Source organism: Kogia breviceps, chromosome 11 (assembly GCF_026419965.1).
Source record: "Kogia breviceps isolate mKogBre1 chromosome 11, mKogBre1 haplotype 1, whole genome shotgun sequence".
NCBI classification, from domain to species: Eukaryota; Metazoa; Chordata; class Mammalia; order Artiodactyla; family Physeteridae; genus Kogia; species Kogia breviceps.
Window position 1 is genome coordinate 38,490,282 of NC_081320.1, and position 72,089 is coordinate 38,562,370.

At 40.3% G+C, this 72,089-nt stretch overlaps 1 protein-coding gene across 1 annotated transcript; it reads left to right on the top strand.

Moving 5' to 3' along the window:
* Positions 1-25,464: 25,464 nt before the first annotated feature.
* On the top strand, positions 25,465-52,372 carry LOC131765167 (polycomb protein SUZ12-like). Its single transcript, XM_059078631.1, is given in 13 exon segments — positions 25,465-25,488; positions 25,953-26,036; positions 26,141-26,278; positions 26,416-26,767; positions 29,088-29,134; positions 29,219-29,283; positions 33,853-33,921; positions 41,327-41,376; positions 44,544-44,629; positions 46,407-46,638; positions 47,751-47,798; positions 47,801-47,843; positions 52,252-52,372. Coding segments are annotated over 13 exon segments (1,359 nt in total).
* Positions 52,373-72,089: the final 19,717 nt, after the last annotated feature.

Consider the following 72,089-nt stretch of genomic DNA (forward strand, 5'->3'; position numbering starts at 1 on the left):
GTATTTTTAATATATTTGAAACATCTATTTGCCAAAATATATAATTCCCAAATAATTATCCTTCATAAGCAAGTACATATTCTTTTATTTTATAAATTTATTTTTATTTTTGGCTGCATTGGGTCTTCATTGCTGCCTGTGGGCTTTCTCTAGTTGTGGTGAGTGGAGTCTACTCTTCCTTGCTGTGCAGGGGCTTCTCATTGCGGTGGCTTCTCTTGTTGGGGAGCACGGGCTCTAGGCATGCAGGCTTCAGTAGTTGTGTCTCACAGACTCTAGAGCGCAGGCTCAGTAGTTGTTGCACATGGGCTTAGTTGCTTCACGGCATGTGGGATCTTCCCGGACCAGGGCTCGAACCCGTATCCCCTGCATTGGCAGGTGGATTCTTAACCACTGCACCACCAGGGAAGTCCCCATATTCTCTTACATAATTATCTCTGTGTTCTTTTTTATTATTATGAAAGTATAGTTGATTTACAATATACTAGTTTCAGGACTTCTGTGGTCTTAAGGGCATGAAGATGTACCTTAAAACTTTCATGAAAATTACCTTAATCGATTGCCAGGACCACTGACATTCCCACCAGCAAAGTAAATAATGTTAAGTAGTACTTTACATTATTTATATGTGGTATTAGTAGAGATTTCTTTTCCTCCAAATTCAAGTCACTTGGGTTTTAATAATCATCAAATTTCTTTCCTAAATCCTCTTATTTCTGAATTTTCAACAGGTAGATTAAAAAAAAAAAACCTACATTGTCTCTACCTCTATCACTACTGCAAAGGGCTTATGGGAGAAGACTCACTGTATTTAGCTAAGGAATGAACTAAATAGAGTCCACTCTTATTAAAGAGTCCACAATATGTTGCATTTCATAAACAAATGTTTACTTTAAGGTTCCCATAGCCAAAGTACAACATTCGCAGTCATTGTAAAATGAAGAAATAGTCACAGTAAACCATTAAAAACTATTATACAAATTAATGAGTAACAACTATATACTAGTTGTTGGCTAAGCCCTGGGGTAAAATATAAAATCGAATTAAATGATCCCCATCTTCAAGTCTTGTTAGAATTATCTACTCCTCCTGGGCTCCCACGGCTCTCTGTTCACATCTCTAGGGCAGTACTCAACTACAATCAACTTTGAGTATGCTGCACTGTGATCAAAATGTTTCACTTGTCTGTCTCCCCCACAATACTGTGTCAGGGCAGCTAGCTCTTGATGGGCGGGTATCCTGGTTTTATCCCCTTTATAGCCTCAGAACATCCTTCATGAAGAGCTGTCAATATGTTTGAGGGGTAAATGGATGGATCACCTTGCAATGAATGAGAAATTAGTTCTGGGCATCATCAGAATCTGGAAATGGGCTTCTACCACATTAAAAAAAAATAAACACAACCCAAGTGCCCCCTATCCCTGACCCCCGCCACACACACACCCCAGCCTCCCCCTACCCTCCCCAGCCCTTCCCCTTCCTCCGTTCTCTCACTTAATCTCCGCACAACTGAACAGTCCAATGCGCTCCAGCTGTTGCAATTCGGGGAGTCGATCCTCTATGCGTTCCTGAATTATCTCTGCCATGAGGTCGAACTCTACAACCTGGAAAAGACCTTCTCACAGCCAAGACGCGCAGGAAGCTCCCACTCCCTATTCCGGGGACCCGGCCTTGATGCTCGCACGTGTTGATGTAAGGTGCGCCCCAGGTCCCGCCTTTTCCGCTTCCGCCGCCTGGCCGTTGGACAGGGAACCCTGGCTCTCCCCCTGGCGGCTGACTGTGGGTTTGCAGCGAGCACCGCCCCCCTTCTCTGGAGGACAGGAATCGAGGGGTGGGGCTAGGATGGGGGCGGGGCTCAGTGCGCGGGATCTGGGATCGCGAAAATCACCTCGGGTCTAGAGGGGTTACCTGAAAGGGGCGTGAAATGCATTTTCTGCAAGATATTGTCTCCTTTTATTCTGCTTTCCAACACCAAGAACCAAAATACAACCAAACCGGGGCTTCCCTGGTGGCACAGTGGTTAAGACGCTGCGCTCCCAATGCAGGCGACCTAGGTTCCATCCCTGGTCAGGGAACTAGATCCCACATGCATGCCGCAACTAAGAGTTTGCATGCCACAACTAAAGAGCCCGCAAGCCACAACTAAGGAGGCTGCTTGCTGCAACAAAGACCCAGTACAACTAAACAAATACATAAATATTTTTTTTAAAATGCAAACAAACCGAAGGGAAAGGCTAGAGGATATCCTGAAATTATAGCAAACATTTCAATGAGGCATAATGAAAATTGTAGGGGGCGCTAAAACGGATCAGGCTGTCCCAAACACTATGTCTTTGCTTTCAACTAGATTTAGTAAACCAGTGTGATCCTGGTTTTCCATGTGCCAATTAGACGGCTGGTTAATTTTTAAATGGGGAGACATTTTTATTACTTAAAAACTATACTGGCTTTGTAGACGCAATCTTTCAAAATATGGCCCTGGGTGCGTATCAGAAACTGTATTTTTTCAGAAGAGGGAATCTTGGTATTGAAAAGTTTGGGAGTTACCCAAAGAAGAATCAATACGATATAGACCCTCCTTCAACCTTTGCCCAAGCAACTTAGCATTTCTAAGAGAAACGTCAGACAACCGAGCTTGAAAGCGACATTGCTGGTGTAATTACTAAACCTAAAATATTAACTACATGGCTCAGTTCTTTTTAAGTTCTGGAAGATGATTTAAAAAAACCACAGCTGGAGTTCTTGCTAGACCTGTTTACTTCAACATTGGCATTAGCACCTTGATCCTCCGTGTGATTTATTAAAGAGGAATATATGCTTAGCAAGAGTTCCACCCTTGACCCTTGTGCCTTTCCTTTCCACTGGTCTCAGAATTTAGGCTAAGGTTGGCTTGATTCTTGATTCCCTCAGCTCTAAGACATGAGGGAAGTGGATGTAAAACAAAGATGGAATTTCTTTGTAATAGGAAAGTCTTTAGGGGCCTGTGTTAACAGTAAGAGCAGGAATGCCACTAGAAAGTAAGGTCCATATGGGCAGGGGATTTGTGTTTGTTTTGTCTACTTCAATACCTGGGCACTTAGAACAATGCCTAAAATATAATAAGCACTCAATTAGTAAAATCATGACAGAATAAGAAAATGTACTAAATGTTCTTTAGGTCCAAAGGAGTCAGCAAGCTCTGAGAGATTGTAATCTTTCCTTTCAAGGCAAATTTGATGGATAACTACATCAAATCAACCCAACTATAAACACTTTCCTCCCTTATTTTCAAATTTAGCTTCTATGTTTATCTTGCTCTAGGAATTATCATAACTATAATGGCAAAAACTTCGTGCCTCTTCTGCATCTCATAATAATAGCTATCACTTATTTAGGACTTACTATGTGCCCAGCTCCTATATGCACTGTTCTAAGTTTCTTATATATTAACTCTTCTACTCCTATCACAAACATTTTAAAATATCAACACAAGAAGGAGCTCTTGAAGAGGTAAAAAGCACCTTATAGAGAAAGATCAATACAGCAGAAGAAACTGTCTTTGCATAATGGCCACTGGGTCTCAGAATACTTAGCTGAGCACACCTTCTAAGTAAGGAACCCAAGGGCCTGAGAAAAAGTGCTCTTGAGTCTGGAGTTCTAAGGTGTACCTCAGAAAGCTTGACATATCTTTACTCCTTTATTTGACCTTTAAAATTCACCATAGATGTCAGATTTGTAAGCAGGTATGGACTGGTAGGGGGCACAAGGGCGCCTTCTGGGTGCTGGAAATTTCTATATCTGATCTAGGTGGCCATTATATGAATGTATACGTATATAAAAATCCATCCATTGAGGTATACACTTCAGATTCATGCACTTGCGGCTTCCCTGGTGGCGCAGCAGTTAAGAATCCACTTGCCAATGCAGGGGATGCGTGTTCGAGCCCTGGTCCGGGAAGATCCCAGATGCTGTGGAGCAACTAAGCCCGTGCGTCACAACTACTGAGCCTGCGCGCTACAGCCTGTGAGCCACAACTACTGAGGCCCACGTGCCACAGCTACTGAAGCCCGCACACCTAGAGCCCATGCTCCACATCAAGAGAAGCCACCGCAATGAGAAGCCCACGCACCACAACAAAGAGTAGCCCCCGCTCACTGCAACTAAAAGAAAGCCCGCGCACATCAACAAGGACCCAATGCAGCCAAAAATAAATTATTTATTTTTTAAAGTTATAAAAATTATTTTAAAAGATTCTTGCCTTTTATGAAAATTATACTTTAAAAGAAAAAAATTAATGACCAGCTCTCTCTTTGAGGATATTGTTCTCTTCAAGAGCTTCAACTATTATTTTTAGGAGTGTGGCAGGGTCAAAATACTGAAACCCAAAAGACAAAAGCCTTCTCCCTCTCTGAAAGACTTCATTTGAATTTTGCATTCTAGCCCACAATAGATTAGTATTTGTTCGAATATAAATTATTGTGGGTTTTTTCCCAGCTTGTCAAGTAAGATTAATCCCAGAAGGATGTAACCTGCTCACCCCACGTTGGAGAAACACTTGGCCCCATTGCAATGCTCGCGAGACAGTTTGGAAAATAGTAAAGAGGGGTCTCAGTTAGGGTCCCAAGACAATCTTTTAAGGAGTCTGGCAGATGAACAGTAGCCAGATGTTTGCAAATCAAGTTAAAATTTCTATTATGGCCTTCAAATTATTTAAATGTTAATTTCAAAGTAAACTTGAGCTCTTCCCTAGAGTATTCATTGTCACGTCTGAAGATTAAGTTCACCAACAGCTCAGTGGTTAAAAACAGCAGAAAAGGTAATTCCTTGGCAGTCCAGTGGTTAGGACTCGGCACTTTCACTGCTGGGGCCTGGGTTCAACACCTGGTTGGGAAACTAAGAACCCAGAAGCCGCGTGGTGCAGCCAAAAAAAAAAAAAAAGAACAAAGCAACAACAGCAGAAAAAGAAAGGTTCCTCTCTTTTTTCCATTATTCCTATTGTTATTATTATTAGGTGAAGAGAAGTACCTAATTTCAGTGATAATGAGAGGAGAGACGCCTGGAATCCCATCCCCCTACCTTGTTCAAAGTCCCCTGCCTGCTTCTCCCACACAGAGAACCCTGGTAGACTTCAAAGTCAGAGCAGAAGTGATTGACAGAGTCTGGTCTTTGATGCCTAAGAACATCGTATCCCTCAGTTTGATGTGAATGCAAAGTATCTGTACCTTTCAAACCTTTCATGTTACCTCACAGCTGCTAACAACAAAGCTGAAAAGTTTGAGGTGACACACATCAAAATATTTGGAACCAGGAACTTTTCATTTCTTTTTCTATCATATATAGCTTCTTTTACTTTGTGAACCACACTGGATAGTAAATTACTTCTGGCACGCAGCCTTGTCAGCTTGCCAAATTTCAACCGGAGCAAGTTTTTACGGCCGGGCTAATAAGCCCTGAAAATTAGGAGGTAAGTATAATGGAAATAATGACATGGTCTTTAACTGCAGGAGCCTAGAATGACAACGTGAGAGTGTAATAGATTCTACTTTTCAAAGTTTTTTTTTAATTCTAGTGAAATCCTTTTAAAAAATTTTAGGTTCTTTTAGTTCAAAACACATGTAAATGGAAAGAGTGTCTTTTAATTGGTGAAAAGCATTTTTGAGGTTTTTTTCCCCTGTGGCTTAAGTTATTGCTTTTTGCAAACTCAAAACAAACAAAACCAAAAAGAAAACCAAGAATATGGTAGTTTGAGGATAACAACCTACTATTAAAACAAACTAAGATCTTGAAAAAACATGTTTGGAAATGATTGGCTTCCAGGATGGGGCCTGGCAATTGTTTGTGTATGAATACATTTCATCAAACCATAGCTCATTAGTTACATCAACTTGTTTTCAGTTTGCCCCCAATCCAGATAGAATCCCCAGTCCCTGCTAAGTAACTTTCAGGTCTTTATGGAACAAATCTTCAAAAGATGGAAAATTAATATCACACTTAATTGTTATCACTGAAAGAAACAGGTCGTATCTATTGCAAGTTAGTATCCATTTCTCTAAATTTAATTCTTACATCCATTCCCCTTGCACAGTTTACAAATGACAAGGAAAATTCTTTTTCCCCTTCTCGTTCTGCCCTCCAATTAGACCTGGACTGTTTAGCTTCAGCATCACATGCTCAGTCCCAAACTGTTTAAGCAAAGAAGAGGTTTGGAGTTGTGTTGTGTGTGTGTGTGTTTTTTTAACTATACTAAAATAATATGGCCTTGCTCCAAAACTGCCAGCTCTCTTATAGCTCCCCAACTATACTGTGCTGTTTTATACTTCTATTAACACTCACTATTCCCTGTGCCTGGGATGTCTTTGTCCCCTTATCCACTTGGCAAATTTAGCTCATGGGAAAAAAAAGGAAGCCTGCCCTTAATGCCCCACTATCCCATCATCACCACCAATTTGTGTACTTATGTATATACATTTATATAAAGGGCTCAGTCTTCCTGTTTTGTTTTGTTTTTGGCTGCACCATGAGGCTTGCGGGATCTTAGTTCCTTGACCAGGGATTGAACCCAGGCTCCAGCAGTGAAAGTGCCAAGTCCTCACCACTGGACCGCAGGGAATTCTACTAAAGGGTTCAGTCTTTGAACCTCTTTTACTCCGTTCTCACTAATTCTCTAGGTCCATAAAACAAGAAACTTATCTAGGTCCGTAACATCAGATGTCATCTTTCAGTGCTGTCCAATAGAATGCCAGTGATGATGGGAATGTTCCACATCTGCACTGTCCAATACAAGAGCCTCAAGCCTCATGCGGCTGTTAAGTATGTGAAATGTGGCTAGAGCAACTGAGAAACTGAATTTTTAATGTCATTTAATTTAAATTTAAATTGCCACATGCAGCTAGTGGCTGTCACATTGGACAGCATAGATCTATGTGACTTCCATATTTCTAACACCAGTTCATAACTGTCCCCTGAACTCCAGACTCATGCCAGTATACCCAACTGCCTACTCAGTATCTCCACTTGCAGATCTTACAGGCATTTGAAAATTAGTACATTCAAAACCAAGCTACTGATGTTCTCCCCCAGTATCTGCTCTTGCTGTAATCTTCTCCATCTTGGTTAATGGCAATTCCATTCTTCTAGTTTCTCAGACCACAAACCTTGCAGTTGTCCCTGACTCCACATCTAATTTGTCAGCAATCCTCTCTGTTCTACAAAATATAGCCAGAATATGACCTCTCCCCAGCATTACTACTGCAATCATCCTAGTGTACACCACCATTATCCCTCACCTGGATTATTGCTAAAGCCTCCGACTCTTGTCTCCCTGCTTTCTTCCTGGCCCTCTTGAGTCTGTTCTTAACAGGAGTCTATTCTTAAGAACAGCCAAGGGGCTTACCTGGTGGTGCAGTGGTGGAGAGTCCACCTGCCGATTCAGGGGATACGGGCTCGTGCCCCGGTCCGGGAACATCCCACATGCCGTGGAGCAGCTAGGCCCTTGAGCCACGGCCGCTGAGCCTGCGCGTCCGGAGCCTGCACTCCGCAACGGGAGAGGACACAACAGGGAGAGGCCCGCGTACCGCAAAAAATACAAATAATTTTAGAAAGAACAGCCAATGTTATTTTGTTAGAATATAAGTTAGACCACATCACTCCTCTGCTCAAAGCTCTGCAGTGGCTTCATGACTCAGAGTAAAAACTAAAACTCTTCCACAAGCCTAGAAACTTCCTATGATCTGGAGCCCTGCCCCTCCCTTTCCTTTCTGACCTTATTTCTCACCTGCTCTAGTTTCCTCCACTGCAGATACATTAGATTCCTTGGTATCCCTCCACAGGGCAATGCAGGGCCTTTGCACTGGCTATTCTCACTGCCTGGAATTCTCTTATGCAGATAAATTCTTGGCTCATTCTTTCACCTCCTTCAATCTTTCTCAAATATCACTCTCTTGGGGAAGCTTTTCATATTTAAAATTGCAGCTCCTATCCTCAACAATCCTTAATTCTACTTTCTTGCTTTTTTTCCCTCCATATCACTGATCACCATCCAACATGTTACAGTAGTGTTTATTATTTGTGTCTCTTCAGGCTTACACTGAAACAGAAGCTCCATGGAGCTGACATTTTTTGCTGTTCAATCTCCAGAGTTAGGTGCATAGTAAGTGCTCATTACATATTTGTTGAATAAATGAATGAATATTTGTGCAGTTTACTAGTTAGTGTGTGCTGTAACTTTTTTCTTTAATCTATGTCTACCCTGTATAATACTGTGACTTCCATGACAAAGAGAACAAATATTTTATTTATCTTTGAAGTCCCTAAAACCTAGTGTTGGAAAACATTAGGTACTCAATAAATATTCACTGAAAAGAAACAACTCTACTAACACATACTATCTAAGAGTCACTCGCAGAGTTTAATATGCCCAAAACCCTTCCTGCAGGAAACTGATCTACCCACAGCTACTTTTTTCTTACCACCTGACCCTGGGCAATTTGCCACTACTGCTCAGACCACAAGTAAGCTCTTGACTCAAGAACAACCCTTCCATTGGCTGGCCAAAAACCTATAATGTACCCTGGCATGAAAAGATGAAATGAACTTACTTAACTTTCCCTCTTTGGATTCTGAATTAAGAAGTAAAAAGAGAATTACGTGGGGCTTCCCTGGTGGGGCAGTGGTTGAGAGTCTGCCTGCCAATGCAGGGGACACGGGTTCGGGCCCTGGCCTGGGAGGATCCCACATGCTGCGGAGCAACTGGGCCCGTGAGCCACAACTACTGAGCCTGCTTATCTGGAGCCCGTGCTCCACAACGAGAGGCTGCAACAGTGAGAGGCCCGCGCACCATGATGAGGAGTGGCCCCCGCTCGCTGCAACTAGAGAAGGCCCTCACACAGAAATGAAACCCAACACAGCCAGAAATAAATAAATAAAAAAATATTTTTAAAAAATTACGTGATGGGAACATGTGAGTTAAAACAAAAGAGAATCCAAGAATTAAAGATAGGAGCTTGAGGAGCCTGGCAAGGCAAAGTTTTAAGGTAGCAGAAACTACATTAAGTAGAAACTCCGAAATATAGAAAAGGTGTACAGAGTAAAAGGGGATGGGGGAAGGAACACAGTACCTAAGAGAGAGTCACTGAATAACATTAATAAGCGTGCCCTGGAATGAGGATCCACAGACTCCGGCAATTGAAGTCCCATTTGAACTGTTTTGAATCCAGTACTCTTGAAATTCTGGGCCCCTTCTTGCTCTCTGTGTCACGATAATGCCCAGTTGCTTGAGGTGCCTTAAAGAGATTGTCCCTGTAATTTACAACCCTCAACCTAACTAAAACACCATTCTTGGTTCATACAGTTGCGGTCACCTGTCAAAGAGTGAGAGTATTGCATTTTCGTATTTTCTACCAAATGATACACTTGAGATGTTCTTCAGAGCCTTTGACAATTGACCCTTTGAGCTTTGAACCTTTATTGGGAGGCACAGGGACAAATGTTCTCTTCAGAGCTGTTTGGTTTCCCTTAAAGTCACCCTCCTGTGGCAAGCCAGGATCCACGTATACTGTGAATGTACCTTGCTTTAAACAGATTTGAAACTCTGGATTTACAGCAATAGATTATTACGGGGTCACTTTTAACAATCTTTTATTTATTTATTTAATCAGAAAAGTCACATACTGTTAGAAATTCAAAGCATATTCTTTTCAATAGTGAGGATTTATGAACCACAAGAGAGCCACAAACCTCAAGTTCCCTTGCTATGTTTCAGGGACTACCATTGGCTTGGGTAAACACAAAGCACCCAAGGAAAGGTGCTTTCTGCTTCAAAGACTTGGTCACAATCTTTCTCTTTTTCCTTCTCCATGAGTAGCCCTCCCCCATGGGTCCACACAGCTGCCACTACCCAAGGAAGCCAGCTATTTCAAAATGCATTCACTACTTTGCTCAAGGGGCAGTGGGGCATAACCGTTAACACAACCAGCTTTATTTTGAATACGTTTTGGCAGTATCTACCAACATTTTAAACATGCATGCTTAAGGCCCAGCCGTTGATGCCATTCTGACACCTACAAATCTATCCTACAGAAACACTAACGAAAATGCACGAACATATACATATAAGCAGGGTCACTGAAGCAATGTTTGTAATAGCAAAACCTTGGAAAGATCCTACATTGTCTATCAGGGAAGTGGTTAAATGAATTAGAATACGTCCATACAATGGTATACTAGGCAACTATTAAAGAGAATGAGGAGTGTGTTATGTAATGAAATGGAAATAGGCCTATGACACGTTGTTAAATCTAAAAAAGGCAAGTTGCAGAACAGCAGTTATTGTATAATCCATTTTAAATGTGTGTATGTGCGTGTTAGGAGCAAAATAAAAAGTTAGAAGGATTGTCCACCAAACCATTCACACATTGGTTACCTCTGAGAAGTGGAATGGTGACTTTCTACCTGACTATATTGTGGAGCAATATAGCAAAGGTGTATTATTTTTGTCATTTTTATTTAAATAAAACATTTCAATAAAGAGAAAAGAAAAATGAAGGAAGAGGCTTCAGAATCAAACTCTGGTTCAAATTCCAGCTGTGTCATCTTTTTCAGGTTATTTGGGATATTAAAACGAAAACGTGCTTTATCTTACCTTCTGACTGACTTCACAGCAATTGCTTGAAATACCTCAACTTTTACTGTGCACATTGTTTTTAAACACCAGAGAAGATTCTGCCTTAAGGGACTTAGGATCCGTGTTTCACGTGAGGAATACTTTTTGTAAGGTGAGTAATTTCATTCCTTAAGTTATCTGTTTGCTAATAAGGTATTCATAATAAAGAGGGCATATTCTGTTGCTTTCGAAAATCCAGCTCCCTTTTCTCCCCTTCTCACCCCAAGCCTCCACAACCTGGGAGCTGTCCAGGTACAAATTAACATGTACAAAGACCTCTAGGTGTTCACACAAGCAGCTCTATTATTGCTCTCTCCTTTACAGCCTTGGTCTGCTCAAAAACCCATATTCAAATTGGATCACATCCACTCCAGCCCTTCTGCACACAGGTATTGTGGCAGAGAGGCTGCTTTTGGCTGCAAACCCCTTTATTCACTCTAAAATAACTTCATTCATAAGGTTCATTGAACAACTAGCTTGTGCCCATCACTGAATCTGACAAAGCATTTTTGCCTACCTGTCACACTAATCCTTACTGAAACTCTGTGGGTGGGTGAAGCTTCATTTCACAGATGAGCAAACCAAGGTTCCAGAAGGTGAAGAGACTTGCCCAAGTTCACACAGCTAGTCAGTGGGGGAGTCTGCTGGGAAATCTAGGCTTACTAAAGGTCTCCAATGGTTCTTTATCTTTTTCCTTTTTTTGAACTAACTAGTTTTAAAAGTCAAATAGTACTCTAGAACATGTAAAGGAAAACAGCCTTCCCCTACCCCACACGTCCCCTCTCTCCTATTCTAACGCGCCTGTGCAACTACGTGCAAAGTTTTCAGCTCTGTCTACTGGTTTACCTCCAGATTTCTAGATAAACGCATGACCCGTGTGTTGCACAGATTTAACCACGGTATAACCAAAACACCACTCTACCGTCCACTCCCTTTGCTTGCTCTTGGTTCCTGGGGTCCCCCACCCCGCCCAGCGTGGAAACTCGATCGGGGCCCCTCTCTTCGCTCACATAGTCTCCAGCACCTCCGCTGCGGTAACTAGGCTGGCCAGGGCCAAGGGACCACCATCGGGACCCGGGCCGGGATGCGGGCTGAGCTGTCAGCCTCCTCTGGCCCGGCCAGGGCTCACCCCAGACCCCTCGAGGGCTGCGGACAGGGAGGGCTCCGGGCGGCGGTCGGTGTCTGTGAGCGAGGATTGGGCGGGGGCGAGAGGCTGGGGTCGCAGGAGAGGGTCAGGGTCGGAGGGTCGGAGGCCCAGGGCCTGGCCCGCGGGATGAAGATCCGTGTCAGCGGGAGAAGAAGGTCTGGGTGGGGGGCCGAGGGCCGGGGTCAGGGGACAAGGAACAGAGTCAGGGATAGAGGGCCCAGCGGGCGCAGCGGCGGAGATGGGCACTGGAAGCGAGGCGGAGCGGAGCGGAGCGGGCGCCTCCCCACCGGGCCGCGGTGGCCCTCGGGGGCCTCCTGCCGGCCGTCGATAGAGCGGCCTCAGCCCCGTGGACAGGGCGCCGCCCTCCGCTCCCGTCTGGTCCCCGCAGCTACTCGGCGCCGCAGCCCGGGCCCAACTCGCCAGCCCTCCCCTGCTGCCCGCAGGCCGTTGGCCTCCCAGGCCACGGATTCGCCGCAGGAGGCGGCCCGGGTCGCAGGTGGCGCGAGTCAGGCACCAGGGCTCCGGGTTTCCCGGCCCCTCGGCCCGAAAGCCGCCCCCGAGTTCGGGGTCGAGGGTTGCACCCCTGTCCCTTCCTCGGGGGACGAGAGGGTCCACAATCCCGCAGCCTTGCTCCAAAGAACTGCTGCAACCAAGCCCTCCATTTTTCCCTTCTGGCCCCGTTTGTATGTCCTTTCTCAGACTAAAGGGGTCCCAGACTTGGGCAGTTTCTGAGGGAAATGTCCTTTGTTTATGGAGGGGGCAGTCTGTTTCCCGTTCAATGTGGTATCCTCTTAGCAGTCTCTCACCAACTCTGTCCCCTTTTCTCCACACACACTCATCCTCCCCACACCGTGGGTTAAAACAATTTTTAATTTACATTATTATGCATTGAAAATACTTTTCACAGTGGGTCTGAGTAATACACTATGATTGTATCTCCTGTCTAGTCCCTAGAGTTAATCACTGTCTCAGTTCTTTGTTAAGCATTCTACATGTCGTATCTCACTCATTTCCCCCCAAACTGTAAATCTCCATTCATTCATCAGGTAAAATACATCTTATTTTGTTTTTTCTCGGGAATCTTCCCCCCATTCCAATCTTAACTGTTGCTCACTAAGCCAATTGCACAGCTGTTGTTCTGGGCTTTCCCTTCATCGTCATCCTGGGAATTTTCCTTACCTTTTTGTGTGAGTCCCCTGTGTCCTGGATCCCATGTCTCGTTTTTTCTCCCTCGTTTTGGTGCAGCACATCTTCTGCTAGCTTCCTGAGAAGGAGTGTAAAGGAGGTAATTTTATTTGGGATCTTGCATGTCTGAAAATATCTTTATTTTACCTCCTCACTTGATTGAAGTGATAATTTGTCTGGGTATATAATTCTAGTTTGGAATTCATTTTTCCTTACAACTATGAATTGTCTTCTAGCTTCCAGTTATCTCAACAGTTATTGTTGAGAAGTCTAATGAAATTCTTACTTTTGTACATGACCCATAGTCCTTTGTGTATTACTGTATTTTATTTCTGGAAACTTTGATTATCTTCTATCTTTGGTGTTCTGAAAATGCCCAATGATATACCTTGCTATACATCTTTTCATTCATTGTGTTAAACACTCAAGGGCCCTTTCAATTTAGAAATTCTTGCCCTTTAGTTCTGGAAAATTCCTCACTTTTCTTTTTTTCCTTGCATTACTCATTAGATCTCTCCCCTCCACACACACATACTCTGCTCCACTCCATCCGGATGTCTTCTCTGTTCTTACTTTCTCAAACTTCTCTTATCTGTACATCAGACTCTCCAAATAATTCTAATTCTCTCATCTTTTCTCTTCCACTTCTCATGTCTTTATTTTCCCTACTGTCTGCAGATTTCTTCATCTCTATTTTCCAAACTTTTCATTACCCCTTGGCCAATTTTGCCTTCTAAACAATGTTGTGCCAGTAAATGACTAACAACCAACTCTCCAAAGGCGGGGTGTGTGTGTGGGGGGGGTGTGGGGCCTTGATTGGTAGTGCTTGCCCATTTTCAAAGTGTAAATATTTGCACAGTGGCTGATTTTAAGCTACCAACATTATACCATTGAATGCAGAATTGGGAAGAGAAGCACAATAGTATATAATTATACTAGTATTTCTATAATATAGATACAAGAGACAATCTCAAGAGCATAGGTGATCATAAAATATCAATAATAAAATAATTTGGAAGTGATGGGTTTTGAGTATTACTTTTATTTTTAATATCCTTAATTTTAACCTTATATAACCTAATTTTAAATAACAACTGTGTTTAACAAATGGCTTACAAAATTCCTCAAGATCCACCAGTTGGCTCTTGCAAGCTGGTATGAGCCAGCTCCTGCAAATTATTGTTTCAAAATAAAAAAACCATGGTCTCGAATGTAATAAAATTAAATCAGAGTAATCCTCCATATGCAGTTCTGATCACATCATTCCCCTGAGTGAAACTCTTTATTGCTTCTCTGCCCTCTGAAACCCTCAAGTCAAGGCTCAATTCACATTCTACCTTTCTTATTTGTTCATCCAAAAATATTGATCTGGTATCTGCTAAGTTCTAAATTAAAAGAGGCTGAGGATCCAAGGATGAATAATATAACACTACTATATTTAACATAGATAATTAATGAGAACCTTCTGTATAGCACAGGGAACTCTACTCAATGTTCTGTGGTCACCTAAATGGGAAGGAAATCTGAAAAAGAGTGGATATATGTATACGTATAACTGATTCACTTTGCTGTACAGCAGAAACTAACACAACATTGCAAAGCAACTATACTCCAAGAAAAATTAATTTTTAAAAAAGGATGAATAATATAAATTTCCTTTCTTTGATGTAGTCCCAGTGTAGTAGGAGAAGCAGAAACCTAAATACATTCTATAGAATGTGGTAAGTACCTTTAAAAAGGTATGTACAAAGTACTATAGGAATGTCTAGCAAATGAATAATTCAGCCTGGGTGATCTACCAAGAAAAAACTCAGCATGTTTTTCCTTGTCTTCTAGGTCTACTAGTGGGTCAGGTTTTTAAATTTTATTCAGCATTATATATTTTTCTCATCACAAGCTCTAAGGGTAAAATGGAGTTTTGATTTTGAAAAGTGCTAGTGTATTTTTTTTTAGCTACAAGAGATGTCCTCAGAATAAACTGCGGGTTAATCCAGTTAAGTGCACAAATTTTAGACTGAACTTACAGAGGATTTTTTAAAGCTATGTATGGGGAAGATAGGCATATTAAAGTATGTGGTGCTAAGTTTCTGGACCATATTTACATGTATGAATAGAAGAAATGTCATAGAAATAATGTAAAACATAAATGGAAGTAATAGAATATAAGGCAGTGGATGAAATACACTTAAAAGTTGTAACTGAGCTCTAAGAAGCTTTCAAGAAATCATACAGGTAGAATTTCATAGGACTAGCAATCTTCTTATCAGAGGATCACAGAGATTTTTCTGACCCCAAATATTTGAGGCTATGATCTCATTCCAGACTGAGAATAACTGATCCAGCGGAATCTTCTAATTGTGTAAAGAAATAGGCCCAGAAAGTTGAAGCGACTTTTCTAAGGCTATGTAGATGTTGGTTGAGCTAGGATCCGAGAAGCTAGGTGACTTGGCTCCCACTTCAGTGTATCTTTCCCTTTAAATACTTTCAGTATTTACCTAGGGGCAAGCTCTGATGTCCACCAAGCAGCGCTGAAGCAACTTTATGTAGATATATTCATTTTTTGTTAATTAGTTCAACAAACATTTATTGAATGCCTTTTCGGCAATAGGCTTTAAAGATACACAGATGAATTAGATGTTAGCTAATAGGGTAGACAAGCACATACACTATGGGTAATTTATTCTATCTGGCAAGATTAGGCAGTATTTTCATGTCAGAGGTGACATCTAAGTGAAAATGATAAATGTGCAGAACTTTGATGAGGGAAGGGGGGAAGGCATTCCAAGCACAGTAAGAAAGTATAGAAGTGCTCATGGAATAATGCTGAAACCAGTATGACTGGAGAGCAGGCAGTACAGCCAGGAATAGAAAGAGATGAAATATGAAAGTAGGAAGTGTTACAGACAAGGGTTCTTGGCCTACCCCAATCAACAGAAATTGACCAGAGGCCAGGCAAGAAATTCAGGCAAGGCTTTATTGGGGCCCCTGCTGCACCAGGGGGGAGTGAAAACAAGTAACAGGTTCCCTTGCTTGCTGGCTCCCTGAGGGGGAGCAAGCTTGTTCCTTATACCGGGTGAGGGTAGGGGTGTGTCCAGGGGTGGCTTAGGTGTTTTGCTCACTCCTTAAGTGGCGTTGTGTGCAGGGGGAGTGCGCAGTACCCTGCTTTTGCTCCAGGCTCTTCAAAATTGGCAGTTGGGTTTTTTTGGTCTCTTTGTATCTTTTGGATCCAGAATTTGCCCCAGCTGTGCCTGCATGCAGTCCCATATAGTTTCTTTGTATTTTATTGCTCGAGGAGAGGTGTGTCCATGTGCAAACACTGCAGCACTGCAGCAAAGGGTCCCAGGTCCCAGCCTGTCTCAGAAGGACTCTGATTTTGCAAGCCATTTTCCTGAGAAATTAGGGATATTTATTAACTTTGCAAAAGGCCCGATCATAGTGTTGTTGGAAGCAGGATTCAGTAGCTTAGGCACTTGAAAAAGTCTTCAAGACTCATGACTTTCCAGACTACTCGCTATATGCCATACTCCTCGATGAGATACTCTTGAATTCACAGTGTCAGGAAACATTTATCCCAGAATAAAACAAGTTCCCCAACTCTGTTTGGGGTTTCATGGTGAAGTTCCCTCTGTTCAGGATATATTCTGGGGCTTCCCTGGTGTCGCAGTGGTTAAGAATCTGCCTGCCGATGCAGGGGACACGGGTTCGTGCCCTGGTCCAGGAAGATCCCACATGCCTCGGAGCAGCTGGGCCCGTGAGCCATGGCCACTGAGCCTGTGCGTCCGAATAAAAAAGATATATTCTGTTCTCCCTTCTTCTGCTCAGACACGTCAGTAAAATTTTAAGATTTCCAAGAAATGAAAACTAGCTTCTAACGAGAAAGAAAAGGAACTCTTGAGTATATAATTGAGTGTATAAGAAACATAATTAGAATCAGAAAGATATAACTGATACTACAATTTTCCAGGAGCCCTTAACGTGAGAAACCTGAAACATGCCCCTTATGATGGGGACTCACGTTAAAGTAAAGAGGAAGCCCCCAGTCTGGAGAGTGAGCTCTGCCAGGAAAGAGGAAGGATAACTGAGAAGTAGACCTTCAACTGGTTTGCTGTCCCCATTGCCTGTTTCTCTCAGTGTTTGCTGGGAAGGGCAATGAGCTGTGCCACCCTTCCTTTTACTGGGGGATTTGGTTGTCACCTCTCTCCTCTGTAACATTTCAAGTTTCCTGGGAAAATGAAATTAGTTCTTTCTCGAGCATATGGCTGATTCACTTTGTTGTGCAACAGAAACTAACACAGTATTGTGAAGCAGTTATACTCCAAAAAAGATCTATTTAAAAAAATGAATATCATGTTATATGTCAATTATATCTCAATTTTAAAATAAATGAAAACCTGCATGTTGCAAAAAAGAAAAGGTGGTAGCACCTGTTAAACACACAAGTAATTATATTAACAGCACCATCTGGAGCTTCTTGGGGTAAGTGCTCAGGAAAGGGAGAGAGATTGAAAAGAACACGACTACTACTATTGAAAAGCAAACATTAAAATAAAAGAAATAGAGTCTGAGACATCAGTACAAACTCAAGTTTAGCTTAATGTAATAGAGATGACAGGCAGAAATAATTACATATTTGTGTGTATGCACATGCTAGAATACATACACATATATCCTATCCACTGAGAGGGCCTAGAAGAAATGACACCTCAGAAGCTATGAGCACACTCAGCACCCACATCTTGGTTTCTCCATCATTTTATCATAATGAAAGGAACCAGAGGTCCTTAGAGAAATGGCTGCTCTAGGACTGGGGTAGGGAATATACAAGATGAGGCTGGCACTTGTCATAGTACAAGAAAGTAAGAAATGGCTAAAAGCAAAACACAAATGATGGTGCTGTGTCAAAGGGGCACATCTCCCCAATGGCCAAAGCAGCAACGATCTGAACAACAAATTAAATGGTGTAGTACTGAATATAGCCCAAAGTATCCAAGTAAATATCCATAAATAAATGATTGCATAAATACAGAAATGAGGGAGAAAAGTCTTCTATACAGAGGAATTGTAAATAACTTACAAAGCTACTCCCCCATCAAGGAAGTGGAGCTTAATTCACCACCACAACCTCTATCACCACACCTGAGTGTGGGCTTCACGTGGGGACTTGCTTTCAAAGAGTAGAGTGGAGAAGACTGTGAAATACTTAGTTGTTCTGGTGGCTAAGGTTAACATCATCAATGACAATCATGTTGATAGCAGGTACCCTGGATATGAAGTGATGAAAATGGCAATTCGTCTCTGGGATCTTCCTCCCCAAGACCCATAACCCCACTCTATTAGAAAAACATCAGACAAATCCAAACTGAGGAATATTATACAAAATACCAGTACTCTTTAAAACTGTCAAGGTCATCAAAAACAAGGAAAGTCTGAGAGCTGTCACAGGCCACAGACCAGAGGAGACTAAGGAGCGTGAGGAACAAAAGTAATGTGGTATCTTGGATGATGACAGGTGGATTGATAGGTAGACAGATATAGATGATTAACTTTATTTGTGTATGTGTTTTCTTTTCTTTTTCTTTCTTTCCTTTCTTTTTTTTTTTTTTTTTGCCGCGAGTGGCTTGCGTGGATCTTAGTTCCCCGACCAGGGATTGAACCCAGGCCCCTGCAGTGAAAGCGTTGAGTCCTAACCACTGGACAGCCAGGGAATTCCCTAGATGATTAACTTTGGACACAACAGAAAATATCCATATTATTGAAACATCCATGGAACATTAAAAATAATTGACCATTTGGGGCCCTGAAAAAAAGACTGGGGACTTCCCTGGTGGCACAGTGGTTAAGAATTTGCCTGCCAATGCAGGAGACATGTGTTCCATCCCTGGTCTGGGAAGATCGCACACGCCATCATGGGGCAACTAAGCCCACGTGCCCTAGAGCCCACGTGCCGCAACTACCGAGCTCATGTCCTGCAACTACTGAGGCCTGCGTGCTGCAACTACTGAAGCCCGTGCACCTGGAGCCCATGCTCTGCAACAAGAGAAGCCACTGCAATGAGAAGCCTGAGCACCACAACAAAGAGTAGCCCCCACTCGCCACAACTAGAGAGAGCTTGTGCGCAGCAACAAAGACCTAACACGGCCAAAAAATTAATTAATTAATTAATTAAAAAATAAAAATAAGTAAAGGTAATTTAAAAAAAGACTGAACAAATTCCCAAAAGCAATTTATACAGGGCTTTTTTTTCTTCTTACCATAGTGTAACACAGAATTAATAGAAGATGGGTTATTGTGCAATTCACCTTCTTACCTGGCACTATTCTGCACCATTTGACATGTTTTGAGCTGAATTTGTTAACCCTTTTTTGCTCCATTGGAGAAAAGATAACACTATTTGCCTTTTGTTTATTGATCATTCAGGAACCAAAAGTAGAACCCAAGTTTTATGATTTTTACAGAAAAGGAACATTAGGATGAATTTAACTTTGTTATAGCACACTAGAAGGTGATTTCTGTGATTTTCTTAGAATTAAAGAACGGGGATAACTTTAACAATAACCTATATCAGTGTTTCTTGATTTTTTTCCCTCGATATCTAATTTGATTTTTGAAAACTTCCTATTCCCCTACCCCTGTAACCCATGTCTATCTTTATAGGGAGATGTGCCTTAAGAACACTGATATCTGGAAAACTGTCTATCTCTTCATGTACCCACTGATACAGAACTTTATTTTCACTGATTATAGGGTAAAAACTGCAGATAGCTTTGTTTTTGCTTTCCAAAAATAAAATTATAATGTTGAACATGATTTTCCACATTACACATGATCTACCTTCAACTTCCAGGGATTCTGTTATGGACAAAAATCACTGGTCTAAATCAATCCTTAATTTTATATTTGAGAAAAGAAAGACCAGAGAACGTAAATAACTTTCTCAAACTCACACTGTGAAATAATGACCAAGTCAAGTCTTGATTGATAGTATAATGTTCTTTCTCCTAAGTTTGTTGCAAAGTGGAACTTGAGGAAAAAAATAGATTTTAAAAATAGAAATAGAGCCAGAAGCATTTCTCTCCTAGTAAGAAAATTCTCTTCGAAGAGTACGCTCTGAAGACAGCTCAACCAAATTAAAATTTGCCTCTGCGTGTCAATTTTGATCCTGATACACTAAAAGTACAGAAACAATTTATCTTGATATCAAGTTGAAGTCACACTCCCCCAATCGCTCTCTCTCTCTCGTCACTTACAATGCCTCTGTGATAGAAAATGGTTACAGAATTCTGAAATCTATTGTCAAATGCTTTTATGACCTCAATGAATTTTTTCCAGGCACGTAGAGTACTAACTATCCCAGTGGCAACAGGTAAGGTCTGTGCTGTTCTATCAAAAACAGCTGCTAAAGCACTCTGCGGTCTCTTCAGGACACCTCTCTTATTCAGCTCAACCATGAGGGTGGCAACTTTCGCAAATTAGTCACGTGAATAAGTTATTGTAGGAAGCCTTGAGTATGAAGAAAAAAAGTAGTTCAACCAGGAATAACAGCAATGTTTTCCCAGGGTCTAGTTCCACTGAATAGTGTGCAAGCAGAAATAAAATTCTGAGTCGAGTAAGGTGGATGAGGACTTTTTTTTAATGAAGTACATACCAAACATCCTAAAGAATACTGAATGTATAAGCTAAGAGGCAGCTTTTCCACAAATATTTAGCCCTATAGATTCTCTCTCGGCATATACTTAAACCTCCTGTGTGATCTTGGCAAATTAAACTGTGGAACTCAGTTTCCTCAGGTGTATAAAAAGAGGCTTAAGCTAGATACTATCTAAGTTTCCTCTAGCTATAAAATTTGTTTTCATCTAATAAATTAATTTATAAACAGTAATTGCTAAATGTATCCTACAAACAAAAACCATATCATGGAAAGAAGAACAATATTTGTAAAATGACAACTAGCTAAAACTAAAGACCTGTATCTCTTAATTTGTTCTGATTAAAAGTAGTAATCAGCAATTGTAAAATGAAGGTGAACTTATAAACTTTAAATGGAAATCCAGACTATACCATTATTATGGAAGTGGTATAATACCTAGTTTTGTTGATATTATTTATGAAGAATGGTGACATAGTAATGCTCTTTTTTTCCTCAGAAAATGAGGGAAACATTTAGTTTGGAAACAATCAGTTCACACAAAGATAAGGGGTAACAACAGCAAGACTGAATTTTTTTTTCTGGGCAGGGCATGCGTGAGATATACACAGATTTTTTTCATCTATATTTCATTACTATTAAAGTAATCTTCATTACTCTTAGCATACTCTTGTTTTTAATGGTGTCAAATTTTGAGGTGAGTATAGCCCAGAATGCATTATTAGTGTCATTTTAGCTCATTGTTTCTCATTATCAGGCTTGGGAAGGTAGCTGAGTGTAATGCGGTGGTTTTCAAAAAATATTTTTTCAGCAAGTAGATCCATTATGTTCAAACAAATTATAAACACATAAAAGCAGAACAGATCTGATTGAAGATGAACAAAAGGGGAAGCAGAGTCCACACTGTTTCCCTTGAGGTAGATTTTTGAAACTCTGGGGCTTCCAAAATGCTTCCTAGATACCTTTGTTATACTGGAAAACACATGGGGTTTTGAGTTCCCTGTAACTGGGTTCAAATCTCAGCTCACCCACTTAAAAGCTGTGAGATGGGGAGAGAGTTACTGAGATTCAGTTACTCATGTGTAAGAGGCTAACAATAGTAAATAACATAACTGTTTATGATTGTTGTATGGATAGAATGCTCAATAAATATCAATTCACTCCTGCTTTTGTTTAAAATTAAAGATAAAACCACCTGTCCTATAGTTTTAAAAATGGGCATAGTAGCTATCTCCAGATGTAGGCCTCCCAAAATTCAGGTTTAGATATTTCCAATTTGTCTCAGGTGGTTTTTCCTCCCTCAAGTTATTAGTGTCAAGTTTCTTTTTGTCTCAGGGGTTCTAACTATGCCTTACTAGCACCCTTATTATATCTAGTTAAAACTAGATAAACACACACACACACACACACACACACACACACACACACATCAGGGGTTTATTATGAAAACCCCATAATACACAGTGAACGTTCCATGGTTCTTATAGTTTTCTTTTCTAGACAAAGGAAACAAAAATGTGCAAGCTTTTGATTTTAAACTTCAAATAGAACTGTTAAAATTGTTCTTTCACACTAACTTGTATTAGGAGGTTATTAGTATTTTTACTTTGGAGGCCATTCCTTTTTAAAAATCAAATTTGATTATATCTCTCCAAGAATTTATCAGCAAATATAACTTCAGTTCACTCAAAGCAAGACTTAAACATATATATATTTTTTCTGATATAGCTTTTGTTGGCTTAGATTCAGTGCTTAATCTTAAGGTGATGGGAGTGGATGGAGGACAGAAAGACACTATACAAGTAAAAAGGAAAACTGATACCTAGGTTATTTTTCAGCAAATGCATTCAATACTGAGGATCATTCATTCCAGTGCATCAGAGGCAATATTTACTAATTTTTCTTGACCTAGAAATGACACGTGCAATATTTTATATCTCTAAAGCTCTCCAGTTTCATGGCATGATGGTCAAGAGTGAGAGCTCTGGAAGCAGATTGTTTGGGTTAGAATACCAGCTCCATTAATTGTCTTGTGCAAGTTACTTAACAAGACTTGCCTTTGTTTCTTCAACTATAAAATGGGAAAAATAATAGTTACCAACATCAGAGGGTTGGTGGGAGGTCTGAATGAGTTGGAATTGTTAAAAGCTTAAAATACTGCCTGGCACATAGTAAGTACTTAATTATTATTATCAGTATTTATATTTATGCACTGGTGTCCATTCCTATTTATCAAAACTCATTGGATGAGCCCCTCTTCTATGCCAGGCACAGTGACAGACACCTCAGTTGCTAAAACAAATCACCCATCATCTCTGCCCCCAAGAGCTTACAGCCAAGTAGAAAGAAAAAGACTTGATGCTGTGACGCCAAGTTGTAAATCTGTATCAAATTCAGGGAGTCCCGGAATTTAGAGGAGAAAATAAATTACCTCTTTATGTACATTAACCTCTAACTGAAATTTAGCATTTCCTTCAACTACTAATATAGGTGACAAATCACAGTAGTGTTAGCAATGCCTGTGGCTTTGTTTCCAAGAGAAGTTACAGATATTTTCATATCACATTACACTTCTTGCAGGTATCTCAAAATATTATTTGCCCTCATCACTGCTTTGAAATTAATGATAGTCATAAGACTGACCTGCTGCTAGATCTTTAGTAAATTTAAAAAGAAGCACCTATATTAACACATCACAACTTTGTTGGTTTCCCTTATAATCCAATACATTTTATATTTGTGCATTTACAAAAGAAGTTTTCATAGGCTCCATCAGACTGCCAAAGGGGTCCATGGAACAAGAAAGGTTAAAAATCCCAGCACAGAAGTCTCTGTAAGGCCAAGTGGGGACACTGATGAAAAAGGGCACAATAGGAAGGAGTATAAAATGATTTTTTGGGGTAAGAGAAGCTAAGTGGTCTTCAGTTTTTAAAACATACTTAAAAACCATCAACTTGAGATACTAAGGGTAACTTTATGCTGATTGCAAAAGTGCATAGAAATTGAATTTTAAAAACCTGGGTCCAGGGACTTCCCTGGTGGTCCAGGGAAGTGGTTAAGACTCCGTGCTCCCAATGCAAGGGGCAGGGAACTAAGATCCCCTTTGCTGCAGGGTGCAGCCAAAAAAAAAACCAAAAAAACAAAAAAACAAAAAAAAACCTGGGTCCAACTCACAGCTCTGCCACTAAATGAGCAAATCACTTAACGTCTCTGAGACTATTTTCTCTTCTGTAAAATGAAACTAGTGCCAATTTCATAGGATCATTATGACAAAGTGAGGTAATATACATAAAAGCATACTCACAACTATAAAGGTCAAAATGATTGCTCTTCTTCTTTCCTTGCATGTATATCTAGTCCTGTGCTAGGAAATATAAAAGAAATGAACAGGGGCCTTTGCCTTTTAGGAGTTTACCAATTCCAAATATGCATGAAGGCAGAAACAAAGGAAACCCTGGAAAGCAATTCAAATTCAGTGTGAGTTAGGGGACTAAACATACACCTGTCTTTGACAGTGAATTGGCATCGAAAGTCTCAAAAACTGTTGCCACACCAACCTTAAAAATAACAACACAAAATAAATAAGCTGGCCACAGAAGTGACCAATACTGAGGTGATATACAGACATTTTACCTATAGGACAGAGTCTGATTAAGAGTACTGTAATGTAACCAAGAAAACCCCTCAATTAATTCTAATCTGTCCGAGGGTATAAGGATTTTTTTTAGTGTTCTACAAAGCAGACTACAAAAAGGGAGAATTTGTTACTATGCCCCTCCCATAGAATGGATGGCTTTGATTCTCATGACCAGTACTGGTAAGCGACTGTACGTTAAAACCATGTCCATGCTGAAGCCTAGAACGCTACCATGGCATTCCTAAAGGAAATACCCTTTAAGAACATCCCAACTCCTTTGGCCGCATTTTTCTGTTCATCAAAGATTTATAACCTGTGACTCGGTCTTTTTCTTTGACTGTACCTGTATCTCCACCCTCCCGTCATCCCAAAGAACCCTGTATAAATGACAAAGACTGGTAATTCTGCCAGTTACATTTACTGTTAATTCATAAATGAGCATTCTGGTTTATAATTTGATATCTTGCGATTTGCTTAGTGTGCTTTAGTTCTCCAGACCCTGACTGAATTGATGAAACTTCATTTTCTAACCCTGTAAAGCTAAAGATGAGCAGTTTAGCAAGATCTAAAACCCCACAAGCCTCTAGGGGTGGCACTAATCAGAGAAGGCTTATTTGAGAAATCTAAAGAACAAAACAAAACCTTTTTTTTTTCTTGGTAGGGGCGAATATTTTTTAAAATACTGAGTACAGAACAGCATAACAAAGAGAGCATTCTGAACTTTTTGTCTGACTAAAAATATAGACTGTACTTAAAAATCAGCAACAAGTATACATAATTTCAGATGTGTTCCTGAAATGCCAAATTTTATACTACAGGCATCATTTGTAGAGCTCACTTTCTTATGTAGCAAATGCATTGTAAAATCAGCACTTTGGTTATTTAAATAACCATTCCAAAGGTACTTGCTTTGTAAACAGCGTTTTGAAGTGAATTCTAAAGGGCTCAAAGCAGGCATTTAAAAATATTATTGAAAGTATGAAACGGCTCTGTGTTTACAGATTAGAATTTTTGAAGATAATGTTTCATTTTAATGTAACACAAGATTACAGGATTTGACTTGGAAGAACATCCTTAGAGATCATCTTGTCCGACTTGAAATTCAAATCTTGACGAGTATTAGCTCAACTCCAAACCCGTCCGGGCCTATGCATCTCTCTTTTTAAGCGAGACCGGCTGAACACCGGATCCCCTCTCCAGTTTTGGAGCGCAAAATGAGCAGGTTCTCAAAGATGGGTGTAGGTACTTCTAAGAAATCATCCAGTTTGTCCCTCTGGCCACTCCTGTGGTGTCCGGGAATCAAAAATCTAAGTGTTGCTTCCAACACGTTGAGAAGCCACGACCGCTCTCAGTAACGATCCTGGTGCCTCACCGCACCTACAGAAAATCCTTTTCCTCATTTGATAGGACATTCCTGCTCCCTAGAAATCGCTCCCTTTGGTGGAGCCCAGCGGTGTCCGAGAGCAGCAGCCGCAACCCCTTGGCTGCCCCCAGTCCTCTCCAGGGCTCGCTGGGTGGGATTCCGCCAAGGGTGGCTTGAGTCACGTGGTGGCGAGGGGACAGGGGAAGAGATCCTCGCCCTGCGAGCCCCTCAGACCAGAAGCGACCCGACCAACACCAGGCAGGCCCCTTCCTGTGAAGTTAGAGACTCGATGATCCGGCATGGATCTCAGTTCATTTAATGAGCCCCTCGACCCCCCAGCACCCGCCCCGCCGTTCCTCAGAGGCCTTCCTCTCCTCAGGGGTCCTGTATCCCCCGGGGGTGGCGACTGACGACGCTCAGAAGGCGAGAAACGGCTCCCTAAGCCGCTCGCTGGGTCCCTCTCACCCCACAATGCACCGGGGCCAGCAGGAAGGCCGCTCCGACCCCTAATTTTCCCGCGAATTCAGTTCAAAGAGGCGGCAGGGCCAGCGGTCAGCAGCGCGCACGGGCCAACCAAGCTGCGCCTGCGCGAGAAGCGCCTCCGCGTGACTGACGGGGGAATGCGCGGGCCAACAGGCTGGGCATCAGAGCGCCGGGCGGGGGAAGTGAGCGGTCTCCCGAGCGGAGCGGGGCTCTCAGGAGGAGACACTTTTTTTTCCCTCCCTCCTTTCCCTCCTCTCCTCCTCCCTTCCCTTCCCCCCCCCCCCGCCTCTCTCGTCCTTCCCCCCTTGGTCCGCCGGAGCCTTCTGGGGCGAGCGGTTGGTATTGCCGGCGCTTACTCTCCGGGGCCGCCCGGCGGATAGCTGGCGTGGGGGAGGAGGCAGGAACCGCGAGGGCGCCTCAGGAGCACGGCGGTGGGGGAGGGGGCGGCTCGGGGCCCTGCGCGGGGTCCGGGGGAGGCGGCTTCGGGGGTTCAGTGGCGGCAGCGTCAGGCGGCAAATCCAGTGGTGGGGGCTGTGGAGGCGGCGGTAGTTACCTGGCCTCCTCCTCTTCCTCCGTGGCGGCAGCGGCGGGGGCCGCGGTGTTACCGGTGAAGAAGCCGAAAATGGAGCACGTCCAGGCTGACCACGAGCTTTTTCTCCAGGCCTTTGAGAGTGAGTGTGATGAAGGCTTTGAGGGCAGGAATCCCCACTCTTGCAGCGTTAGGGGGCCGGGACACTCGTGCTGGGACCCCCTTCCTCACCGGGAGTCGGTTTGATTCGGGAGTGGAGGGCGAAATTGAGGGGGCCATTCCGCCTTCCGGGGTTATGGCTCGAGGGGGCCCGAAGTCTAGGGCCTTTGAGGGAGGTGGATTAGGGGGTCCAGGTGAGGTTCGTGCCTCCCCGAAGATTTACACGCGAGCTGAGGCATGGTGCCCCGCGTTGAGAGCAGGCTGCTTTTTAGGTGGGGAGGTCACAGTTGGACTGTACAGTTGGATCTACCGTCAGATCCCAGGACTAGTTCTTGCTTTCTTTCATGCCTTCCATACTCTAGAAGTACAAGGCTGTCGGTTGTAGGTTTAGAGGAGCCAAATTAAGCCTGTGAAGAGAGGAGTGCAGTAAAATCGACCAAATTGTCATTAGTCTGAAATGCCTTCGCACTAACTTGGTGCATTAACATGGCACCGTTTGATGCTCTACACCTTTCGCATCTTTCCACCCGTTTCATGGGTACGTAAACTGAGACAGGCAGTGTTTAAGCATCTTATTTCTCTCTAGACGATCTCGGAATTCTGTCCGTTTGTAGTTGTCTTCATTTCGGGACATTTTCTGATGTCAGTTTCTGTTTTTAAGGTCTGTTTCGAGGGCAGAGCTACGACTTAATTTGGGAAGGGGGCAAGGTGTCTGGAAAGAAGCAATAAAATATATAAGAAATGTCATGACTGTGAGTAATCTGAACTGTTCTTGAATGAATATTACATCCTGATGGTTTTCCTCTTTGCTTTTGTATGGATGTTGTAATTTGGATGACCTTTAATAGCTAGATATCTTACAGAGACTTGAAAAAACTCAGCTCTACCACTCAGTGTCTTTATTTACAATTTTTTTTTGTGGCATATGTTAAGGGCTTGGTATCAGCTGTTCTTGGAAAGATGTATTACGTTAATACCCTTCTTTCATTCTCTCTCATTAGTGCTTCATGAAATTCTAATTGGATTTTAATACAAGGAATTTCGGTTTTTATTGAAATTCGTATGGAACCTGCTTGAGAAAGATTCACATTATTCTAGCGTTTGCTCAATATACTTTCAGAAATCTGGAGAGGCTTTCAGTTGGAAATATGGTGGAGAACTAAAGCACAGTGATGACAGTAAACATACATGTTTGCAGCCTTTCTAAAACATCTCATCTCCTTTTAGTTTATTTGAAACTAAAACTAAACTAACTGAAGATTAAGTGGAAATTTAAAAAATTCTTTCCAAATGTAGTGAGAAGACAAATCCTGCAAGAAAGTTTTAGCTGTTTTGCTTTTTTGATGAGTGTACTTCAGAGAGATGAACTGTCATTAAGAGTTAGATATGGTCACAAAACAACTTGATTGTTCTCTAATATTGATCTTAGTTTCTGAGAAGTTTATATGCTTTGATGTATTTACTAATATAGTTATATTAGGTCATTTTTATACCGCTTTATTTAAAGAAACATAATACTAACAGGTCATTAATGTAACTGCTATTATGGTACTTGTATATAAAATATTTTCTATCTGTAACCTAAGTCCTTTATAACAGATTTTAACTAAGCAGCATTAAAAACACTGTGGGAATCTGGTACTTTAAAAATATGTGTTGAGGCAGTATTTACATACTGAGGTAATATTTACACTGAGCAAAATAGAAACCTGAACTATAACTAGCAATATTCATCGAAAATTTTAGCTAATTTATGTCTTGGATTTCACTTTGATTATATCTGTATTAGGACATCTATCCAGGTAACGGTTTTATTCCATTTCGGCTTACTACTGTACAGACTTTTGAAAAGACCAGTTAAAAAGTGAACATTTTATTTTCTTATTTGGCTTCAATAAAGAGTTCCTTTACTGAATCCAACTCGTTCACTTTAGCTACTTTTTAGAAGGAGATGGGTTATAAATAGTTTTAATTAAATAAATTAAATGAATATAACTACTTTTCAGTTCTTCATACAGCTAGTTTAAAAATAGCTACCTTAGAAATGCAAGGTTTAAGAACTAGATTGTAGAGAAACTTAAAGTAAATGTAGATGCATTTTGTGAATGTATGCTGTAGATTGAATGTCTTTTGATCTAATCGTGCTTACTTATTTTCTTGATGTAAATGTTCACTACATAGTTTCCATAATAGGTTATTGGTTTATATATTGGTTTATATAACATGGTCTGGGTTGGTATTTTCTTAACAATTTAAGTAATAAGTAAATTTAGATAACTTTGGATTTTGTTTCTGTTACCTAGAACCAACGCAGTTCTATAGGTTTCTTCGAACGCGAAATCTTATAGCGGTAAGTAATCAACAAAATTTACTGATATTATTTTTTTCCTAGAATTTCACCTATTTAATTTTAATATTTTAACTTTTTTTATAGCCAGTATTTTTGCATAGAACTCTTACTTACATGTCTCATCGAAACTCCAGAACAAACATCAAAAGGTACATGTTATGAATCTTATTTCAAGTTGTTCAAACCATGTTAAAATTTTGTTTTAAAGTATGATTTCTAATGAAAGATTAAATATGAAAACTGAGGTGAAAGAGTGAATTGGTTGCAAAGTGATTTTTAATAGTATCATTTCTGTAAATCCCAGTTGACTGCCAGTTTTTTCCTAACAAGTGATTTGGTAGTGGAGTAAATGAAGTGATTTTACTGACTAATGTTTTTTACTCTGTGCTAATAGTTATTTTCAAGTTTGGTAGAAGTTGAGGATTTAAGTATTTACTAAAGGGCTCATGGGAACTATCTTTGATACATAAATTTAACAGTTAATGTCTGAATATTTCTTATATGTTCTAACAATAAAGAATTCACTTCTATGAGGATAGGTTCAGAAAGTCTCATTTTATGTCTTTGGTGGTTGTCTTATTAAAAGGGAAATACTTTTGAAGTCAGTAGGAGGAATGTCTTTAAAAATTTCTTAATCTTAATCACCTAGTCTTAAAGTGGAATCTGAAGGTGTCAGAGAGCTTCTTTTTGCTCTGTAACATTTAACCGTATATAATTATAGAATGGTAGTTTCTTGTTCTGCACCCATGACTATTTACTGAGCATATCAAGTGAACAACTTTACATTTTTAAAGGAGGGAACCTCTACTAAGCATTTGGTATTGTCATAGTTTTGACTTAGTAAAACCATTAAGCTTTTCAATAAACTTTGAAACTAAACTCCTTTGGAGACTCCTACTGGTTATTAAATAAGCACCGCTTTTTTTACAGCAAGACATAGTTTAGCTTTGTAGATATATCTAGATGTATTTTGAAGGATTGAAACGTTAAAACTATTTGTCTTCTGGTAATCTTTCTGAATCGAGAGAGAGAGAGAGAGAGAGAGAGAGAGAGAGAGAGCGAGAGAGCGCGCATTGCATTTAAGGGGTGAAACCTGCCAGGTGCCTAAATAACTAGGAAGAAGGTGATGAATTAAGCAGCAGAATTATGTCAGCTCTTTACCTGTCTACTCTATGCCAGGAATCAGGAAAATTTTTCTCTAAAGGACTAGATAGTAAATATTTTAGCCTTTGTGGTCCAGGAAACGGAATTGAGGATATTAGGTAGTATGTAGGTACTTACACAGAAAGAGAAAACGAATATCAACATTTTTTTTAATTGATGAAATTCAAAACATAATAATTGAGTGCAGTGTTTTCTTTTTTTTTCCTTTTCTTTCTTGGGGGGTGGGGGTTGCTGCACGGCTTTCGGGTTCTTAGTTCCCTGACCAGGGATTGAACCTCGGCCCTGGCAGTGAGAGCGCCAAGTCCTAACCACTGGAGCCAGGGAGTACAGTGTTTTATAATATGTGCCTACTAGTGAGAAATGTGGGATTCTTTTATTTTTGTGGGGTAGGGTGGGAGGGATAACATTTAGCTTAATTGGGATTTAGAGTTAGTATTCTCTGTTATCAAATCACTTGCAAATGTTTTATCTGTAAAAACCATTCTTAGCTCATGGGCTGTGCAGAAACAGACAACAGGCTGGATTTGACCAATGGTCCATAATTTGCAGACCCTTGATTTACTCTATAAAACTAGGTGAATTTGATTTAGTAGTAAACTTTTTCTTTAAGTATTTTTAATATGGAAGATCAGTTACCATGTAGAGGGCTTCCCTGGTGGTCCAGTGGTTAAGACCCTGTGCTTCCACTGCAGGGGGCACAGGTTCGATCCCTGGTCAGGGAACTCAGATCCTACATGCTGAGGTGTGGCCAAAAAAAAATTGTTTTTTAAGTACTGCAGTTATCATCTAGAATGCTTCCTGATTTTAATTTTAAAATGATAAAGTGTTTTCAGAATAAATTTGAGTTTAATCCATAAGTGTATTAAAAATATACATCATGTTTGTTTATTAGACTATTTGACTGCCTCATTGTGGGATACATTTCTGTTGTCTGCTAATGAGTGGAGGCAATTTCAAAAGCATGGCAGTAGAAATGAACTTTCTTAATTTAGTACCCCTTAGGTAAAAAAATTTCCTTTGGGACAGTTTTGAAGCAGTTTGCCAGCCAAGAAACATACATTCCGTTTAATTTACTTCCATGTAAAAATGCATTAGGAATCACTTAATTCTTTTGTTGTATGCCTGGCATATATAAGACAATAAGACTGATTTTTAACAAATTATACTACAACTTAATATCTTCAAATGAACGCTGTCCTTTTCAAAGTAAGTTGGTGAATTTGGAAGGTGATGAATTCAGCCCAGCGATTGTGGTCTTTGTTCCAAATGTTTTTGGAACTGCTTTTACAGAATTGCTTTTAGTACAATCCCTTTGCTCAGAATGTTTTTGGAACTCCTTTTGTACTGTTACACAACAACATCATATTCACTGTTGGAGTACACTTATCACTCCTTTTGAAGTTGTACAAGCAGGTGTAACATTAATCTGATATATTTGTTAAACTTGCCTTTTACTTTAGTTGCACTTCATAGAGGTATTCAGATTCTGTAGCCTGACACTACACTGGCACAGTGGAAATACTGGTGAGGACAACGGCGTCTTTTATTGAATCCATTTTAGTAGGTTTTATGTAAGCTGTTTCTGAATCCTCCCCCGAAAATGTCTTGAATTTTAAGAATATTCTCCTTTATGATGACCTTTTGATAACTATTTCCCTTGTTAAATCTGAGCTACAGTAGCAGTACCTTTCTAAAGAAGCAGAAATACTTGGTGTTGGGAGGTGGGGCTGCTTTTGTATAGTTGCCTATACAGTTCGTTTTGTTTTTCCTAAGGAATGCTGGGTTACCTGTATGATCTATTCAAATGGTTGTTAATATTCAGTTTTCCTATGTACAGCTGCATAAAGTTGGAAGAGGTGAACCTTGTGACCTACAGTCTTAACTTTTCTTCCTACAGACAGGGTTTCTTCTTAGTCATTACACAAAGATAAACATATTATTCTAAAAAGTTTTCAGTAACTTTACAACCCTCCTCAGTAGTACATTTCAGTATTTATACTGAAAAGTTCTTTGTAACTAGCCTAAAAGAATCCTACATTTTTCTTCTTTCTTCTCTCTTATCTATGGAGATTGAAAATGTATTGCCTGCCATCCTTCGTAAAGAACTCCTTACTGTGCTTTATTGGGGGAAACTTTAATATTGAGGTTTTCAGTAACTCTAAAGGTAAAGAGAGAAGCTTTTTTATAAAAAAGATCTTTTGTTAATGGAGGCTATTTATTCACCTGAAATATAGATCGTATCAATTCTGCTCTTCCTATCAGTGTTTTACTACAATATATTTACATTAACATTTCTCTACTGATAATTTTTATTATAGTAGTTGAGTACAATAGCTGTTTTTGAGGAATGAGCATATTAGTAATTTCTAATATCTGAATTCAAATTTTATAAGAATACATGAATCTTTCCAAGTTCTATATTTGAAGAAAATATATGAGTATAAATAGAAATATTTGTTTCCAATTAACATATATGGGTCTAATTTTTCAGCCTCTAGAAAATGTATATAGTAGAGCACCTTAAGAACTAAGATGAGCCTTGTTTTAGAATCCATTCATTCTTTTTTTTTTTTTTCCAGTATGCGGGCCTCACACTGTTGTGGCCTCTCCTGTTGCAGAGCGCAGGCTCCGGAAGCACAGGCTCAGTGGCCATGGGTCACGGGCCCAGCCGCTCTGCGGCATGTGGGATCTTCCCAGACCGGGACACGAACCCGTGTCTCCTGCATCGGCAGGCGGACTCTCAACCACTGCGCCACCAGGGAAGCCCTAGAATCCATTCATTCTTAAATTGCTTGCTAAGGGTGTGGTTATTCTTAATATAAGCTTCTATTTTATTGGAAATTACTTTTTTCTCTTAAAGTTGTTAAGTTAAAAGCTGATAATTTTGTTATGATTTGATGGGTATGTCCTTTAAACTTCAAATTTTTTTTGTGATGGTGACAACCATCTCTTTAAAATGACATACTTAACTTTAGCCATTGCTGCTAATCTTTGAGGATGTTTTACTAACTTCATATTTGTTTTATGGAATATCCATATTTGTCAGGTTACTTAATGGAAATACAAGTGTTTCAAAATATACATAATTTGCATTTGTTTGGCTCAGTCCAACAAATGCTTGAACACCTACCAAGTATAAGGCAATATGCCAAGCACTATGTGGCTTTCCTTGAAGAAAACAAATCTCTGCCCTTCAGGAGCTAATAATCTAGTAGAAATAAAATATTTATGCAAGTTTCACGTTTAGGAGACTAAATGTCAAAATAAATGTAAACCAGGTGACATCGGTGGGGAAAAAATCACTCTGGTTTGGGAATAATTACAAAAGGTTTCGTAGAAAAGTTAGCATTTGAGATGGGGCTTGAGGGCTTGTTTGCTGTATTACAACATAACACTGTCTCGATAGTATTCATTGTTATGGCTAACCATCCCATAATTTATCTTATTATAAATAAAATCAGATCTCCAACTTGCCTATTATAGTGACAGTAAAGTATAATCTGTTTGTTTTTCCCAGTTGAGAAGTGATTATTTTGTTTATCTGTCTCTTCCAGGAAAACATTTAAAGTTGATGATATGTTATCAAAAGTAGAGAAAATGAAAGGAGAGCAAAAATCTCATAGGTAAGATAACCTAAAAGTTTACATGAAGTGACATACTTGAGGAAAGAGGAAAAAGTACAGTGATCATTTTCCTAGTGATCACCTCAATATTGTAAGGAGTTAGAATGAACCTTAGATCTCACTTGGTCCAAACTCATACACAGATCAGGGATTACTTCTGTAGCATCCCTGGCAGAGAATCAGTTCTTAAGCCTCATCTTGAATATCTCTAATGCTGGGAACTCACTGTTTTCTAAAGCAGTTCTGTTCATTATTGTTTTTCTCTACTACCAATTTCTTGCATTCTGAATCAGAGTTTCTGTAACTTCTGTATTTAGTGTTAATCCTACTATCTCCTCTAAAGAATGATGGAGACTCATTTTTTATGGTATATGCTAGGTACTGTGCCAGCTGCTTCACAACATCACATGTCTTCTAAGTAATCATCTACAATTCTGAGAGAGGCTCTCTCTCTTTTTTTTCCCCATCTTGTCCTTGCTCTTATTTACAACTTTCAGGCAAAATATTCTTAACTTTAGTTTATATTTGAAATATGTTTATCACATGATAGTTTCAGAAACCTGGCCCTTTGGATGGAACCTTCTTATTGTCTGTTTTCACATGTGTTACCCAGAACTAATCCCTAAATGTTCTGACTAGCCTAATATCTGCCTAGGCTACACAGTATGCTTCCCTTCCTCGACAGTATGCTTCTATTTGTTCTTTCATATGAAAACTAAAGAAAGTTGAATATTATTCTAAAGAGAAACAGGGACTTGGGTGGTATTTGTTTATTCATTGACTACTTTTAGGAAGAATGTAGAACTAAAAATACTGGATTAAAAAAAATGGAATTGGGAAAATTGCCACATGGATTTTTCTTTTTCTCTTGAAGTTTTAAATCATATCTTGCCAGTTTAGATAGGATGTACACTGACTTAATGATGCTTCATTTATACTTTCTCATTTTTGTGGCTAGTATAAGATGTCATTTTTCAATTGCTTTTATTTTAAGTTTGCCTTTTCAATTAGGTTATTTTACTGGAATTTTTTATTGCATTTTAAAATTTTTGTATCAGTATCTTGCAGTCTTGTAGGACTGAAGTGTAATTTATATTTCCATATCTAGGCAATCTTGATTTGTAAATAGACTTTGATAGTCCATTCCCAAATCTTTACCTAATCTGTTATTGCCCAAGGAATACCTTACAATACAGGTTTATAAAGACTGAGAATATTCCCAGCGCATGCACTCTCTATTCTTTGCTTGAATTTCTATTCCATATCGTTGGCTGTTTACCTACCCTGGACAGAGCTTTTGGGATCCTCAGGGCCTTTTTAACTTATAAAGTATAAAGCTGTAGTCAGAACCTAATGTGACATCCTCACTTCTTTTCTTCTAAACACCTTAATAGTTTGCCCTCCAGGTCTTTCAGGGCTCATGTGAGAAGGAAGAATGAACCAAGAGGAAGAAAACTTGACCCTTTTCTTCATCTTCCCCATCAGGGTTCTACCTTCATCACTGCTAAACCTTACTACTATCTCATTGTGACCCTGGCTTTGATAAATATTACAGAACTTCCTTGATAGTGTGTGTTGTGAGGAAGATAGATTATACTGGTCAGTTCTCTCTGAATAATCACTCACCCAATGATTATATTTCTTTCGACCCAATGGGTTCAATAGCTAGGCCAGTACTATAACAGGGGTATTGTTAACCAACTCACAGAAACATCAGAGAGTTGCATAGAATTCCTGCTTGTAATTTTGAAAAGCAACTTTTTCACTCTTTAGGATCTAGCTGGGACCAGTGAGTTGGTCATTTCAACACCCAAGATCTTTTTTATTTCAAACAGACCTAACTGTTAGAGCTGACCATGCTTATTTAATACCCAGTGAGGCACTTTAGGCCCAGGAGGTACTGAGTTACTGTACTAGGTGCTTCAACCGCCCCCCTGGCCACCATCTTTATGAATGTCTCATTGTTGCTCCCCGAGTCACTAAAATTAATTGAGAAGTTGCTTCATTTTAAGTTTACCCCTAAGGCCCTGTATTATTAAATTTCTTCAGTGTATTTCTCATCTCAAATTAGGCATAATTGGTTTAGTAGACCAATAGGTCTACTAAACTTATCACATAGGATTGTAAGAAGTTCTCTAGATACCAGTATATAATGCCAGCATTGTAAAACTTTACTTGTAAAATCTATGGGCAAATTCCCTGAGAGAACAAAATAAGCCTTTGTTGTTAATTCGTAGATGTTAAAATCTTAAATCACATACACAAAGGTATTTCCATCTGTATGTTTATTCTTTACCATCTCAAACATAGAGATCTTGTTCAGTTTAATTGGATCCTGGGTCTGTTCAGTAGCTACTGTCTGGATGTCTCCCACTGGAACTCATGTTGTTTTAGTACTTCCACAGTTTTAATGTCTCCACTCTCAAACCCAATGTATTTCATTCTCAGAGTTCCAGGAGAATATCAAGATACCCCAAATTACTGTAGTACTACAGCCCAAAGCTTAGAACAGTCAAATGCCTGACCTGTTTATGACAGTTGTAGTGACTTACAAACAAACCCAAATTCCTGGCATTGTCTGTACAAAATAAAGTTGGTGTCCCAGGATCTCTTTTGTGTTTTATACTCTAGATCTATATTTGTCTTACTTGTCTCAGATAATGGCAGAAATTTATTAGGGGAAGGAGCTGATAGAAAAAAGAAACATGGGACATTTCATGGTTTTCACTTCTTTAAGGTAACCATTTGTGACAATAGACCAGAATTGCATTTGTAACCTTAAAACTCAACCATAACACCCACCAACTATGAAGATTGTTTCTTTTCTCGAACAGTGGCTTCTAAAAACTCCACAGCAATTAGCAAATTTTAGAAATTCATAGTGGTCAAACTACTTGACCAGGTTTTTCACATAGTCTAGTGACCAGACCTCTAGTCTCCAGGTTTTTCCTAATCTTTCTCCTTGCTCTTTTGGTGTGGTTATGTATATTTAAAATATCTTTATTTTCTTTTTAGAATTTCTGATGTAATGCCTTATATTCTGTCTTCTCCGTCTCTTGTTTCTGGCATGCCAGTATATTGTGGGTTTTGAGTTTATTTTGAGTTTTGACCAAGCGCCATGGTTTATTGGTATAAATCTCTGATCTTTCTGTAGTTTTCTGTTCTAGCAGGATCCAAGGGGGTCTCTTGGGCTATTAATCCTACCAGTTTTGGAATTCTCTAGTCATATCTCTTGTCTTCTAAGTGCATCTCCACTGACTGAAAGGTATCATGAAAAGATTTCCAAGTTGGAATTGCTTCCAGAAGTATTTCCTGTGGTCAGATTAGAAGCATTTCCACTTAATCATTTTCTGTTCCTGGTCTACTGTTAGTAGCTGGAGAAATCCCCTCCAAAGGTAACTGAACTAGAACATCTACTAGATATATTTTCAAACCTATGTTTTTAGTAGGTTGATAAGGTAAAGTACCTTTCATCACTTTTTGTTGTTGTTATTACAACCTAAAGTTCTGAATTAGTAATCTTCCTTTTATCATCTTTTTGTACTGTAACAAAGTCTGGGATTTTTTTCTGGGATTCCCATTTCCTCAGTGTACCATGTCCCAGACCCTATCCTAAGTCCTAGGGGATATAATAATGAGCAAAACAGATGAAGACCTTGCCTGTATGGAACTTATTGGCATTTAGGAGAAAAAGACGTCATTCCAGAATAATGGGCTTGATGCAGTCACCAATTCCTCAGCTTTATAATACATCACAGCATGACATGTAACAGTGTAGATGCCAAATAGCTTATCATCACACTTGGGCTATTTTGAGGTGATACAGCCGTGACCCTAGAAATGAAGCCTTACACCTGCCACTATCAGATTAATGTGTACAAATTCAAGGCCCTAATCTTGGTTTCTTTCCTGCATAAAAATGTTGGTCCTCCTGTGGCATCTGGCTGTTCTTAAAATTTGAGTTTCCTACATGAATCTCATCGCAAAATGTTAGTCCCTTATGAATTTAAATGTACTCAACCTTATTCTGCAGACTTCTTTAGAATTGTCAGGTACTTGTGTTTAGACTCTTATCCCCAAATTTCACATTCCCCCTCTAGTTTCCTGTTGCCATATTGCTTGCTTCCTAAGATACAGATAGGGAACACATCAGGAAGAGGAACCAAATCCTTATCTGATATCTTATCTTGATCACCTAAGCTAGATCCTTTGCTGCCTAAAACTAAAGAGGCCTGACCTTGTTTGTTTCTTCCCTTCTCATTCCCCTCTTCTGATCCAGTTGAACCAATTAAGATGTGGACACAGTAGCAACAAGAGAGGGAAGAGGGTAAATCAGAAAGGGAAAGAAAACTGCCCTTTTTCCTTGGACTCAGCCATCAACTAGGCCTCATTGTTACATTTTATTCTAGGTCCATATCAAGAGTGTTTACTTTTAGGAGGGGAAGGAGGAGGGGAAATTGTGCATAGCAAATCACATTCCCAAGTTTGTTTTTTAAGTTGGTTACTTGAAATTTGGAATTCCTTTTCTCAAAGAAATGTTGTAATGGTGGCTGAATGTCCTTGCCGTCTTTTTTTGTGTGTGTGCTTGCCATCTTATTTAACTTATAATGTAGCAATTAAAACTGTGTCTCAGACCATCCTTTGGTGACCTTTTTGTTTGTTTTTAATTTCCAGTCTTTTTTGGATGGATACTTTTGTAAATGTACTGATCACATACTTGGATGTTATGTCAATGTTAAATTTTTATGAAAGTGGTTAAAGTCTTATTCTCAACTTCTTGCCGTGTTGTGGAATGGTAACAGTATCCCGGATGACCTCAGTCTGCAGACCACGTTTTGAATAACACTAATTTAAAATATTTTCTGGGGTAGATCAATGCAAGGTATTTCTGTCATTTCACAGTTGGAACTTAGAATCGCATTCCCTATAAAAACAATGTAAATAATACTATAAGTACTACAGTATAATGGGTCCTGATCCCTGACCTTAGAAATCTTATTACTCTAGGGAGGACATCATTATCCTTTTGAAAATCATTTGTTGAGTGCCTTTCTGTAAGACACTGCTAGGTGCTAAGGACACTGATATGTCAAGAGAGAATGTGTGTGAAAAATTGTGACAAAAAAAGTGGTAAATACAGGTGCTTGTAAAGGAAATTAAGCTCTGGGATGTTTGGGGATGGGTCTTTGTAGAAGAGGGAGAGGGTATTTTGATGGATTGTTTAGTATTTTATCCAAGCCTCACAATCTTGAGAGAGGTTATCTCCTCATTTTATAGATATCAGGTCACAGCTAATAACTGGAGCCAGAATTCAAACTTGGATTTTGTCATCCTATTCTACTTTCCTATATATGGCTTTAGAGGTAAAAAGGAATGGGAACCATATTACAGACAGCGGTTAGACAAAAGATTTCACAGTTGGGGACCCATTAGAAACTTGGAGAAAGGAATGATTCATACAAAATCATTTTAAGAAAATTTACCTGGCCTTAGTAGGTAGGTTTAACTGAAGCAACTAAGAATAGGATAAACTGGTTGGGACTAATGGATTATCTTCTAACAAGGAAACTGTAGAATATTTCTCTCTTTCAGTTTTGTTTTGGAGTTTCACCAATTCTGCATTGTTAGGTTACATTTATGGAACACTTTTGATAGGAAAATGCTAATTATCTTTTAGTAAAATGGCACGTAGATTTCATAGATGGTAGATATACTTTTTAAAAATCAACTTTGGGTATAATTAATATTCAATAAAATACACTCACCCTAAGTATATAGTTTGAGTTTTGCCAAATGTATGCATTCGCACAAGCATAACCACAGTGAAGATATAGAACATTTTCATTACCTTGAAAAAGTCCTTTGAGCTCCTTTACAGTTGATCCCCTTAATGTACTTTTTTTTTGAGGTATAAATGATATGCAGTCCAGTTCACTCTTTGGTGTATAGTTCTGATGCATTCAGTCAGGTAACAACCACTACAATTAAGATAAACCCTACAGATTCCCTCATGCCCCGTTTATAGTCAACTCTCCACTTCCTCTGTGTTTTTGAAATGTATCTGATACGTGTTAGAAAGTAAGATACATGAATTAACTGTTTTCAAGAATCCCATTTTAGTTTCTTGATACTTAAGTTATAGTTGCTGTTCTTAGTTTTTCTTTTCTATGTTTATGCTTTCTAACTCTGCTTGGACCCTTACACTTCTACTCTACCATAGTCATTTTGTTCTCTACTGATATCCTAGCATACTTTTCTTAGTACTGTTCTAGAAATGCCCTTCAGGACCCCCACCTTGTAGTTTTTTTAAGCATACGCTTTCATGGATTACCTCACTAAGAAAATAGAGGTATCCTCACATCTTCTGTTGAAATATCTCACTTACCTCCTGTTTCTCTAAGAAGAAGAGTCCTGGGCAAAGTTACAGAGCTAACCTCTTTATAACATGTCCTCATTTCCAGTCATTACCTGTTCCTTAACACTCACTTGCCTCAAAGTCTTTACATAACTCTTCCCCTCTGATTATAAGGATGCGTAGATTGTCACCATCATTTAAAAAAAAACACAAAAACATACCCTTTATTGATCCTTATTGCCCTTTTACTGCTATTTACTTTGATTCTTTAGTAAGTTTCTTGAGTAAAAGTACTGCTTCCCTTTTCCCAACATCTGTTCTGGAAAGTTATGAATGGTTCCTGATCACGAGATAGATTGCTCTTTTTCCAGTTGAAAGGTACTATAAAAGCCTGTTGATGTTTTTGTTTATTCTATCCCAACTTACTAGTTTTTCCACTGGTAGTAAATATTTTTCAAAACAAAAGGATCATTATAGTTTATGCTTCCTTTTCATTGCTTCTAAAACTAAAAGTGAAAATGACAAGTTGAAACAGTAAATTACAAATCTATAGCAGATTTGTGATTGTAATATTTCATCCCTAATTGAAGTAGAAAGTGATGGTTCTGCATCATTTGTTAGGAGGTTGAAATTTCGTAGCTTGAAAATCCTCAAAAACTTTTGCCTGGATTCAGCTACCGTTTTGACGGGTGGGAAGGGAAACCTGTCCCCATTTTATAGGTAGAACACTGAAGCACAGTAAATTATCTTGCCTCTTATTTGGTGGTTTATTTTTTTCTGCCTTGCTTCTTTGGTGTTTTTGTTTTTATTTGTGTGTGTGTGTGTGTGTGTGTGTGTGTGTGTGTGTGTTTAATGTGTATAGACACACTGTATTGGATGTCATACTTAACAGGGAGAGCATGGGGTCATGGGCTTGAACAGAGTTAAGAATTAGGCAGCCAAATATTTATATATTAGCTGAAGTAGCTTTGATTTCAGTGTTATATTTTAAAGTTTAGGTTATTTTTATTATAGAATATTAAAGTGATAAAATTTTTTTGTTCTGTTTAGCTTGTCAACTCATCTGCAGCTTACATTTACTGGTTTCTTCCACAAAAATGGTATGTACTTAAACATATTGGCATTCTAACAACAAAACACCTTTGTGACTGAAAAAAATTGCGTGTAAATTCAGAAAATTATATTTAATGGAAAAGATGTTGATGTTGATAATTTAATTTCTCTTTAGTGGATTTCTCCAACAGTTTCAATTATTGCTTTATGTGGTCAATGGTGGGATATGGAGGAGGTAACTTGCAACTCATTAAACTTTAAAAGTAGTAGTTCTTAAATTTTAGTGTGTGTAGAAGCATTTTGACAGTTTGTTTGAAATACATATACCTGGACCCTACAGGGACTCAGATCTAGCAGGGTTTTGGTGGAGCTTAGGAGTCTGCATTGTAATAAAGCACCAAGGTAATTCAGAAGTAGGTTGTCTGAGGAACAAGTTTTAAGAAACTCTGGCATTAAAAAAAATGTGTCAATATATATGTGTGTAACTGAGTCACTTTGCTGTGCAGCAGAGGTGGGCACAACGTTGTAAATCGACTACACTTCAATAAAAATAAATAAATAAGAAACTCTGCCTTAAAAGTTTTTTAAAAATTGTAGGTAGACTTTATACATAAGGTTGTGTTCATCGCCTTGTTTTCTTATTGCTGTCTTGCTGTCTATTTAAGTTTTAAGTAGATTTTTAAATTATTAAAATAATCAGTGCTGTGTGGGATCATTCTTGAAGGTAAATGTTAGCTTCATCTGGCTCATATCTAAATAGATGAAATCCCAGCTCTTACCGCTCAACCGTACCTTTTAGGGCTCTAAGTATCACAGTTTTAAAAATGCTGTGTAACATTATCTTACCCAACTCAGAGCCATCATCTTTCCAAAGATTGTAAGTAGAAAATAATGGGAAGGACTTGTAATGAAATTCAATTTCTTAGATTTTTGTCATTTTTTTATTTCCAACGTTTTTCAAACTTTAAATTATAAAGACTAATGATGAGAATTGTAATTAATTGCCTTAGAACCTGGAATAGGTGAAGAGTCTCCTGAGTAGAGCCCTTTCTGCATAAACATTTTGAGTATTTTTAATACAATAATAAAACAACTGAAACAACCACTGCTACCAATGGGATATATCAATGTGTTAGATATTATATAAAGAAAATTATATAGTCGTAAATGTTACTTCATTAAAAGAGGTGAAAGCATACTGGGTAAAGTTTCCGTTGGTTTCAGAATGAATAAAATGCCTCTAGGCTTGTCCATCTTAAATTTGTGTGTGTATCCTTTAATAATCAGGTAATGGAATAAAACCTTTATAAGAAACAGGTCAAGTTGGTCATCCTTGGTATTGTTTAGTAAGAAACAAAGTTTAATAATAAGCAGAATGGTTATATTAGAACAGTTTGATAACTAGTCAGGTTTTTAATGTAAGAAATTTGAAGTCTGGTCATATCTGTATTAGCAGCTAATGTAACTTTACTTATAGTTTTGCCTTACATCTGGTCTATTTAAGTAACCTCAGTAGCATTTTCATGTTTTTTTCCTCCTAAATCATTTATAATCATCTTGTAGAGATCATATTTCTAATCACTCATCATACTTTGTCTTCTGTGATACTTAAAAAGTACATGAACTCTAATACTTTAGAAGCTTATAATTTGAATTTTATAGGTTTGTTTGCCCTTTGTTCTCAGGGACTTCTATAAAACATATAAATTATTCATCACTGAAATCATTGATGGATATTAATCGAATAATATTTACTAATTAATATTATTTAATTAATCGTAATTGAATTTACTTGAATTAGTTAGTTGAAATTAACTGGAACATGGTACGATAAACTTCTTTCCCATCTACATGGCAAAAAAGTTCAAAAATTGCACAAATTCACTTAAACTTTATTTTCTTGATATTACTGAAGTAAATGAGAAAGTAAACTCTGTTGATACTTCTATTTCCAGAAAATAATTTCCCATTGTAACTTTGAAATGAGTGGAAGTTGGAAAGAAGCAGATATATTGCCTCCTTTGTCTATTCAAGGTATATTTGTCGTTTTTTTTAAAGAAATAATATTTTTAAGAAATCAGGTTAGAAAAGCAACATCACAATCCCTAAAATATGATTATTTTTTCTTTTGTTTTTAAATGAAGACTTTTGTTTAGCAATTACTACTTGAGACTGCTTAGAATGAATACACAAAGATTATTAGGGTACTATTTTCATGGTGAGTATTGTTCAGAGAGTATTTTTGTTACTGCATTTTAGATATTCAGTTATTTTTTGGTATATTAAATTATTTTTATCCTGGCTGCAACTTTCAAGAGACTGATTGAAATGTATTTTATGTATATACCCTGAGTAAGAAGAATGTTTTCAAGTAGAAAGAAGTATTGTCCAAAATCTCAGAACAAAAATTATTTTATTTCTGTATATGTTTATAGATTTTTCTGTAATATATAGAGAACTATATAGAAGTGTACATAGTAGTTCAATATATTAGGAACTTAATGATGAATGAATGATTAAATATTAAAGTTTTTTGGACTATTAATGCCTTTGGGATTAAAGACAAGCTGTAGGGAAGTATTCTGGAACCTTAATTTGCAGAAACCTTTGTTAGAGTTCATTGATATAGAGAATATAGACTATTACTTTAAAATTAAATTTCCTAAACATTATAAACCAAGAGATTTCCCTAGGTAGTAAATAATATCTTAATTTTTGCTATCCCATTTAGGCATGTAAGTTTTATGTTTAATATTTTTTGAAAACTTTTTTTAATCCCTTTGGTTATAAGTTTCGATCAAATCAAAGAGCCTTTTAAGTTTAAATATCTGAGCATTCAAAATGAAATGAAATATGTAAAAATAGTAACCAGTTCAATTTAAATGTATCTTAAACTAAATAATTTTTCTGATAGATTTTAGAAGAAGGAAAAAAATTTTTAATGTTTATTTTGTGTGTTACCTCGCCTGAACTATTTCATTTGTGCTTTCTACTAAGAAGCCTTAACTGTATTTGTCAAATTTGAAACTGATTTTGGGAAACAGGAATGAGTAAACTTCTGAGAAGACTTCACTATAGGAAGTCTTTTTTGTAAATTCTCAGACTTCTTAGGAAAATGAATACTATTTTTTTAAAAATAGATTTTAATCATTTCTCGGCCTTTTGGCTAAGATCAAGTGTAAAATAGATTTTAAAGTATTGATTTTCTATTTAGATAAGCCATCACAAAATTCAGAAAATGAACAAAATTCTGTTACCCTGGAAGTCCTGCTTGTGAAAGTTTGCCACAAAAAAGGAAAGGTAATGTATAGGATGCTACTGGTAGATGAAATGGAATAATTTTTTTCATTGAATATGTTTATGCATATATATTGTTTATGCATATAAACCTTAAAAGCTTTTAAATATGTTGATGGCTGAATTGTAAAACTGATAAGCTCTTTTGCCAACCTCCCATATCTTCATGTTTTTTTCTAATCTGGCTATAGTTATCTGCATAGAACCTTCTGTTACAGGAGTATGACAGTGAAGGGAAGAAGCTATCTTTTAGCATCTTAGGACATAAATTCAGTTGATTCCTGCCACTTCAGCCTCTTAGCTTATTTTTTGTAGCTATTTGTACACATTAATGTTTTAAATAAGGTCTAAGAGAGAGTTTTTCCCAAAAGGATTATATTGTAACACTACTCTCAGGCAAAGAAATTTCTGTTTCTAGTATTATCAGCCATTAACTTATAAATATATTGCTTCAAGTTTTTATTTATAAGATGAAATCATTTCACCGTCGAAACAAGTATTATGGTGGTTAAATTTCTGGGCAACCCACCAAAGCCAACAGAGATACTTTTAGTAGCCTTAAGTCCTTGGGTATTTTAAGAATGGGAGGGAATTCCCTGGCGGTCCAGTGGTTAGGACTTTATGCTCTCACTGCAGGGGGCCTGGGCTCCATCCCTCATCGGGGAAGTAAAAGCCCACAAGCCATGTGGTGAGACCAAAAAAACGAGGAATGACCTGTATAGAGGTTCTGATTGCTCATGCTCTTCCAAAATCAATCACAGTAAGGTGATATGGTGAAAACTGTGCTAGAGCATTGGTATGGAATAGACCAAGGTGATGGGAGACAGCAGTGTAAGTACATATTAAAAACTCTATAAAGTTAGCTAGTAATACTCCACGCTCTCACCCAACACCCATACACAACAAGTAGTGATGTGAAAATTCAAGATAATATTATTATTTAGACAAAAAAATGTGCCTGTAACTATAGTATGATCCTTTTTGTGTTTAAAAAAAAGTAATAGGCATACATATTTTCTTCAGAGGATAAATACAACCAATTGCTAATATTAGTCTTCTCTGGAGTATAAGACCCAGGGAGGGGGGTGGAGGCGACTTTTATTTTTCTCATTTTATATTCTTGTAGAGCAGAATTTTAAGACCATAAGCATGTATTCTGTTTGTTTTTAAAAAGAAGTTACCTAAAATATGTACTATATTTTCTTGTTAAAAAGGTCTTCTGCATCTTGCAATTTTTCAACTTTGCTCTTTCGGCATAACTAGTTATATAATTACAGAACATTACTCATAAGATGATTAATATTACTTCTTATAAACAATTATTTAAATATATGGATTTACTATTTCTCAGTGTTTTTGACAGTGGGGTTATTGTAATAATCTTTTTTCATTTCTAATAGTCCTATCAGTCATTTTGTTAAAATAGAATATTTAAGGGGAAAAGATTAATTTACATGAGTTGTAATATTTTAAGCATGGTTTTAGTTCTATATTTCTAACTTAAAACTTTCTGATGACCATCAGCTAAATATTAGATATACTATTATATCATTGTTTTCATTGTATTGAGGATATCCTCAATTGGGCTAATATTTGAAAGATAGTTGATCCAAATTTTCTTTTTGCTTCATCACAATTTTCAGATGTATGGTTAGAATTTTAGCATGCCATTTGGAAATCACGGCCTATACCATATTTCCTATAGCTGTGATTAGAGGTTTTATTGTAATTCTTACAATTGCATATGCATAAATAAATATAATAATCTTTGCCTTTGCAGGATGTACGTTGTCCAATAAGACAAGTTCCTACAGGTAAAAAGCAGGTGCCTTTGAATCCTGACCTCAATCAAACAAAACCTGGAAATTTCCCGTCCCTTGCAGTTTCCAGTAATGAATTTGAACCTAGTAACAGCCATATGGTGAAGTCTTACTCATTGCTATTTAGAGTGACTTGTCCAGGAAGAAGAGAGTTTAATGGAATGATTAATGGAGAAACCAATGAAAATATTGGTAATTTTTATTTTAATAATTTTACTAGATTTTGTTGTTGGAGATTAAGGTGATCAGTGAAAATGATTGAACTAATCCATCTTCATAGTATTCGTAATTGTGTACAGAATATTTCTTTTTTTAGTTATTTTCATAATTATTTAGAGGGAAAAGTGGTACAGAACTAGAAATAAATGCATGTGTTCTAATAGCATGGCCTCTATTTATTTGCAAATCTCTTATAGTCTAATGAGATACTTAATTTTATGGTACATTGGCCTTGCTCTTAGACTTTTGGCTATGATGTTGTACTAGGTATTTAATCTGTAAAATTCTCATTGTTGTATGATGAAACATTTCATGCAGCAAAATGAAAATACACACATATATATATATGTATATATAAAACACTGGATGGAAAAGACTGGTGTTTAAATTAGTCTCTCAGCAAACAATGAATTCATTCCCCCCTCAACATTTTATTGTGAAAAATTTCATACATATGGAACAGACAAAAGAATTTGGTAGTGAGCACCTATCTACCCACCACTTAGAGTCTACAGTTAACATACATCTATCCTTGTATCCTCCCAACAGTTCTGAATCCACCTTTGAGGTAATCATTCAAACAACATATAGGTGTTGGGAACACAGAGATGATTAAAAAGTCCAGTCCCATCTTCCAAAGGCTCATAACCTAGAGTATGGAGATAAACATAAAATATAATTGCAGCTAAATGATATGTGGTATAATAGAGGTATTTGTGAAGTTCAGGGGAGAAGCAGCTTGGAAGAAATAATCTTTGAGTCTTGAAGTATCCTTTGAAGTTCCTGGAAAGTAACCATGAATGAGGAGGGTTTTTTCTCCTTGCCTAGCAATAAAGATCATTCTGAACAGAAAATAACATTTGCAAAAATGTGGAGTTAATAGTGTCAATGAATATCAGAAAGTAAGGACATACACATAAGGTTGAGACATAAAGTTGAAGAGTGTTTGGATATTATTATATCGCAACTTAAGTTTATTTGTACCTCATTTGGGATAAATGTAGTATGTTATGTGAAGGGACTATATATCATAAATCTGTTTTTGCTTGAATATTTGATTCATGAGAAATGTTTGTCAAATTCAGATGTCAATGAAGAACTTGCAGCTAGAAGAAAACGAAATCGTGAAGATGGGGAAAAACATTTGTTGCACAAATGACAGTATTTGATAAAAACAGGTAATGTTGATGGACAAGCAAGGCTCCCATGTTTTAGAAATGTTTTTATTTTGAAGCAGAATATAGTGATGATACTGTTTCTTTGCCTTTGTTTCTCTTTATTCTTATGGATGAAAAAACAAATTTGCAAATACTGAACTTTTGTCTTTATCACCTAGAAAGCAATAAACACAGACGAGGAACTATTTGAACGGCTCAGTTAAGATTGTTCATTCAGCCAGTATTTTCTGAGTGTGTCCTCTTTGTCAGACACTGTTTTAGGCAGTGAGAAGGCAACAAAACCCCTGCCCTCATGGAGCTTAACTTCTAGTGGAGGAAATAGACACCACCCCCCAAAATTGTATCAACTAATGTCACTTAGTGGGAATGCTGTGAAGAAAAATAAAGAGAATAAATGGTGGTTTTGTAGAGAAAGCCTCTGAGGAAAGGTCATATTTGAGCAGAGACCTGAATAAAGTGGGCCCCATGCAAATCTTGAGATTATGTATTTACTAGAGTTAAGGAAGAAAAGTGTGTGAAATCATCGTTTGGCTCTGTGTGCATTTGGCACAGGGTAGCAAGGAGCACTTGGATTTATAATCATCTCTGCAGTTTTCAGTTGGGAATGAAGCATCTTAGTGCCAGTAAAAGAACCTCTGGGAAGCAAATACAGTATTCTTTTTTGATAGGGTTGAAGGGTGAAACTTATAATATGTCATGATTTCTTGTCCTAGGCTGCTCACAGTCCACCATCAGGTATAGGAGAAAGAGCCAAGAAAAGCAATGAGTGTGTTTCTCCTGCTCTTTAAAAAGTAACTTGTTGCTTTAATGTAATCCACTTATTAGCCACTAGGATAAAGACAGGTTATAGGGCTTTTAATGGGAAAGCAAAGGTGATTAGGAATAATGCCATGGATTTTGCTACCATATTGTCTTAGAATATATCACTTAATGTCGCTTAATGTTACCAGCAGAAACCAATATAGTGTTTTTTTAAAGTCAGAAATTTGAATGTAGATCAAAAATTTAAATGGAGAACAACAGAAACATATATGCTAAGAGATAGGGGTTGTGTCTGTGGGAGAAGCAATTAGGCTGTTGTTGCACACTGGGCTTCATCAGTGTTGGTAAATGTTCTATATATTTTAGGCAGCGTGAGGGTAAGGGTACATTCTTTTAAGAATTCTTTCTACCTTCCTTGTATTAACATATTCCTTGTACGTTAAAACAAAGAAACTGCTTTTTAAAAAAGTACCAAGAGGAAATCATGGGAGAATTTTCCCCAAACTTCTTTTGAAAATTTCCAAACCTATAAACATGTTGAAAGAACAATGCAGGTAGTAATACCCGTGTACCCTTCACCTAGATTCATCAGTTGTTAACATTTTACCACATTTGCTTTATTTGTGAGTGTATTTTTGTGACAAACCATTTGAGGGTTAGATCATGACGCTGGATTTCATTCCTTATTCATAAACACTTCATTCAGCGTGTATCTCCTAAGAGCAGGGACATTTCCCTCCATAACCACAGTACGCCTATCATATTCAGGAAATTTAACATGATACCAAAAATACAGTACTCTCTCCCCAGTTTCCTGGATAATGTCCTTTTCTGTTCCCTACTCACCCCAGTTAAGGATTGCGATCTGTCAGTTGCCATATCTTTTCAGTCTCCTTCAATTTGGAACCATTTTCCAGCCTTTTTTTTTTTTTTTTTTGCCTTTTGTAACAACACTTTAAATACAGGCGTGTAGTTTTGCAGAATGTTTTTCAGTTTGGACTTTTGTGATTGTTTCTTTATGTTTAGATTCAGGTTAAACATTTTGGGCAGGAACACTCATTGGTGATGTGTTCTTTGTGGACGTCACAGACACAGCTGATATTAGGTTTGATCGCTTGGCTAAAGTGGTGTTTACCATATTTCTCCATTGTAATGGTCCCTTTTCACTTTAATTAATTAATATGCAACCTCTGTAATAATACATGAAACTGGATAAATATCCTTTTTCTCCCAACAGTTATTTTTTAACGCAATAGTTTAGCATCCATTGATGATTCTTACTTGAATAAATTATTCTATGGCGGTGGCCACATGGTAACTTTCTATCAGTTCTTCCATGTTTGGTTTGTTGGCATTTTTCTGTGAAGAAGAACGTTCCTTTTCTCAACCTTTTTTAAAATCAGTGTGGATTAACAAATTCCACTTTTATTCAGTCTGTTTTAATCTATTGATGTTGCTATATTAATGCTCAAATTGTCCCAAATTTGGTGAGGAGGAGCCCCTCCAAGCAGGCTCCTAAGTCCCTTTGACTTGTTTTTATTTATTTATTTTCTTGTTTTCTGCAATATTCTTCTAGATATTCCAGGCTTTACATTCTCCTTTTCCTACCTCTGCTCTGGAATTGGCTGTTTCTTCAAAGGGTCATAGTTCTTTTCAGTAGAGGAGAAGTATTTGCCAACCAAGATCTGAGGAGTTAGATGTTTTAAAAATTCTTTTTATAATCTCTTGAGAAGCTAAAGTCTCCTTAAAGAATGACTAAAATTCAAAAGCCATATTGAAAGAGTATGAAATATGGAGTGAAATAAAAAAAAACCTTCTTCTGAAAACAAAAACACCATCATAAGCCAAGTCAAAATAAAGATAACAAGTCAGGAGAAGATTAATTTCAACTCATAATGTATAGATAGATGCCTCATTCCTTTAATATAAAAAGATTATACTAAGTAAAAAGAAAAACACCACAGGCCAGTAGAAGAATGAGGAAGGGATATCGTGAAAATGTTTACAAGAAAAGAGAATATATATGGTTTTTAAACAACTAAAAGGTAAAACATCTGAATATAAAAGTACACTGAGATGTCATTTTTTCACTTAGCAGTTTGACAGATATCAAAAAACTTGATAAAGCACTGTTGATGAGGCTTTTGGGGAAAAGGCCCTCTTCATAGACTACAGGTAGGAGAGTACATTGGATTGTAGCTATCACATGTTCAGCCATAAAATAGAATATTATGTAGCCATGTAAACATGCAGGAGGAAAAAGTCCTTTCCATTTTAGAAGTATACTAATGTATTACCTATTCAAATTAGTAAATAAAATTATCTTCTAAATTATTAAGTTGAACAGCCTTGTTGATAAATTATTGAAGTAGAATAAATTCAGTAGCACAGCATAAAGACAAGAATTCTTTTTTTCTTTTTTCTTTTTTTTTTGCAGTACGCGGGCCTCTCACTGTTGTGGCCTCTCCCGTTGCGGAGCACAGGCTCCGGACGCGCAGGCTCAGCAGCCATGGCTCACGGGCCCAGCCGCTCTGGCGGCATGTGGGATCTTCCCAGAGCAGGGCACAAACCCGTGTCCCCTGCATCGGCAGGCGGACTCTCAACCACTGCGCCACCAGGGAAGCCCAAGACAAGAATTCTTCAGGCTCAAAATCATGCGGTGTTAAGAGCCAGACTTTGGAGACAGATTGCCTAGATTCTGTTGCTAGCTCTGGCTACTTACTGTGTCATCTTAAGGCAAGTTATTTAACCCTCTCTATGCCTCAGTTTCTTCTGAACAATGGAGTAATAACATCTACTTCATAGAGGTGTTGGGAAGATTAAATGAACTCTGTAAAGTCTTTAAAATAGTGCCTGGCACATAGTAAGCACTCAATAAATGTCAGCTAATACCACCTAACAGAATTTCTCTAAGACTGATGAAGAGATGCCAGATTCTTGATATACAATTAATTATTGAGTATGGTTGAAGAATGGTATTTAGGTTAGTAGTGTTTAATTGTATGGAGAAAATAACATAAACTATGTATACACACACAGATATGTACACACACATTAAAAGTATACTGTGAGTATGGGTAGAATTTAATCGATTCTTTGATTCAACCAGTATTCCATTTATTCATTCACCTATGAAATGTTTATTGAGCACCTGTATGTGCCAGGTGCCCCCCAGGATCTTACAGTTAATTAGTTTACTGGTCAAGTATAAAAGTCAAGAATTCTAGTTCAAGTACTTACAGTAGTTAAAGATAACAGAGACCTAATTCTTAGCTGTTCCCTAAAGCAAGTATTATAACACCGTTGTTACCTTGTTTTTAAAAGTATAAAGCCTGCGCACATGCTTTATACTTAACGTTTAAAACTTAGCAAGTTTTAAGACCTTAGGCCTATTATACTTTAAATGTTTAAAGTTATATCTGAGTAGCTACAGTAATGAAATAATTCTCTAGTAATAATTATCAGTACAAATCATTAAAATTTCTTTTGTCAGGAATGGAGTGTAGGTATATCTTTAAGTCTTGTTGGGCATGTAAGCTAGTTTATAAATTTAATAAGTGCTTTTTAGTATAAATCTAAAGATGTAGAATTTGTGTACTTACAATAATAGTCAGGTTACTTTAAAGTGTATGTGTTTGTCTAACAGGCGCTTACAGCTTTTAGATGGGGAATATGAAGTAGCCATGCAGGAAATGGAAGAATGTCCAAGAAGCAAGAAAAGAGCAACATGGGAGACTATTTATGATGGGAAGGTATGGACTACTTAGAAGACTGAGCATGTTATAGTTATGAACTCCCATTTTTTATTGATGTTTTGTTCCCCAAATGCAAATTCACATTGGAAGGAATTCAGGTTGGAAGGAAGAAGTCCTTTTTTTTATACTTTGAAAAACACAAGTCAAAATTATCTAGTTCAGAGTATTTAATGGAAGGCATCATCCTTGGAACCAGGTTGCCAGCTTCAAATCTCCACTCCTAGCTATGTGGCATCTGGCAAATTACTTAATTCCCTGTGTGTCTCGGTGTTCTCATTTGTGAAACAAGGCATAGAATTGATGAATTAAATGAAATAATTAAAGATGCTTAGCACCGTGCCTGGCATAAAATAAGTGCTCAGTAAATGTTAACTGATATTTTCAATTCCATTCATAGTAACAGCAGGTAACATATGACTAATTTATCAAGAAATCTTCAAATCTTAGATGAAGCAGGCTTAAAATAAGTCTTCTAAGAGACTTAAAAAATAAATAGGCATACATACATTTCTTGGATAGGCAGACTCATCAGAATACTAATGTCATTTATTTCTAAATATATTAGATCAGTGTACCAGCACAAGCAAAATCCTGATTTTTTTAAGCCTTAAATTAGTCTCAAGTTAACCTAGAACAATATGTAATAATACTAAGGAAAATTATGGAAAAGTTTTTTGAGAACCTTTACTTACCAGATAACAGAACATAGTATAAAGTTAAAAGAACTTAAATTTATGGTAAAATCTTAGCAATAGATAAGCCCATCACTGAAGCGTAGTCTTGAAATAGACCTGTATATTTTGAATTTAATCTATGATAAAATTGGTGTTAGATCTGTGTGGGAAAGATAAACTGTTCATTATCCATGTGACAGAATTGGTCTCTAGCCATCTGGAAATAAACTTAGACCTAATAAATTCCAGAAGGCTCATAAATGTAAATGTGAAAATTAACACTCTATAACTTGGGAAAAAATACAGCTGAATATTAATGTAATCTTGCTATGAGGAAAGCCCTTCTAGGTATGCTACAAAAGCTAGAAAGCATAAAATAAAAATGACTAATTAAAGTGAATCATATACTGCACAAAGCTAAAATTGAAAGCAAATGATGGACTGGGGCTAATATTTGTAACATACAGAAGGCTAATATGAATATGCAGTTAATAAAAACATAAGCAATCTAATTAGAAAAAATGGGTAAAAGTCTGACAGTTCTTAAAGCAGCAAATATAGATGACCTGTAAGCTTTTTAAAAGATATTCAATGTTACTAGTATTCAAAAATACGCAAACAAAATCAGAGATACTACTTTTGACTAGTAGTTTGACAACAGTTACAAAGGGTTGAGAGTTTCTAGTTGGAGACGTGAGGGCACATGCTCTCAAATAATGATTTAATGTAAGAATAAGTTGGTATAACCTTATTGGAGGGCAGACTGGCGATACAAATAAAAATTTTAATTTTGTATATAATTATTAACAGTTTTATGTAACAGTTAATTTTCATTCTACAGTTTTTTTTTTTAATTTTTTTAACATCTTTATTGGAGTATAATTGTTTTACAATAGTGTGTTAGTTTTCCCTCTACAACAAACTAAATCAGTTATACATACACACATGCTCCCACATCTCCTCCCTCTTGCATCACCCTCTCTCCCACCCTCCCTATCCCACCCCCCCAGGCGGTCACAAAGCACAGAGGTGATCTCCCTGTACTATGCAGCAGCTTCCCACCAGCTATCTAATTTACATTTGATAGTGTATATATGTCCCTGCCACTCCCCCACTTCGTCACAGCCCACCCCTCCCCCTCCCCATATCCTCAAGTCCATGCTCGAGTAAGTCTGTGTTTTATTCCCGTCCTACCACTAACCTCTTCATGACATTTTTTTCCCTTAGAGTCCATATATATGTGTTAGCATACGGTATTTGTTTTTCTCCTTCTGACTTACTTCACTCTGTATGACAGACTCCAGGTCCATCCACCTCATTATAAATAACTCAGTTTCATTTCTTTTTATGGCTGAGTAATATTCCATTGTATATATGTGCCACATCTTCTTTATCCATTCATCTGTTGATGGACACTTAGGTTGCTTCCATGTCCTGGCTATTGTAAATAGAGCTGCAATGAACATTTTGGTACATGAGTCTTTCTGAATTATAGTTTTCTCAGGGTATATTCCCAGTAGTGGGATTGCTGGGTCGTATGGTAGTTCTATTTGTAGTTTTTTAAGGAACCTCCATACTGTTCTCCATAGCGGCTGTATCAATTTACATTCCCACCAGCAGTGCAAGAGGGTTCCCTTTTCTCCACACCCTCTCCAGCATTTATTGTTTCTGGAGTTTTTGATGATGGCCAATCTGACCGGTGTGAGATGATATCTCATTGTAGTTTTGATTTGCATTTCTCTAATGATTAATGAGGTTGAGCATTCTTTCATGTGTTTGTTAGCAATCTGTATATCTTCTTTGGAGAAATGTCTATTTAGTTCTTCTGCCCATTTTTGGATTGGGTTGTTTGTTTTTTTGTTATTGAGCTGCATGAGTTGCTTATAAATTTTGGAAATTAATCCTTTGTCAGTTGCTTCATTTGCAAATATTTTCTCCCATTCTGAGGGTTGTCTTTTGGTCTTGTTTATGGTATCCTTTGCTGTGCAAAAGCTTTTAAGTTTCATTAGGTCCCATTTGTTTATTTGTGTTTTTATTTCCATTTCTCTAGGAGATGGGTCAAAAAGGATCTTGCTGTGATTTATGTCGTATAGTGTTCTGCCTATGTTTTCCTCTAAGAGTTTGATAGTGTCTGGCCTTACATTTAGGTCTTTAACCCATTTTGAGTTTATTTTTGTGTGTGGTGTTAGGGATTGTTCTAATTTCATACTTTTACATGTAGCTGTCCAGTTTTCCCAGCACCACTTATTGAAGAGGCTGTCTTTTCTCCACTGTATATCCTTCCCTCCTTTGTCAAAGATAAGGTGACCATATGTGTGTGGGTTTATCTCTGGGCTCTCTATCCTGTTCCATTGATCTATATTTCTGTTTTTGTGCCAGTACCATATTGTCTTGATTACTGTAGCCTTGTAGTAGAGTCTGAAGTCAGGGAGCCTAATTCCTCCAGCTCCATTTCTCGTTCTCAAGATTGCTTTGGCTATTCGGGGTCTTTTGTGTTTCCATACAAATTGTGAAATTTTTTGTTCTAGTTCTGTAAAAAATGCCAGTGGTAATTTGATAGGGATTGCATTGAATCGGTAGATTGCTTTGGGTAGTATAGTCATTTTCACAATGTTGATTCTTCCAATCCAAGAACATGGTATATTTCTCCACCTATTTGTATCATCTTTAATTTCTTTCATCAGTGTCTTATAGTTTTCTGCATACAAGTCTTTTGTCTCCTTAGGTAGGTTTATTCCTAGATATTTTATTCTTTTTGTTGCAATGGTAAATGGGAGCGTTTTCTTAATTTCACTCTCAGATTTTTCATCATTAGTGTATAAGAATGCCAGAGATTTCTGTGCATTAATTTTGTATCCTGCAACTTTACCAAATTCATTGATTAGCTCTAGTAGTTTTCTGGTAGCATCCTTAGGATTCTCTATGTATAGTATCATGTCATCTGCAAACAGTGACAGCTTTACTTCTTCTTTTCCTATTTGGATTCCTTTTATTTCTTTTTCTTCTCTGATTGCTGTGGCTAGAACTTCCAAAACTAGGTTGAATAAGAGTGGTGAGAGTGGGCAACCTTGTCTTGTTCCTGATCTTAGTAGAAATGGTTTCAGTTTTTCACCATTGAGAACAATGCTGGCTGTGGGTTTGTCATATATGGCCTTTATTATGTTGAGGAAAGTTCCCTCTATGCCCACTTTCTGCAAGGTTTTTATCATAAATGAGTGTTGAATTTTGTCAAAAGCTTTCTCTGCATCTATTGAGATGATCATATGGTTTTTCTCCTTCAGTTTGTTGATATGGTGTATCACATTGATTGATTTGCGTATATTGAAGAATCCTTGCATTCCTGGGATAAACCCCACTTGATCATGGTGTATGATCCTTTTAATGTGCTGTTGGATTCTGTTTGCTAATATTTTGTTGAGGATTTTTGCATCTATGTTCATCAGTGATATTGGCCTGTAGTTTTCTTTCTTTGTGACGTCTTTGTCTGGTTTTGGTATCAGGGTGATGTTGGCCTCATAGAATGAGTTTGGGAGTGTTCCTCCCTCTGCTATCTTTTGGAAGAGTTTGAGAAGGATAGGTGTTAGCTCTTCTCTAAATGTTTGATAGAATTCGCCTGTGAAGCCATCTGGTCCTGGACTTTTGTTTGCTGGAAGATTTTTAATCACAGTTTCAATTTCAGTGCTTGTGATTGGTCTGTTCATATTTTCTATTTCTTCCTGGTTCAGTCTCGGCAGGTTGTGCATTTCTAAGAATTTGTCCATTTCTTCCAGGTTGTCCATTTTATTGGCATACAGTTGCTTGTAGTAATCTCTAATAATCTTTTGTATTTCTGCAGTGTCAGTTGTTATATCTCCTTTTTCATTTCTAATTCTATTGATTTGAGTCTTCTCCCTTTTATTCTTGATGAGTCTGGCTAATGGTTTATCAATTTTATTTATCTTCTCAAAGAACCAGCTTTTAGTTTTATTGATCTTTGCTATTGTTTCCTTCACTTCTTTTTCATTTATTTCTGATCTGATCTTTATGATTTCTTTCCTTCTGCTAAATTTGGGGGTTTTTTGTTCTTCTTTCTCTAATTGCTTTAAGTGCAAAGTTAGGTTGTTTATTCGAGATGTTTCCTGTTTCTTAAGGTATGATTGTATTGCTATAAACTTGCCTCTTAGAACTGCTTTTGCTGTATCCCATAGGTTTTGGGTCGTTGTGTCTCCATTGTCATTTGTTTCTAAGTATTTTTTGATTTCCTCTTTGATTTCTTCAGTGATCACTTCGTTATTAAGTAGTGTATTGTTTATCCTCCATGTGTTTGTATTTTTTACAGATCTTTTCCTATAATTGATATTTAGTCTCATAGCGTTGTGGTCGGAAAAGATACTTGATACGATTTCAATTTTCTTAAATTTGCCAAGGCTAGATTTGTGACCCAATATATGATCAATCCTGGAGAATGTTCCATGAGCACTTGAGAAAAATGTGTATTCTGTTGTTTTTGGATGGAATGTCCTATAAATATCAATTAAGTCCATCTTGTGTAATGTATCATTTAAAGCTTGTGTTTCCTTATTTATTTTCATTTTGGATGATCTGTCCATTGGTGAAAGTGGGGTGTTAAAGTCCCCCATTATAATTGTGTTGCTGTCGATTTCCCCTTTTAAGGCTGTTAGTATTTGCCTTATGTATTGAGGTGCTCCTATGTTGGGTGCATAAATATTTACAATTGTTATATCTTCTTCATGGATCGATCCCTTGATCATTATGTAGTGTCCTTCTTTGTCTCTTGCTTCCTCTTTATTTCTTCTAGGTCCCTGTTAACTGTTTCTTGCAAATTGTCTATTCTATTTCCAAGATTTTGCATCATCTTCACCATCATTATTCTAAATTCTCTTTCAGGTAGATTGGCTATTACCTCTTCATCTGTTAGGTCTGGTGTGTTTTTATCTTGCTCCTTCATCTGTTGTGTGTTTTTCTGTCTTCTCATTTCGCTTATCTTACTGTGTTTGAGGTCTCCTTTTTGCACGCTGCAGGTTCGTAGTTCCTGTTGTTTTTGGTGGCTGTCCCCAGTGGCTAAGGTTGGTTCAGTGGGTTGAGTAGATTCCCTGGTTGGGGGGACTAGTGCCTCTGTTCTGGTGGATGAGGCTGGATCTTGTCCTTCTGGTGGGCAGGTCCTCGTCTGGTGGTGTGTTTGGGGATGTTGGTAACCTTATTATGATTTTAGGCAGTCTCTCTGCTAATGGATGGGGCTGTAGACCTGTCTTGCTCTTTGTTGGGGATAGGGTGTCCAGCACTGTTCGTTGCTGGTCCTTGAGTGAAGCTGGGTCTTGGTGTTGAGATGGAGGTCTCTGGGAGATTTTCGCCGTCTGATATTACGTGGAGCTCGGAGGTCTCTTGTGGACTAGTGTCTTGAGGTTGGTTCTCCCACCTCAGGGACACTGCCCTGGTGCCTGGCTGGGGCGCCAAGAACCTTTAATCCACACGGCTCAAAATAAAAGGTAGAATAAATAGAGAGGAAAGAAAAGGAAGGAAGGAGGGAGGGAGGGAAGGAAGGAAGAAAGGAAGGAAGAAATGAAGGAAGGAAGCAAGAAAGGAAGGAAGGTGCAGAGGAAGAAAGGGAGGAAGGAAGAGAGGAAGGGAGGAAAGAAGGGGGAAGGAAGGAAGAAAGGAGGGAAGGAGGGAAGAAAGGAAGAAAGAAAGGGAGAAGACAGAGTAGTATAAAGTATAGTTATTAAAATAAAAAATAATTATTAAGAAGAAAAATTTCCTTTTAAAAAACAAAAACAAAAACAAACAAACAAACAAACAAACAAACAAACAGAAAAATGGGTCGGTCTAACCCTAGGACAAATGGTGCAAGCAAAGCTATACAGACAAAATCTCACACAGCAGCACACACATACACACCCACAAAAAGAAAAAAAAAGGGAAAATAATAGTATATCTTGCTCCCAAAGTCCACCTCCTCAACTTGGGATGATTCGTTGTCTATTCAGGTTTTCAACAGATGCAGGGCACTTCAAGTTGACTGTGGAGCTTTAATCCGCCGCTTCTGAGGCTGTTGGGAGAGATCTCCCCCTCTCCTCTCTGTTCGCACAGCTCCTGGGGTTCAGCTTTGGACTTGGTCCCGCCTCTGCGTGTAGGTTGTCCGAGGGCGACTGCCCTTCGCTCAGACAGGACGATGTTAAAGGAGCAGTTGATTCGGGGGCTCCAGCTCACTCAGGCTGGGGGGAGGGAGTGGCACGGGGGCGGGGCGAGTCCGCGACGTCAGAGGCCGACGTGACGCTGCACAGGCCCAAGGCGCGCCGTGCGTTCTCCCGGGGAAGCTGTCCCTGGATCCCGGGACCCCGGCAGTGGCGGACTGCACGGGCTCCCGGGAGGGCCGGTGTGGAGAGTGACCTGTGCTCACACACAGGCCTCTTGGTGGTGGCAGCAGCAACCTTAGCGTCCGACACCCGTCTCTACTGTCCGTGCCGACAGCCGCGGCTCGCGCCCGTTTCTGGAGCTCCTCTACGCGGTGCTCTTAATCCCCTCACCTCACACCCGAGGAAGCAAAGAGGCAAGAAAAAGTCTCTTGTCTCTTCGGCAGCTCCGCGCCCGGTTCTAGGGCTCCTTTAAGCGGCGCACTTAATCCCCTCTCCTCGCGCCCAGGCAGCAAAGAGGGAGGAAAAGGTCTCTTGCCTCTTCGGCAGCTCCAGACTTCTCCCGAACTCCCTCCCGGCCAGCCGTGGCGCACTAGCCCCCTTCAAGCTGTCTTCACTCTGCCAACTCCAGCCCTTTCCCCGGGATCCGACTGAAGCCCGAGCCTCAGCTCCCGGCCCCGCCCGCCCCGGCGGGCGAGCAGACAAGCCTCTCGGGCTGGTGAGCGCCGGTCGGCACCGATCCTCTGCGGGAATCTCTCCGCTTTGCCCTCCGCACCCCTGTGGCTGAGCTGTCCTCCGCGGCTCCGGAGCTTCCCCCTCCGGCGTCCGCAGTCTCCGCCCGCGAAGGGGCCTCTAGTGTGTGGGAGTCTTTCCTCCTTCTCGGCTCCCTCCCACTGGCATAGGTCCCGTCCCTATTCTTTTGTCCCTGTTTATTCTTTTTTCTTTTGCCCTACCCAGATATGTGGGGAGTTTCTTGCCTTTTTGGAGGTCCGAGGTCCTCTGCCAGCGTTCGGTGGGTGCTCTCCATTCTACAGTTTTGTTACAAGGTAGCAACTGTTTAACTGAAAAGATGTAGATAACAAGTCTTGCCTGAATTTTTTTTTTTTTTTTTTTTTTTTTTTTTAGCGGTACGCAAGCTTTTCCCTGTCGTGGCCTCTCCCGTTGCGAAGCACAGGCTCCGGACGCGCAGGCTCAGTGGCCATGGCTTGAGGGCCCAGCCGCTCCGCGGCACGTGGGATCTTCCCGGACCGGGGCACGAACCTGTGTCCCCGGCATTGGCAGGTGGATTCTCAACCACTGCGCCACCAGGGAAGCCCCTAGGTGATGGGACTTTAAATAATTTTTATTTCTTTATACGTATCTACAGTGCTTGAATTTTCTGCAGGTATTATCTTTCTGTTTTAAATTTGTTTGTTAAAGTTTGTTACGTTTATCCATGGGAGAGTAAGGATTATTATATGAGTTGTTGGGTTTTCCCAAGAAATTGAGGCAATATAAAATGGGTATCCTTGTAAGTCAGGTCATATAGATTTGCTTCTTTTCAACAGCTCTGTGTTATTGTTTTAAATAAATGTCCCATAATTTACTAAACCAATGTCACTTCAATGGATAATTTATTTTACTTTTTTTACATTTCACAAATGTTGTAGTGAGTATACTTGTATTGGATTGACCACAAAGTTCGTTCAGGTTTTTCCATAAGATCTTAATGGAACACCCAAACGAACTTTATGGCCAACCCATACGTGTATCTTTTTGCATTGCAAGTATTTTTATAAGATAAATTCCTAGATATGGATTCACTGTGTCAAAATTGGTTTATATGATTACACTTTCACTTCATTCTGGTCTAAAATTATAGTTTTAAGAGGGTTATTTGTAATAAAGATGTAGAGGGAGATTGGACTTGTGTGGCAGTAAAAATAAACAGGAGCCCATCGAAGGATTTCTGTGAAAGGGAATAGCATGAAAGCAGTCTTTGAGAAGATTATTTGGTCTCCTGGATATGGATTGGGAAGTAAAAATTAGAACCAGGGAGAGCAGCAAAGATACTGGACTAATAAGATAGTAAGGATCTATATACTTGATGATGATGTAAGAAAAGCAGAAGCAAGAATAGGGGTCAAATGTAATTCTGAAATTTTTAGTTTAGGGTCACTAGTAGACTGATAATGCTTGGAACAAAAATAATAGCACCTTAGAAGGAAAGAAAAGATAATACATTCAGGTCTAAAAACATATTTTATTTATTTATTTATTTTTCTCAGAACGCAGGCCTCTCGCTGTTGTGGCCTCTCCAGTAGCGGAGCACAGGCTCCGGGCTCGCAGGCTCAGCAGCCATGGCTCACGGGCCCAGCCGTTCTGCGGCACATGGGAACTTCCCAGACCGGGCCACGAACCCGAGTCCCCTGGATCGGCAGGCGGACTCTCAACCACCGTGCCACCAGGGAAGCCCTAAGCTGCACTTTTTTAATAAGCTTCCTGGGCAGTCGCACAACAGTGGTCCATGTATAGAGTGACCAAATTATTGTGTCTTCTCGGTTGCTTTGGGGAGTCAAAGTGGGCAATATTTAAAACTGCAGCAGGCATATGTAGAAGCAGGGAATATTCAAGGCAAACAGAGGTGTATAGTAATTGTATGCATGAATCAGATTTGAGAAAAGCTAGCCTGGTGGTTAAAGAACACAACGCTTAGGACAGACAGACCAGAATCTATCCTACTTACTTGTGTGAGTTAGACCAAGTTCTTTTATCTTTCTGACTGTTTGCTCATATGGAAAAGAGGTATGGCTGTACATAGAGCACAATATTCTATTTTGGCAAAAGTTGCTCTGGGTCCATTTGTGTTCTCTGCAACTTAACCCTTTCCAGTGTACAAGCATTTTTAAGTCGTTTGATGAAGTATTACATTTGACTTTCAGCTGTTCATTACTTTGGGCAAAGCTTCTATAGTGCTGCAGAGGTCAGAACCTATGCAGAGATAGTGAGAGGATGCTATAAGCTTCTTCTGCCGGTTTTGTAAAAATGTTTAACCTTTTCGCCTCTTCCTCCACCTGCCACCAAGAGATGAGAAAGAAGGCAGAGGCTGGAAATGCACACCAGGCAATACTGTGTCAGTTTGCCTTTTCTTCCGCTGCCAGTACTTCCCAGAGAGATTTCACCAAAAGTGCCTAAGCTTGCCATGGCCATTGTTGTGCAGGAATTTTCTATCTCTTGCTAGTCACATCCCCTTTTCCTTCTCCTGGGGCTTAATGGATGTTTGGGGGCAGGGAATAAAATGCAATACAGTGAAGTGTATATTCTGATTTAATAGGCTTGGGTTGAGGCCGGGCCATTGGTAGTTTTTAAAATCTCTCCAGATGATTCTAATGTACAGCGAGGTTTCAGAATCACAGTTATCGATGAAGCACTTTGGGAATTGCAAAGGCATTGCAGAAATAAAAAGTGGCTATTGGTATTCCTTCACTATTCCTGCATTTTCCTTCCTGCATCAGGACTGTTGTGCAGGTGCTGATCATTTTCTTTTCAGCCCTTTTCGCTGTTTGCCTAGACCCTTCATCCCTCTCTCTAACCTCACACCCTACCTCCTTCTTGTCATTCACCCTGTAGTCCGTCATCTATTTGGGATTTATCCTAAACTTGGTGGGAAGCCATTGCAGGGTATAAAGAGAGAAGTGGGGTTGGCAGAGATGCCTTTTTCAGACACCATACTGGCTAGTGTAAGAGAATGGCTAGGAGGGGGCAGGACTGGATTTGGGGAGACTCATTAGGAGACTGGCTTTGTGCACAGTGGTGGCCTTGGAGGTGGAGTAAAGAAGGCAGGTTAGAGTCCTATTTGGAAGGTTAGTGATGGCTTGGAGGTGAATAGGAGTTAGTGATGAATTGGATGTGGGGAATGTGGGTTAAGTATGTGGAATTGGGTAAATGGAGGTGCTACTTACTGAAATGGGAAACGTTTTCTGCCCCTATACTGGCCTGATAAACACCTTCTCACCCTTTAGACCTTGAATCAGAGATGCTTTCTTGTTTTATTTAGTTGTATTTTATTTTATTGCATTTTTGTTTGGGCTGTGATGCCAGCTTGCAGGATCTCAGTTCCTCAACCAGGGATTGAACCCAGGCCCCCTGAAGTGGAGGCACGGGGTCATGACCACTGGACCACCGGGGAATTCCAGCAGATATTATTGCTTTTCATTTTTTTTCTTTTTGTAATATAAGTTTTCATTAATTGATTAATGAATTAATTCATTAATTAATTTTTGGTGGCCATGGGGCTTCGTTGCCGGGCGTGGGCTTTTTGTAGTTGCGGCGAGCCGGGGCTTCTCTTCATTGCCGTGCACGGGCTTCTCAGTGCAGTGGCTTCTCATGTTGCGGTGCATGGGCTCTATGCACGTGGTCCTCAGTAGTTGTGGCGCGTGCGCTCGGTAGTGGTGTCTCGCGAGCTTACTTGCTCCGTTGCATGTGAGACCTTCCCAGACCAGGTTGAAAACCCGTGTCCCCTGCCTTGCCAAGCGGATTGTATTTTTTGTTTTTGTTTTTAAACATCTTTGTTGCAGTGTAATTGCTTTACACTGGTGTGTTAGTTTCTGCTGTATAACAAAGTGAATCAGCTGCATGCATACGTATATCCCCACATCCCCTCCCTCCTGCGTCTCCCTCCCACCCTCCTGATCCCAACCCTCTAGGTGGTCGCAAGGCACTGAGCTGATCTACCTGAGCTGTGTAGCTGCTTCCCACTAGCTAGCTATTGTACATTTGGTGTTGTATAGTTGTCAATGCTACTCTCTTACTACCTCCCGGCTTACCCTTCCCCCTCCCTGAGTCCCCAAGTCCATTCTCTATGTCTGCGTCTTTATTCCTGCCCTGCCCCTAGGTTCATTAGAACCTTTTTTTAAGATTTCATATATATTTATTAGCATGCGGTATTTGTTTTTCTCTTTCTGACTTTCTTCACTCTGTATGACAGACTCTAGGTCTAGCCACCTCACTGCAAATAACTCAGTTTCATTTCTTTTTATGGCTGAGTAGTCGTCCATTGTATACATGTGCCACGTCTTCTTTATCTATTCGTCTGTCGATGGACACATAGGGTCCTTCCCTGTCCTGCCTATTGTAAATAGTGCTGGCAGACGGATTCTGACCCACTGTGCCACCAGGGAAGTCCCCAGAGATTATTTCTTTAGGGAGGCCCTCCTTAAGCCCCATCAGTCTCTTCCCTGCTGCCATAGTCTCCCACAGCATTACATAACTGTTCCTTCTTAGCACCATACACAGTTTTAATTTCATACATATTTGTAAGTTCCCTTTTTGTAACCCTGTGTTCTAAAGGACCTTTCCCTCCTGCCTCATCATTTTATGTCTAGTGCCTACCAGTGCTTGGCATATCTTTGGGTCTCAGTAAGTGTCTGTTGAACAAAGAAATGGAGACAGAGGACAGGACTTTGGAGGGAAGATCAAGGCTTTGTTTACTATATGTTGAGTAGAAGATGCCCTTAAGACATCCGAGTGGGGATGTGTTTTGCGCAATTGTTGTGAGATTGGGATGCCTTTGGAGATGGTCATGGCCAATATTTTAAACCATGGGTGTGAATAAATTTGTGAGGGAGGATGTGTGAAATTAGAAGGGAAGAGGGTCCCCGACTAAGGTGCACCCTCAACATGTGAGAAGAAGAGGTGAAACCAGCAAGAGTGTGAAAAGCAGGGGTAGGGAGAAAAACTGGGAGAGTGTGCGGTCGACGAACCCAGGGAGGAGAGAGATCAAGGAAGAGGGGAGGCTCAACCATGCCATGTGCTGCCAGCCAAACAAGATTGAGGACAGACAGGTCAGTGTCTCATAGGTTGAGCAACTTCGAGGTAATTGGTGACTTTAATCAGAGCAGTTTTGGGAGAGTGGCAGAGGGGGAGGCCAGGCTGGAGTAGGGTGAGGAGTAAAGAGTTAGTACCTCTGAGAAGAGTATCCTTGGCAAGCTTTGTGGTTTTTAGAGGGGACCATGTTTGCTTAGAATAAATAAAGTAACAGTTATCTCTGGAACATGGGATTTTGATTTTCTTCGTTTTACTCCTGTTGCTCTACCTTCAAAATATCTTTAGAATGTGCCCACTTCTCACCACCTCCCCTACTATCTCTCCATCCTGAGCCACCATCATCTCTGACATCGGTGACTGAAGAGCCTTCTCCTAACTGATCTGCCTGTGTCTACCGTGGCCCCCACAGTCTGTTTTTCATCCAGCAGTCACCGTGATCATGGGGAATGTGATCAGTCATGCCACTCCTCTCCTTAAAAGCCTTCACTTTGTTAGCTTGTGAAGAGCTAACAAAGCCCGCAGAGCATCGTTCAAGGCCATTCGGGGTCTGAGGATGAGATGGAAAAGAGATGAGGTGTGCCGTGGGGTGTACCATTCCAGAAGGCAGACTGGGACTGATGCCTGCCAGGGAGTCAGATTCTGAATTTGATATAGACTGCTCTAGCAACTAGCAGTGCTTAGATCTGTCTAGAGAGTGCTGGGTGGTCTGTCACTGCAAAGTTTCTGTATAGACTGATGACCACTGATTGGTGATATGATAGAGGGAGGCTGATATAAAGGATGCTCTAAGATATTGTGATTCTACACTACTTTTACGATTCTATCCCAGACCTCAGAGCTCCTCATTTGTGAGCTACAGAGCTCCTTGGATGTCTGCTCTGACATGTTTCATCCATTGACATGTGCCACTCATTTTTCAGGTACAGAACAAAGAATCACTTTGCAAAAGCCCGAAGGGATACACTGAAAGAGTGATCGGAAAAGAATAATACATAGGTATGTATTTGAATTGACTTTCTGCAAATATTTGAGACAGGGTAGCTGGTTAGTGGCTGCTTTCTCATGCTCGAGCCCTTAGAATGTGATCACCTCAGAATGTCATAGGGACTGGAGCCAGTCAGAGCCTGTCTGTCTCTGCGCACGGCCCCTAGTTTCTTCTTGTCATTGCTTTCGATACTGTGTAAGGCCCTTGTCTTTTCCTCCTGCTCACAGCAGACATTGAGTAACCTCTAGTTGTTACTGAGATGCATATTTCACAGTATAGTACTTTAGAAATGAGAAAGGTTTACTTATTGTGGAAACCAATGTCGGCTCTTGGGAGTGTTAGTGTCACTTGGTAATGTTTTTCCTAGGGCTGCCGTGGTAACTGACGTTGCCTGGTTACTCCCTAAGGTTTGAAAAGAATTCTTCCTTGGATCTCAGGTGATAGTGGTACATTCCTTCATTCATTTATTCATTCAGGAAATATTTTCTGAGCACTATGTATGTGCCAGGTACGTTTCATATGGACAGTGAACGAAACAGAATTCCTGCCGCAGTGAACTGTATATTCTGATTTCATTGGTTTGGGGTGAGGCCTGGCCATTGGTAGCGTTTAAAATCTCTCCATATGTTTCGAATGTACACCGAGGTTTGAGAATCACAGCTATAAATGAAGCACTTTGGGAATTGCAAAGGCATTGCAGAAATAAAAAGTGGCTATTGGTATTCCTTCACTATTCCTGCATTTTTCCTGCCTGCATCAGGACTACTGCACAAGTGCTGATCATTTCCTTTTCAGCCCTGTTCGCTGTTTGCCTATACACTTCATCCCTCTTTCTAACCTGACACCCTGCCTCTTTCTTGTCTTTCAAGCTCCAGTCCATCATGTGTTTGGGATTTGTTTAAATGTAAGTTTTGATTAATTGGTTAATGAATGAATTTATTTATTTATTTATTTATTTTTGGTTGCCTTGGGTCTTCGATGCCGGGCATGGGCTTTCTGTAGTTGCGGCGAGACGGGGCTACTCTTCATTGCGGTGAACGGGCTTCTCAGTGCAGTGGCTTCTCATGTTGTGGAGCACGGGCTCTCTGCACGCGGTCCTCAGTAATTGTGGCACGTGGGCTCGGTAGTGGTGGCTCGCGGGCTTACTTGCTCTGCGGCATGTGGGAGCTTCCCGGACCAGGGAGCAAACCCCTGTCCCCTGCCTTGGCAGGCGGATTGTTTTTTTGTTTTTGTTTTTAAACGTCTTTGTTGGAGTATAATTGCTTTACGCTGGTGTGTCAGTTTCTGCTGTATAACAAAGTGAATCAGCTGCATGCATACATATATCCCCACATCCCCTCCCTCCTGCGTCTCCCTCCCACCCTCCTGATCCCAACCCTCTAGGTGGTCGCAAGGCACTGAGCTGATCTTCCTGTGCTGTGCAACTGCTTCCCACTAGCCAGATATTTTACCTATGGTATTGTATATTTGTCAGTGCTACTCTCTTAACTGCCTCCCAGCTTCCCCTTCCCCTTCACCGAGTCCTCAAGTCTATTCTCTATGTCTGCGTCTTTATTCTTGCCCTGCACCTAGGTTCATTAGAACCTTTTTTTTTAGATTCCATATATATGTATTAGCATACGGTATTTGTTTTACTCTTTGTGACTTACTTCACTCTGCATGACAGACTCTGGGTCTATCCACCTCACTACAAATAACTCAGTTTCATTTCCTTTTATGGCGGAGTAAGAGTCCATTGTATATATGTGCCACATCTTCTTTATCTGTTCGTCTCTCGATGGACACTTCGGTTGCTTCCCTGTCCTGGCCACCGTAAATAGTGTTGGCAGGCAGATTCTGAACCACTGCGCCACCAGGGTAGTCCCCAGAGTTTATTTCTTAAGGGAGGCCCTCCTCAAGCCGCATCCGTCTCTTTCCTGCTGACGTAGACTCCCACAGCCTTACATAACTGCTCCTTCATAGCACCATACACAGTTTGAATTTCTCACATATTTTTAAGTGCCTTTTCTATAACCCTGTGTTCTACTGAACCTTTCCCTCCTGTCTCATCAGGTTATGTCCAGTGCCTACCAGTGCTTGACATATCTTAGGGGCTCAGTAAGTGTCTGTTGACTCCATAATTGGAGAGAGAGGACAAGGCTTAGGAGGGCAGATCAAGGCTTTGTTTTCTACATGTTGAGTAGAAGATGGTTCAAAGCAGGAGCCCTTGAACCTGAGCCTCTTCCCCGGTGAGCGGGGATCCAACCCGAGCCCCCTGCAGTGGAAGCGTGGAGTCCTAACCTCTGGACTACCAGGGAAGTCCCCCGTGTACCTTTAACTGAGGTCACAAGCTCCAGCGCAGAATAGGAGGCACACGTGAGGCGGATGAGGTCGATTTGCTCCGGGGTGAGGTGCTCAGCATCCCATTGGTGGTCTGGTGTGGGACGTAGGCTGACCAGAAGTGAGGGAAGGCCAGGGCTTGGTTTGGGGCTTGGAAATCCTTGGGCTTCTCATCGCCTCCTCAGCTCACTGAGCCCAGAAGTCACCTGTAACGCGTTGTTTTTTTCTGTGGTTCTTGGTTGCCCGTCAGGGTGGCTCACGGTGACCCCTGTAGCCCCCAGCATCCATGGCATGGCACTTTCTAGGTCACTATGGTAACATAGTTCCAATGTGACTAACGTGTGGTCTCGGAGGCCCCCAAACTACCCCACTATTCCCCAGCAGCCACGGGGACACCTTGTGTGTCCCCTTGGTGCCTGTGCACCCACGAGACCGTCTTTCAGCCCGTCCAAGCTGGTGTGGCCGTGGCTGAACTTGCGCAGATTAACAGCCTAGAGCCCAGCCCATTGTGGTGCAACTACCTCAGGACCAAGGGCATGTTGTTGTGGCTGGAGGGAGGTCAAGGCAAATGGGTGGGCCCCTTAGGTCTTGGGATCAGGCAGGATACATTGCCTGGCCTGGGGCAGCCTGAGGGAGCCTCACACCACGATTGTGTGGGCACCTCCGAACCTCCTCCACTGCCCAGGGCCAGGCTAGGCCCCCAACGGCCCCAAGCAGCCCGCACACACGGCAGCCACCCATCCACAAGCGGGAAGTCCCGCATCAGGGCCCGCGTGCGCTCCCGCGGACGTGGGGTGCTGGAGGTGGCCGCCGTGGTGTGCACACGGGTTACCGGCCACAGCAGCAGACCCAGCAGGAGCAGCAGACCCAGCAGAGGCTGCTGGCGGAGTGCGCGGGGACCCTCGAGTCCCACCGGGTCGCAAGCTGCACAGGGCCAGGCAGGCGGGCAGAGGCGGCGGGTCTGAGAGGGGCGGGTGATGGGGTTGTGCCCGTCGACACAGGCCACCCAGCGGCGCGGCCTCGCGAGGGGCCCTGGGTGAGGGAGGGGATACAGGGTCAGAGGACCCTACGACCCGTGTGCGGAGAGCCACGATCCGCGAAGTCCGGAAGCCACGGGGCAGCACTGCCCTCCCGGCACCTGGTCAGAGGTCCCACGGGCTCAGCTGGCCTCTTCTGAGAGCCCAGTGGCCTCCCATCGTGGGTGCCCTCTGCCCCCGGCCCTCTTCCCACTCCCACTGCTCCGAGGGGGCGCCCTACGTTGCTCTGCCCCGCCTCTAAACTTCCTGTCCAAGCTGGGGTGCTTCTCTCGGGGGGCCACCTGCAGCCCCAGGCCTCCTGGGAGCACACCTGGTCCCCATGCGCCTGCAGCAGGCCCCGCCCACACCGAGAGCTGGGTGCGAGTGTCTCTGTGGCCGCAAGGGCTCTGGGCTCCCGGTTTACCGGTACCGGGCCATGGGGGCTGACATGGGGGAAGAGATAGTTTCTGGAAATGGTGGGGGATAACCTTGTGAGCTCTGGATTCAGGTAGGGGCCCTCTGCCCCCGGCCTTCTCTCTCCACCTACTTGACTCTCCAGCCTTCATGACCATTCTCTGGGGACTTCAGCCAGCACCTGGGACCTATCAGGAACCTCCCCCACTTTGGTCAGCCAGCCTCAGGAAAGAGCGCCCTCAGGAGTTGCTACACGCCCCCCAGGGCCCGAATAGAGGGACTTTGGGGATGTGAACTGAACAACCTTCTGGGGAGAGTCAGCGACCCTTTTACTCACCAGAGCAGGAACCCAGTCCATACGGTATTTGAGTGGAAGGAAATGAAGTCATTTCCATGGCAGCAGAGCCACCAGTGCAGCACCCTTCCTCCCAGAGCTGCCGCTGGCTGTCCTTCTGGCCAGGATCGCTGCTACCTCAGCGTGGAAGGCCCGGCCTCGTGGAGAAGTATAGGTTCTGAGGAGAGATCTGGCACCTGGCTTCTGCTGCTCCACTTGCCTTCTCTCGTGGCCCTTGTGGCTCTAGCTTTCCCAGAAACCTCAAGGGCTAAGTGCCTGTGCTTGCTCAGAGGCCGCACGCCATTCCCCATTTCCAGCCTCAGGCCCTCCCCCTAGCTGCCTCCTCTAGGGACCCCTTCCCCCCACCACCTCCCCACACAGTGGGGATGTGCCTTCTCACAGAAGCTCAACCACTGAGATGCTTTAGGGACTGTGACCAAACTCCTTCATCCCCAGCCTCTCAAGTTTTTGCTCTGATCCCTGGCACCCCCTGGAGCTGCTCCACCTTTGGAACCTTTCCCGGGTGGCAGGAGTGCCTAGCACAGGGGTGGTGACCTAAGTCTGAGCTGTGGCGACCTTTAGAAAACTTTTACAGAAAAACACTTTGCCGAGCAGTAGGGGACGCCACTGGGGACAGAAGGGGCTGGGAATAAAGGAGCATGTGAATCTCGGGGCAGGGTGTGTGCTGCTTGACTCTCCATCCTGTTCTTGCTTCTGGGAGCAGGAAACGGGGGGTTGTTGGGGAGGGCGGTTGGTAACCTTGTGAGCTTTGCCATGGCCCTCTCTTGAGAATGGCTCAGCCAGCAAGATTCTGTGGAGTCCGCCTCCTGGCACCATGCTACAATCGCCGGATTTTGGGTCGGAAGAAAGATCTTCATCCGAGTCTTGCAGAGCGCGCTTTCTCTTGGGTGTACGTCTGGCGATTTGCTCCTGCTCCAATTCCACCATTCCTGGCGTGGCCTAAGGAACATCCCTGTAGGCCCGGTAGCCACCAGCCCGGCAGTATGTCTCCCCATGGCAGCCCAACTGCGTTTCCCCACACCCTCGGTTGACGACATGGCAGTGATCAACTGTACGAGGAGAAACGGGAGCCGCTGCTGCTGCAAAGAAAATCAAAAGTGACCAGTCCCTTCTGCTGTACACAGTCTCCTGGCAGAATCTCCCTCTTTCATGTCTCTCCCAATTTGTGGCCGGAGACCTTTCATCTACTGGACATCCAAAACACAGCCTTGGCCCATCACCTCTCTGAGTCCCAAGAGAACGGGCCCTGGCTGCAAAAGCGATTCCTAGCGCCTACGGCTGCAGCAGATGAGGGAGTCTCTTCACCGTTTCCAGGGAAAACGGAAGAACCCGAAAGTCATTGCAAGCATGATCCTCTCCATCTCTCCCTTCCACAACAGAGAAAACATTTCTTGCAGTCTGTCACTTGTGAGGCTTTAATGGAAATATCGTTCAAGTTTTGGAAAAAGGTAATCTAATATAAATTGGTTCAAAACTCCTCCCAACTTGGCAACCACTCTTGGGTCCCATTTTTACAGTGCCCATTTCATCCACACGGAACTCTAATCCTCTGATACTTTTACGTCGATTAGAGCAAGGCCAGATACTGAGGCAGAGTGATCGAGAGACTCAAAACCGGGTTCTGGGTACCATGTCTAGGCTCACATCAACCCTGCCTCCTGGGACACCATCTCCTCAGCCCTCCGGTCTCACTAGCACTTCATCACGCCCCCTTGGTTCTTCCGCTCCTGCCATCAGTAGGGCACCACCGTCGGCCCTAGTACTCAGCAGCTCAGTATGGGATGTGTCTGAGGGGACCGATCTCGATGTCTCCGTGCCAGCACAGAGGTGCCTGGGTTTGAAGGTGCGGTTTAAGGGTGGCCCTCTTCCTCAAACTGCTCCATTGACCATTCGTCAACAACAACGCACTTGTCTTTTGCTAAGAGGCCCATCAGGAAATGGTCTGAATGGAAGCATCCTGTAGCCCAAAGGGGAAGGCTCCTTCAATACAGATCAGAACCTTCCTGCACACTTGTCCAGGGATGACCTTT